The sequence below is a fragment of the Cervus elaphus genome, chromosome 16 (genome assembly GCF_910594005.1).
Source record: "Cervus elaphus chromosome 16, mCerEla1.1, whole genome shotgun sequence".
NCBI lineage: Eukaryota > Metazoa > Chordata > Mammalia > Artiodactyla > Cervidae > Cervus > Cervus elaphus.
In genome coordinates this window covers 17068299-17140387 of record NC_057830.1, presented here as the reverse complement: position 1 = coordinate 17140387, position 72089 = coordinate 17068299, and the positions used below count along the sequence as shown (strand labels likewise).

Below are 72089 nucleotides of genomic sequence, written 5' to 3'. Positions count from 1 at the left end.
CACTAATCTATTCTCCATAATTTTGGGGTTTTTTAAAATTTTTAATTGGAGGATAATTGCTTTACAATGTTGTGCTGGTTTTTGTCATACTACAATGCAAATCAGCCATAAATATATATATTACAGTCCCTCCCTTGTGAGTCTCCTTCCCTCACACCCCTATCTCGCCTCTCTAGGTCATCACAGAGGGCTGGGCTGGGATCCCTGTACAGACCATTGTTGCCTGGCACATGAGAAGCCCATGACTGGGACCAAGCTTCTGCTTCTGATTGCTGCCAGCACCGCTAGTGGAAATTCCTTCCCAGAAGACACTGTTCCTCAAAAGGCAAGGGAGGATGACTCCTCTCTGCATTATCCTTGAACAAGATTGCCCCATGACAAGATTATTCAGACAGTTTCTCCAACCTCTTCTCCAGGACATAAGCCTGCCACCAGGATGACTACAACAGGATGACTCAGTTGTAATAGGTACTAGCATCCACTGCCAAACCGACTGTATCAAGCAGGGTCCCAACTGAAAAATATAGTGTTTTCAAATTAGAAAAAATAAAGGACTATTTACAAAGAGTGGATATAGAGCACCCACAGGGAATAGTGGGGTAATCCCAATCTAGCAACCACAGTGGAATGTTGCTACCTCTGCGTCCATAAGAGTGAGAGAACGGAGCAGTTAGCAGAACTTGAACACAGTCATAAGGAGAAGGCCATCTTAAGATGAACTGTGTACTTCAGTCTAGGGGTGTAGACAGACCTAGGTAACATTTTAGAAAATGAGCCAGAGGAATAAACATGAAGACCTCCTTCCCATGACCTCCCTCTGATTTCCTACTTTCATTGACCAGAATCAAGCAGAAGGTGGAAGTCAAGGAAGTCTATTGGTTTTATTCTATTCTTTTCTATTCTATTTTTGGCCACACTTAACAGGTATGTGGGATCTTAGTTCCCTGACCAGGGATTGAACCTGTGCACTCTGGAATGAAAGCATGGAGTCTTAACTACTAGACAACCAGGGAAGTCCCCATCAGTGTATCTTGTTAGTCTATACAAGTCAGGCTTCTAGAGTTTAGCTCAGGATGGGAAAGGACAAAGAAAGATATCTAGCATGTAGACCTGGATCCATCATTACTTAACACCTTCAGGCCAATAGTCCATCTCTTTCTCTCCTGATGGAGATTTTATCCTAGGAGTCTCAATGCACTCCCTGTCAATCATTAGTTTCAATAATTTTGGTTCTTAGATAAGAAAAGTTCTGAGTCCTTTCCCTCCCTAAAGGCCTCTGGATTCCTTATACAAGTTTGCCCACACAACTCCAGCAATTTTAATGCTTCAATCACTTCTCTTTCCCTAATACACTCTCTAAAAACATTTAAGAACATAATATTTCTGGAAGGCAACCCAAGAAAATAATGGTTGTGGTTATAGTAGGTTTGGGGTAGATAGGAACTTTAACTGTCACTTTTTCTGTTTTTTTTTTTTAAAAAAAAAAAAGCTGCCATGACCTTGAGTTACTTTTTATAATTAAAGTAAAATGAAAATAATATCTGTCTCATAGAAGAGAATTAAATGAGATAATGGACAATTCACTTCTGGCCATATAACAGGCACACAATTAATGACATTTTTCTTCTCCTCCTCTTCATCCTTTTCTTCTCCTTCTCTTCATCTTTAAGTAATTTGCCTAAATGACAACCAAGGCTCAGATTTGACTTCAAGGTTGTGAACAAAATTATTTCTCCCAAAAATACAGGAATAAATAAGAGCCGAGGCCCAGAACTAACCTTGTGTACCTGCAGAGAGCAGGTCCTCTAAGCCAGACAAGAAAGAAATTAATTCAAATCATATTGTTTCTAAAATGAAAACATTCACATAAATCTCTCTTGTAGTACTTCAAAGTCAAAGACTCATCACTTTATTCCTCTGCATCTTATGTCCCTTCTTATCTACAGGGCTATGATGGGGTCCAAAGACAGGATGTTCAGGAAAGCATGTTGAGTTGTTACTATCAGAGAACCTGCTACCTCTTAGTTAAGATCTCTTCAAGTGAGACTCCATCCTGTGTTAAGGGAGTAATGCTGGAAGTTGTGGAAATTACATTTTTAGCTTTAAATAAGCCATACATTTAAAAACTGAAATTATAAGACAAACGGGCCTCCCTTGTGGCTCAGCTGGTAAAGAATCCGCCTCCAATGCAGGAGACCTGGCTTTGACCCCTGGGTTGGGAAGATCCCCTGGAGAAGAGAAAGGCTACCCACTCCAGTATTCTGGCCTGGAGAATTCCATGGACAAGAGTCAAACACGACTGAGCGACTTTCACTCCACTTCATAAGACAAATACATCAGGGCATAATTGTTACAAATAATTTTCAGTTTGCAAACAGCAAGTTTTCCTGATTATTTTTCAAAATTATCTTAATTTATCCACAATTTTTCAGGAATATGCATTTTGCTTAAAATGAGGTTTCATAGCTCTAAGACAATTCAAGAAGAGGTGCACTGAGCTCTGAGAACTTTAAGAACAGAGACAAGGAAAAGCAGACCACTACTATAATTTCTGTGGCTCTGAAGAAGGGCAGAGCAAGAAGGTGAGATCAGAATAGCCAAAGAGAAATGCCACAGTCGGGGAAGTGCCACCTCCTCTAAAAGGGGTATAAGAATGACAGCTGGCTCAGCAAATCTATTCTTCCAAGCCACAGTTACCTTCTTAACTCCTTTTCTTAAAAATTCCTCTCTCAGTCTTTGAGAAGCTCTTTCCAATGGAATGTCTTTCAATTCAAAAAGAAAAGCAATGAACATAAATAATTTAGCTTCAAGAAATTTCTTTTGTCTGTTCCTTTACTGGAAGCTATCTATTCTCCAGAGACGCATTTCACTGGCTACTGATGTTTCCTTGATCAATGCCATTACAAAACTGTGGGAGTCTTTTCAGTGCTCCACCACCCTCAAAAGGCTGTTCCACTCTCAGACCCTCAAAGGTTGCGCAAGGTAAAGAGACAAGAGTCCATCTCCTTCAGCCAAATCCTGGACTGCTAGACATTGAAGGGTTACTGTATTAGGGTCCTCAAAGGCAGGTAGCCTATCACAGTGTGACAGCCCCTCTCTTTGCATTCCCAGAAGGGGTTAAGTCATTGTAGAGGAGCTACCTGATATGACACATTTAAATATCCCTCTCTAGTGGGGGGCTCCAGATCAGGGCTCAGCTCCACCTTGCTTTCTATTCAACTGGGACATCCTGTCTACAGGAGTGGGACAGCCTTTGTTCTCTGTTTCCATTCTCTGTTTAGAAGCTTTCATTATTTATTAACTAAAAAAAAAGTTTTTTAAGTATATGTTTGTGTATTTTTAGTCTGACAGGGAAAACAAACAATAACTAGAACATAAAAGGCTGTTATAAATGAGAAATACAGGAAATGAGAACCACCAACTCTAAAAGGATGGAAAAGTTTCCCAGAGGAAATGTCTTTTAAGGCGAGTCCTGAAGAACAAATGAAGGTTATTTAGGCGTGTGTGTGTGTGTTGGTGGTGGGGGAAGAGAAGATGGCATATGTGAGGATAACAGCAAGTACAGAGATTTTAAGAAATCAGAAGAATATTGCTAGAATATAGCATGTGAAGTAGAGGTAAACATGGTTAAGAGATGAACTGTAAGCATCTCTTACAGGTAAGCAAAGACCAGTCTCTATTTCTCCTTGCTATTTGGATGCTTTCATATATATATTTATTCAATAAATATTTATTAAACTCTCCACATTTGGCTATTAATGAAAGAACATGAAAGGCCTTATAAACCAGGTTAAGAAATTTTGTCTTTATTCTAAAGGCAGTGGGGTAACACTGAAGTATTTTGGTCAAGATCAGGCTAGAGTCCTGGAAAAGCTAGTATCAAAGAGAAATAGAGTATCCCATTTTCATAGTTGGAGGTTTTAACAGCCCCCTACCAGAAATTCACAGGTTCAGCAGGCAGATAATCAATCCAGACAGAGTTGACCTCAACAGCATTATCAATGGATTGAATATAATTGACATCCATAGACTACTTCATCTGATAACAGTAGAATAAACATTCTTCCTCAAGCTCACATGGAACATTCACCAAAATAAAACACATGCTAGGCCAGAAAACAGCATTTAAAAGAATAGAAATCATACAATGTCTGCTCTTAGATGACAATGGAATTAAACTAGAAATTAACAAAAGAAAGATAACTGGAATTTTTCAAATACGTGGAGATTTTGGGGAAAAAAAAACATGCTTCTGGGACTTTCCTGGTGGTCCAGTGGTTAAGACTCCCCACGTTGAATGCAGGGGTCACTGGTTTGATCCCTGGAAGGGGAACAAATATCCCACATGCCACATGGTGTAGCCAAAAACAAAAAACACATTTCTAAACAACACATGAATCAAATAAGAAATCTCAAGAGAGAAATTTTTAAATATTTTGAACTAAATGAAAATGAAAACACAGCTTATCAAAATGTTTAGGATACAGTGAAAAGCAGCACTTGCAGAGAAATGTATAGTATTGAATGCACACATTAAAAAAGAAGAGTGATCTAAAATCAATAATCTAAGTTTCTACCTCAGGAAACTAGAAAAAGAAAAGCAAATTAAATCTAAAATAAGCACAAGGAAAGAAATAATGACAACTAAAGCAGAAATCAATGAAACTTAAAACAGGAAATCAATGGAGAAAACCAATGCAACCAAAAGTTGGTTCTTTGAAAGAATCAAGAAAATCAATGAGTCTCTAGCTAGGCTAACTAAGGAAAAAAAAAGAGAGTACACAAATTATTAGTATCAGAAATAAAAGAGATGTCATCACTACCAAACTTCTGAACATTAAAAGGATAATAAATACTATATGTAAAAAACTCTATGCACACAAACTTGATAGACTAGATTAAATGGACTAAATTCTTGAAAGACGCAACTTGCAAAACTCACACAAGAAGAAACAGATAAACTAAACAGGCCCATGTTGTTTTTAAAAATTAAATCAGTAATTAATAACCTCCCATAACAAAGCACCAAGCCTGTATGGATTCACTGGCAAATTCTACCAAACATTTAAGGAAAAAAATTACCCCAGTAATTGTGGACCACGGGCTTCTCTTGTTGCAGAGCATGGGCTCTAGATCCCACATGCCACAACTAAGAGTCTGCATGCTGTAACTGAAGATGCTGCATGCCACAACTAAGATTCAGTGCAGCCAAATAAATTAATTAATTTTTTAAATACATATTTCTGGACTTTCCTGGTGGTCCAGTGAGTTTGGAATCCTCCTGCATTGGACATGGTTTTGATCACTGGTCTGGGAAGATCCCACATGCCACAAGGCAACTAAGCCTGTGTGCTACAATTGAGCCCACACTCAGCAACAAGAATAAAATTACAAAGAGAAATAGATTATTTTACTCATCACAACTACAGAGCCCACTCACAGCAGTGAAGACCCAGCACAGCAAAAAGTAAATATTTTTTTTATAAAAAAAGATATCTCCACTCTTAGAAAGTTTATACAGTTCATAAAGTACATCCAATACACTGGCAATTCTGAATTTCCTTCTCCTGTCAAGATCTCAGGCAGATGAGATCAGGTCCTTGAGGCATCTTGAGAAGAGGACAGGACTGGAAAGTAGGCTAGAGCTCAGAGCTGCCTTAGTAATTAACTGTATAGGGTCAACCAAGTGGACAATGGATGGTATCCAATGCTGAGGACAGGAAATGTCACCCACAGAACAGAAAGGCCACAGATATTAGACTGGGGTTCAATTCAGTTCAGTTCAGTCACTCAGTTGTGTCCGACTCTTTGCTACCCCATGAACCACAGCACGCCAGGCCTCCCCGTCCATCACCAACTCCCGTAGTCCACCCAAACCCATGTCCATTGAGTCGGTGATGCCATCCAACCATCTCATCTTCTGTCATCCCCTTCTCCTCCTGCCCTCAATCTTTCCCAGCATCAGGGTCTTTTCCAGTGAGTCAGCTCTTCGCATCAGGTGGCCAAAGTATTGGAGTTTCAGCTTCAACATCAGTCCTTCCAATGAACACCGAGGACTGATCTCCTTTAGGATGGACTGGTTGGATCTCCTTGCGGTCCAAGGGACTCTCAAGAGTATTCTCCAACACCACAGTTCAAAAGCATCAATTCTTCGGCACTCAGCTTTCTTTATAGTCCAACTCTCACATTCATACATGATCATTGGAAAAACTATAGCCTTGATTAGACGGACCTTTGTTGGCAAAGTAATGTCTTTGCTTTTTAATATGCTATCTAGGTTGGTCATAACTTTCCTTCCAAGGAGTGAGCGTCTTTTAATTTCATGGCTTCAATCACCATCTGCAGTGATTTTGGAGCCCAGAAAAATAAAGTCAGCCACTGTTTCCACTGTTTCCCCATCTATATGCCATGAAGTGATGGGACCGGATGCCATGATCTTAGTTTTCTGAATGTTAGACTGGGGTGCCAGTGGTCTAATGGGATGGTCAGATAACCATGACAGCAGAAAATAAAGCTACAAGCCATGGCTTCAGGAGTATCATGGGAATCCAGAGAACATCATAGAAGCTGATTTCAGTTCTAAGGAAAGCAGCCAAGCTACCTGCCTCTTTTTCAGATGGGCCTGGACAATCTGAGACTTCAAATTCAGTGATGAATGAAGCAGCCGTCTGGAGTGAAGGATGAAAAAAAATTCACACACTAAGTCTCCATTCATGCTCACCCTGGAATGTCTGTCCATATCTTTCTTATATATATAACCCAGTTCATATGCCTCTCTAACAGAAAGCCAATAGGACATAATTTAATTCTCCTCTGAACATTTAGACACCTTGCCCGGAACCTCTTAGAAAACATTCTGCTTTCCATTTGCGGACACAAATTTGCCACAGTCTATATGATAAGCATTTTAGGGACAGTGATTACTCTTCTGTGGGTTCTAATCCCATCTCTGCATAGAGCTGCATAAAGCTGAACAACTCCTTTAGCCTCTCTGAGTCTGGTTCCTAATCTGTAAAATAAGCATTACAAAATCTTCCCCTGTACCTCTTGGGGTTGTTGCGAAGTACCATCAAAGTCAAACTTATTCATTTACCTTATAAATTATGACATGTTAGGCAAATATGACTACAAATGGGGACACTGAGGCACTAAACATATTTAAGAAACTTCTTTAGCAGGTCTTAGAGCAGAATTAAAATGAGGCTACTCATTCCATTCCCATCTCTATTCCTCCATAAGAGCAAAGCTCTGAAGCCAGACTGCCTGGGTTCTATGCTGCTGCTGCTGCTGCTAAGTCGCTTAAGTCGTGTCCGACTCTGTGCGACCCCATAGACGGCAGTCCACCAGGCTTCCCCGTCCCTGGGATTCTCCATGCAAGAATACTGGAGTGGGTTGCCATTTCCTTCTCCAATGCATGAAAGTGAAAAGTGAAAGTGAAGTCGCTCAGTTGTGTCCAACTCTCAGCGACCCCATGGACCGCAGCCTACCAGGCTCCTCCTTTCATGGGATTTTCCAGGCAAGAGTACTGGAGTGGGGTGCCATTGCCTTCTCTGTGGGTTCTATGAGCTTTGGACAAGTTATTGAACTTTTCTGCAAGCACTATTTCTTATTCATTTTTGTATCTACCAGGTGCACACCTGGCACCCAGTGTCAAAGGACCAGAGCAGTGTCTAAGGAAGCCGAGGATCAGTTGCTACCCCAACTTGCCATGTAATGGACATGTCATCTAACCTCTCTGGGTGATTCGTTCTCAAAGCCTTGGACATGATGAACTCTTTTTAAATTCTCTTATGTAATACCTTAAAGTCCATATAATAAATCATTCTTAAAGGTCTTTTATAAATGTTTTACACTTCATAGTAGAGACTATCATTTTGGTTAAATATTAAAATTTTATTGAGAGCAAGTGAAGAGTAAAACTCTTAGTAGGCTTCTTACCAGCCTTCTGACCTTGGAAAAGCATGCTCCCTGTGGCTCAATTTCCTCCTAAGTAGCTACATCATAGAATGGTGTGAAGATTAAATATTTTTTAAAGCACATAACACAGTGAAGCACAAGGATAGCCAGAAACACCAACAATAATTACAGCTTACCTTTAAAAATTAATTTTTAAGTGGATTTTAAAAACTTGAAATCAGTCTTCATAGACTTCAATATTTTGAAATACCAGTCATTCATATTTACATTATCAACCACCAAAAGTGTATTACTCAATGGAAATCCACTACTGTCTATCTTTGTGTTATTCTTTCTTCTGAAATAAGCTTCCCTTCTATACCACTTGATGAAATCCTAGCCATCTTTTAATGCCCAGATCAAATATCACTTCCTCCAATGTCTTCCCCACCTCCTCTGGGCAAAGAGATGCTTCCCAGTGCCACACACTTCTGTGACAACAATCATCATGCATCACTGCAAATACCATATTTCTTTATGTTTATATCTCCTCTACTAGACCATGAATGTTTTCTCAAGGATGACAGTGAGCACAGGACCTGGCTCCTGGTAAGTGCTCAATATATTTTGTAATTGTTTGAATGAATGAATGAGAATGAAAAATTCTTCTGCTTTTAGCTGCTATTTAGTAAATTCAGTCACTATTTATAGCAAGAAGAAAGGGCAAGTTAAAGGCTTTGTGTAACTCCACAGGCTCAGGTGCAAGCTAAAAAAAAAACTAATCAGAGTTTTTTAGAAATTCAATCTCAGATGGAAATAGAAAAGAGTTTAGTGATGGTTACTAACTGCCTCATGACCAGGAAAAAAAATTCTAAAATAGAAGAGTTCCAACTCTACACACTGCTTTATTGAAAACATCAGAAAAGCTTCCCCACTCTTGGGAATCACATGGCTCATCTTTTTAAGTCGAAGGAAACAAGAATAAGAACAAATCCAAGGTTGGTAGTCTGTAAGGGCCACCCCAAGTAGATTTCACAAACAAGTTTGATGGAAAACCATGATTTGGCCTATTTTTTTAAAGAAAATTATAACTCTGTTGCTCAATTATAGATGTTTGAAAACTTTAGCTGAATCACACATATTTATATTCTGGCATCTGTTTTCCCAAAATGTGAGGAGTTCAAAAGTTTGAACAGAGCAGGTTTATAGCCGTCACTAATTACGATGGGGACATGGGTAAGTTATTTTATCTTTCTGGGTATTAATTTTGTTCATTACAAAATGAGAGCATTGGAATGGATAATTTTCAACGTCCCTTATGATTCTCAGCAAAGTCACAGGAAAGAAGCAAAGGGTATCATTTGGAATAAGCAGAACTGGCATCTGCCAACATAACATGTTTTGAGAGTCAAAAAGAAAGAATCTTGGTCCAAAATGTCTGTCCCAGTAGGACTAAACCCCTACTGGGTTTAGTAAAGAAGCACTGAAAGACATAGAGGCTTTGAAATCAGCCACACCTGGGCTCCAATCCCAATTCTGACATCATATTCTGTCAGTGAGAAAGTAGCCCATTTTCTCACCTGTGAAATGGCAATGCCCAGTACACACTGTATTATCTGGGTAGAACAATCATGGTCAAAGTGCAGCAGAGCTCTGAGAGTGGCAGGCCTTCCCAGACTGCAGGGTTAGTAACTAGTCAGCAAACAATGAGTTTGTATTACCTGCTTCTACTCCAACAAGAAGCAAGATGAGAGGGGACCAGTTGCCTTCTGAGATTTCCTAGAACGGACTTACTCTGGCCCATCTGAAAGCCCAGCCCCACTAAGAAAATGAAACTGTCCGAGGTCCAGCCAACATTACATTTAATCATCTCTAGATAACAGTTGACTACAGTATTGTTTAAACTGTGGCGGAAGATTTTTCTGAAGCTGCCATTCCATCCTTACCTGCTAAAACCCTCACTGAATTGAGAGTTGACTATAATCATATGTTAAAGGGTGACTTATATGCAGAGTACACCATAAGAAACTCTGGGCTGGAAGAAGCACAAGCTGGAATCAAGACTGCCGGGAGAAATATCAATAACCTCAGATATACAGATATGCAGATGTGCCACCCTTATGGCAGAAAGCAAAGAAGAACTAATGAGCTTCTTGATGAAAGTGAAAGAGGAGAGTGAAAAAGTTAGATTGAAACTCAACATTCAGAAAACTAAGATCATGACATCTGGTCCCATCACTTCATGGCAAATAGATGGGGAAACAATGGAAACAGTGAGAGACTTTATTTTGGGGGGCTACAAAGTCACTGCAGATGGTGACTGCAGCCATGAAATTAAGAGACACTTGCTCCTTGGAAGAAAAGTTATGACCAACATAGACAGCATATTAAAAAGTAGAGACATTACTTTGCCAATAAAGGTCTATCTAGTCAAAGCTATGGTTTTTCCGGTAGTCCTGTATGGATGTGAGATTTGGACCATAAAGAAAGCTGAGCACTGAAGAATTGATGCTGTTGAACTGTGGTGTTGGAGAAGACTCTTGAGAGTCCCTTGGATTGCAAGGGATCCAACCAGTCCATCCTAAAGGAGATCAGTCCTGAATATTCACTGGAAGGACTGATGCTGAAGCTGAAACTTCAATACTTTGGCCACCTGATGTGAACTGACACATTTGAAAAGACCCTGATGCTGGGAAAGATTGAAGGCGGGAGAAGGGGACGACAGAGGATGAGACGGTTGGATGGCATCACCGCCTCAATGGACATGAGTTTGAGTAAACTCCGGCAGTTGGTGACAGACAAGGAGGCCTGGAGTGCTGCAGTCCATGGGGTCACAGAGTCGGACATGATTGAGTGACTGAACTGAACTGAAAGGGTGATTTTACAGATTGTTTTACTTTTGTTCAGTGGATGCCACAGAAATGCCTTTTAATGATTTTTATCACCTGGGAGACCAGAACTCAACTAGCAATTTTAGAGTTGAAAAGAACCTGAGGCCCAAGGCCCTCACTCATAAGCAAAAGACCCAGCCTGCCAAGTATCTTGGGAAATGTGCTTGGTAGAAACAAAAGGAGGTGCAGCCGTGTCACGCTTCCCACATATGATTTTGGACAGGATATAATGCGATGATTTCTACAGTGCACCTGACATGATGCCTAGCTCTAGGAGTGATTTATTAAATGGTAATTACCATTATTAATCACAGCTGATCTATGTGGCACCGTCTATGACTGTTTTTCTATGCTGCACTGCCTCCCTACCAACACAACGGCCTCTGGACTTTTTAGATCATATATCACACTATAAATTTTTTTAATGTTAGCATATATACTTGAATACATGTGTATTTATTTATGTAATAGATATGTGCTACTTTATATATTAAAACTTAAATAAGATAAACATTAAAGAATCCAGTACAGTATGAAAAATACCTTTAAATAACCTTTTAATTTCTAGAACAAAAAACTGTAAGCAATGCATTTGAATATGCTTTGCTATTGTTTTTAGAATCTTGGTTTAATGTTTTGTGTCAGGGCAGTTTGAGGGCTTGCATCTACGTTCAGTTTATATCAACACTTAATTGTAATGTTTGTCATAGGTGGGAAAAGAACTTTGAGTGGAACAGAATTAAATAGAAGTCTCTCACTGACTACACTTATTAAGTCATAACACTCATTTTTCAGTTCTAGTCACTATTTATAGAGAGATTATTGTTTAAGTTTAGCTAATCAATTTCCACCATTCCTTTTTTCCCCATCATTCTTGATGCCAAAAATTTATTCCTGCAAACAAATTAGAAGGAACTGAATACTGATATCTTCAATAAACATATTTAAAACCCACTAAGGCTCTTTAGGAGATTATTAAACATATTGGAAAATTCTGTTTCCAAGTTTATTAGGTATGTATGTGACAAACATATATAATTTCTATAATTGAACAATATAATAATAACAGAAACACTCCCCAAGAACCATTTTTAAAAATGCCCTCTGGGTTTCTCTTTTGAAGTAGTTTGTTTCTCATTATTAAATGTCACTTTTACCAAGAAGAGGCAAGCTATTTAATCTGTGCCTATTTTTCTTTTAATTTATCTGCTGGGTTGCACAATACCAACAACTACCTGTCATCACAGAAAAAGGTAAATAAATCAGAGTTTTTGTCTTTATAACTTCAACAACCTTTTAAAGTGCTTTGATACAAGATAAACAATGAATCTCTATGTTCATGGCTATTCCTTGCTCATAACAAAGCAGGAGTCAGCAAACTACAGCCCTTGTATCAGATCCAGCCTGCTCCTATTTTTATAAATACAATTTTATTTTGGAACACAGTCACAAGCATTCATTTCTATATTGTCTATGGCTGCTTATTTATTTATTTATTTATTTTAATTGGAGGCTAATTACGTTACAATATTGTATGGGTTTCGCCATACATTGACTTGAATCCGCCCTGGGTGTACATGTGTTCCCCATCCTGAACCCCCCTCCTACCTCCCTCCCCATCTCATCCCTCCAGGTCATCCCAGTGCACCAGCCCCGAGCACCTTGTCTCGTGCATCGAATCTGGACTGGCGATTCGTTTCACATATGGTAATATACATGTTTCAATGCCATTCTCCTAAGTCATCCCACCCTCGCCCTCTCCCACAGAGTCCAAAGACTGTTCTATACATCTGTGTCTCTTTTGCTGTCTTGCATACAGGGTTATCGTTACCATCTTTCTAAATTCCACATATATGCATTAGTATACTACATTGGTGTTTTTCTTTCTGGCTTACTTCACTCTGTATAATAGGCTGTATAATATGGCTGCTTTTTGAATTGTGGTGCTGGAGAAGATTCTTGACAGTCCCTTGGACAGCAAGCAGATCAATCCAGTCAATCCTAAAGGAAATCAACCCTGAATATTCATTGGAAGGACTGATGCAGAAGTTGAAGCTCTGGTACTTTGGCCACCTGATGCGAAGAGCTGACTCTTTAGAAAAGACCCTGAAGCTGGGAAAGACTGAGAGCAAGAGAAGAGGGGGCGGTACAGGATGAGATGATTAAATAACATCACTGACTCAGTGGACATGAGTTTGAGCAAACTCTGGAGAGAGTGAGGGACAGGGAAGCCTGGTGTGCTGCAGGCCACGGCGTTGTAAAGAGTAGAACATGGCTTAGCAACTGAACAACAATGCAGTCACCCTACAAAGGCAGACTTGAATAGTTGTGGCAGAGACCTGCAAACACTGGCCTGCAAACATTGACTATCTTCCTCTTTATAGAAAACACTCGCCAACCCCTGCTATAGATCATTATAAAAGTTTTACTATTAAAGGCTCTGTTTCACAAGATTCACCACACCTACATTCCTGGAATTTTAAGCACTATGGTTCTGAGTTCTTTGCTGCAGTAGCTGCCGATGGATGATGCCGTGACTAAATTTCTCCTGTGGTTCTGTCCCTCTAGCTTTACCCCTTCTTTTTTATTAAAGAAGTCATTAATATATGTATAATTAATATATGCCTTCTAGGATATCTTTTTCTCAGTGGAGACAGAGAAAAAAATAGTTTTTAATGTATTTCATTATTGAAACAGAATCTAGCAAATATCATAAACTAGGACAAGTTAGAAACATCTGTACTTTCATCCAGCCATATCACAAACTTTTTACACTGTCAAATTTCTCCTTATAATGATAGTTTCTTCAGATCTTCAGCAGTGTTTTCTAGGCGTCTTCTAGTGATATTTGCCAACAAAGGAACACATTTTTGTTTATTATTTCAGGCAACTTTTACCATGTATGCTTTTTAACTTCTGTTCTTAAGTAAAAACTGTAAAGGCAGTAAAATTATGCTAAGTGAATTTGAGTATTGCCTGACTACTGTAAAAAAAGGTGTAGAAATCTGACCTTCGTGTTCTGGATGCTGTTTCTAAATGTCATGATAATACTGACAGCTTCATGGATAAAAGTCAAGCACAATGCTCATTTTGGGTCAATGCCTACTGGTAACAGTATTTGATTTAAACCCACAGTACAAAGAGGCTCCAGGAAAATTTCTAATTTTCTTTACTACTTCTTGTCAGATCTGACTAGATAATTATTTGTTTTATCTCTTAACATTACTAACAAAGAACTCAACAGGAGCAGAAGAGTTTACTTGACTATTTTCTCACTGTTTCCTTGTTTTGTCATCATAGGTATTATCTTCAAATCACAGTTTCTTTCCAGATACCTTTTTAAGCCTTTTATCCACTCTGTGAGAGTTACTTTAATTAAAAATATAATTGTACTACTTTCACAATCTACATAGGCACACATAAGCTGCACACATAAACAGCTGACTCCCGAACAACACAAAGGTTGGGATATTGACTCCCATGCAGTCAAAAATCCACGTATAACTTTATAATAGGCCCTCTGTATATCCATAGTTTTGCATTGAAAATTCAACCAACTATGGATCACGAGTACATGGATATTGGAGTACATATTTAGTGAAGAAAATTCATGTACACGTGGACCCGCCACAGTTAAAACCCATGGTGTTCATAGATCCACTGTAATGAAAGTATGCTGAAAGCCAACACCCATGAGAAAATAACTTGATTAAGCCTCCCATGTCACTCCTCAGAGCACTTCGTGAACTGCAGTCTACATTTGACATATGTGAATGCACCAGTGTCAGTTCCTATGTTATATATTTAATATTTCTTATTTTTCAGGTAAACACACAAAGAAGTCATGATTTGTTCATACCCCAGTGCAATCTACTTTGGAGACCACTGGACTACACGATGACTCTGTTTTTAAAAGAGTGAAATACTCAGAAGAAAGGAAGTGAAATTTACTCTGTTAATATTATACTTACTGAGCAACTACCATGTACAAAAACTCCTAGCATATGAGGTGCTATTTGAATATTACAAAGATGAATCACAATAAATCAGACATGGATCTAGCTTCACCTCTAATCATTCAATCACTTGGTCAACTAGTCAGCAAACAATTGCTAGATATATTCCAGTTTCAGGAATAGAGCCGTGTACCTGGGCTTGGTGGCATGGTAACTTTCACTTTAGACACGGAAAACTATTCAATCAACTTGAATTGGTTTGATTATATTGGTTATTATCATGGAAAGTTTTCATTTTTTAGCACATAATTCATTCTCCCTTCTTAGTAGCATTCCAGTTTCCTTTTGGATAACTACTTTTCCTCCATTATAAGACACTGAACCAAGTTGAAACTATAGGTTCAAAGATACCATGAATAAGGAAAAATGCATGCTCTTGCAGAGAGATCAGAGTGGACAGAAACAGATTACAGAGACCAAAGAGTCTCTTAAAAAGGACAGACTTATGTCCTTACTCTCTATTTCCCTTTTTCAGATGCTCTAAGGCCAAACTATATTTCATTTCTTCTCCATAAACATCCATAGCATTGCCTCACTGTCTAGAACATGAGATGTTGTAACCACACAATAAACATTCTACTTGAGCTAATTTGAGTGCTTCTCTTCCTTGAAACCAAATAGTCCCTAACTGAGAACAATTTGGTTCCAGGAAGAGGAGATAATGAAAAATAAACACTCAGAAGAAATTAAGAAAGATTGTTGTATAAGAACGATGACACTTTCCTCTTTTTCCATCACCACACTCCACACTAGCAGAGGAGATAAAACTCTGAGATATACAGTGGGGAATCAGCTAGTTAAACTTTTCCCTTAAGCTTCCATGCAACCTTAAGCAAAGTATCATTAGAAAGAGGAAAGAAAAAAATTCAACTCCAAGTTGCCTGACTTAAAATAGACTGAGGAAAATATCAACTTATTACCACCCCATCTTGGGGGTCTGGTGTGGAAACTCCTTCCCATCATTTCTCTGAGGGTCTAGGGGTTTCCCTTTAGTCTCATAATTTTAGTAGGAACACCATAAGGAGTAGCTACCTAGTGGCAGAAGTAGACAGTATAAGCTGGTAAGTTGGGCTTTGCTTCTGCTAGAAGGAACATTTTTGAGGTCTCTGATGTAAAATATAAAAAGGGTTCATAAAGAGTGAACACTTGATCTTCAGAACAGGTAATGAAGATTTTCAACCCTATGAAAACCTCATAGTCAGCTGGCAATGTTTCTGATCCAATATGACTCCAAGGCAATAAAGACAAGGCCAATCACAGAAGTCTTCCCAACTACTCATGAATTACCTTTTTGACTTTGAGTCAATGGCCCTTCTAACTTTCTCACCACATACCTTTCATCTTTCACACCTGAAGTTTTATTTCTTTCCCCATCCTCCTCACTAAAGTTCTTAATGACTAGACTCGGGAACATCAGAAAGAACTTTTACAGCCAGTGAAAAATCAAAGCAGGATAGGAAAGGTAAGAAATCAGTAACAAATATCATCCTCCCCACCTTTCTCAAGAGCATGAAAGCACTTTTGAAACAATATCTACAAAATAATATTGCCTAAAGAATATACAATGGAAAAAAGACAACCTCTTTAACAAGTGGTGCTGGGAAAACTGGTCAACCACTTGTAAAAGAATGAAACTAGAACACTTTCTAACACCATACACAAAAATAAACTCAAAATGGATTAAAGGTCTAAATGTAAGACCAGAAACTATAAAACTCCTAGAGGAGAACATAGGCAAAACACTCTCCGACATAAATCACAGCAGGGTCTTCTATGACCCACCTCCCAGAATATTGGAAATAAAAGCAAAAATAAACAAATGGGACCTAATGAAACTTAAAAGCTTTTGCACAACAAAGGAAACTATAAGCAAGGTGAAAAGACAGCCCTCAGAATGGGAGAAAATAATAGCAAATGAAGAAACAGACAAAGGGTTAATCTCAAAAATATACAAGCAACTCCTGCAGCTCAATTCCAGAAAAATAAATGACCCAATCAAAAAATGGGCCAAAGATCTCAACAGACATTTCTCCAAAGAAGACATACAGATGGCTAAAAAACACATGAAAAGATGCTCAACATCACTCATTATCAGAGAAATGCAAATCAAAACCACAATGAAGTACCATTACACACCAGTCAGGATGGCAGCTATCCAAAAGTCTACAAGCAATAAATGCTGGAGAGGGTGTGGAGAAGAGGGAACCCTCTTACACCATTGGTGGGAATGCAAACTAGTATAGCCGCTATGGAGAACAGTGTGGAGATTTCTTAAAAAACTGGAAGTAGAACTGCCATATGACCCAGCAATCCCACTCCTGGGCACACACACCGAGGAAATCAGATCTGAAAGAGACACGTGCACCCCAATGTTCATCGCAGCACTGTTTATAATAGCCAGGACATGGAAGCAACCTAGATGCCCATCAGCAGACGAATGGATAAGAAAGCTGTGGTACATATACACCATGGAATATTACTCAGCCGTTAAAAAGAATACATTTGAATCAGTCCTAATGAGATGGATGAAACTGGAGCCCATTATACAGAGTGAAGTAATCCAGAAAGATAAACACCAATACAGTATACTAACGCATATATATGGAATTTAGAAAGATGGTAATAATAACCCTATATGCAAGAAAGAAAAAGAGACACAGATGTTAGAACAGACTTTTGGACTCTATGGGAGAAGGCAAGGGTGGGATGATCTGGGAGAACAGCATCGAAACATGTATATTATCAAGTGTGAAACAGACCGCCAGTCCAAGTTGGATGCATAAGACAAGTGCTGGGGGCTGGTGCACTGGGATGACCCAGAGGGATGGGATGGGGAGGGAGGTGGAAGGGGGGTTCAGGATGGGGAACACATGTAAATCCATGGCTGATTCATGCCAATGTATGGCAAAAACCACTACAATATTGTAAAGTAATTAGCCTCCAACTAATAAAAATAAATGAAAAAAAATAAAATAATAATAATAATAATATTGCCTAATATTATTGTTTAACATTGCCTAATATTACCTATTTCCTAGAGAGGAATGAATATATATATATATATATATATATATATATATATATATATACACACATACATACACAACTTGGAGGAAGGTGTCCACCACTCAGAAATGAGTTGTGATTCTTTCTAATTCAAAACTGTAACAAAAAGAAAGTCTGGGTTTCTATTTTAACAGAAATTAAAGATTAAGTAAATAAATATATATAACATATAATCTTATTACAAAGTCTTTTTCTGCCTGCAGATAATTATTTAAGTTCCACTAACAAAAATATTCTTATTGAAAAAGACTGGGTACTTGTAGGTATTGGAATGGGGCTATCTGAAGGACCGGTGGACCTTGAAAACTTGGCCTCTAGGCCCTGTATAAATAGAGCTGACTCTTGAACAATACAGGTTTGAACTAAATGGTCCACTTATACACAGATTTTTTTCAGTATCAATTACTATAGCACTACACAATCCTTGGTTGAACCCACAAATCCAAAAACACAAATGTAGAGAAATGAGGAGAGAAATGAGGATATGGAAGACCAACTATAAATAATATGCAGATTTTCCACTGAAGGGTCACCTCCACCAAACTCTGTATTCTTCAAGGGTCTTCTATACTTCACTTTGGAAAGATTCCTTCTAGTTGGGAGAACCTGAAGTTGCCGTATTTTGTGTCAAAGAAACTCATTCCTTTTCCACAGAGGTGAATCTTTGCTATCCTTGATCAGTAGGAGGTAATATTTATCATAGAAAAATTACTGTTGCATATTGTGTCTCCTTTTTTCTCTTTCCTAAATAGTTGCTTTTCATTGTGGGTGTTAACACCTCGACTAGACATGGGTTCTGAACCAAGAGAAGTAGCATTCAAAGTCACCTGAGAAGAAGGAAGATCTCCCAGAGACTTGGACTTGGCATTAAAACAGCCAGTAAAGACTACAAATTGTTTTTGATTTGGGGAGGGGGTGAGTACATTTTAGGGATCTGAATGATGGCTGTGTTATTTTGGCCTAGAACATTTTTAAAATACTAGCTTATGAAAGGAAAGTTTGTGTTAGACTGAGCAGTCAAGGGGTAGACTGTAGGAGGCTGTGGTAACTTATTTTCCCCCTCAGGAAGCTTTCATATGGTCCTTCTGTTAAGAAATTCTACTACCCTGACCATGTGCTGAGTAGATGATCCAGGTAAGGCAACTCCCTTGACAATCGCAGTGGTTCAAGGTACAGTAAAGCCAGTCAAAGTCTTTCATCTAGAGTGAACTAGAAACTCTGGAAGAAAGGTTTTTTTTTCTTTTCTCTCAGATTCCTAAACTACAACTATCAGCAGCCATGTTTATATGGAAAAGTAGGAAAGAATGATACCAACATGCAAAAAATGCAAGTAGAGATGATAAGGAGAGCAGGAGAAAAAATTCTGGGGTTTATAGAGGCCTTAGTTCTAATCCCTGAGGCCCTGATTATTGCAGTTTTTCCTTAAATTCTGTGAACTACTCCGTCTCTGCCTGTGATCCAATAAACCACCCCCCTTATCTGTGGAGGCCTATTTAAATGGGCTTCCATCATCCTAAAGAGTCCTGATTAATAAATGCCCAGAACTATGTGGTACTTGGGGAAATATTAGTTTTTGCTGGTGTTATTTTTTTATTTTACTGAAACTGTAATACATGCCTAGGGTAAAAATTCAAACAGTACACCAAGGTATATTATGCAATTATAAAATAAGTCTTCCTCCTACCACCTTCAGATCCCCTCTGCAGAGGCAAAACTGTTAGCAATTTCTTGTGTATCCTTCTAAGAATTTTCTTGAATTCACTTTATAGCACTCTAAAGGGACAAGGAGAGGATGAAGGGAATGAGATGTGTGGTTCCCAGATCTAGCTCAATAAAGCAGAGGTGTATCAATATTATCTCTATTTTCCCCTTTTCTGATGTAATGTGTTTAAACTGTCTAACTATGAACTTTTTCTAAGATTTATTTATTGATTTCTTTGGGGTTGTGCTGGGTCTTCATTGCTGCACTCAGGCTTTCTCTAGTTGTGGCGAGTGGGGGCCACTCTTCTTGAGGTATGTGGGCTTCTCATTGCATTGGCTTCTCTTGTGGCAGAACACAGACTGTAGGTGCATGGACTTCAGTAGCTGCAGCCAGGGGCTCAGTAATCGTGACTCACGGGCTCTATAGCACTGACTCAGTAGTTGTGGTGCACGGGGCTTAGTCACTCCACAGTATGTGGGAACCTCCCAGACCAGAGATCAAACTGGTGATCCCTGCACCAACAGGCAGATTCTCAACCACCAGACCATCAGAGAAGCCTGCCTTGTCATGAACTTTTACATTTTTAAGTAAAATTCCAACAGGGAAGTCCTAGCTAATGAGTTCTGTTTTGTCATCGTATCAGGCTTTTACAACATACTTTAAAACACCCAACATCTTGAAGCAATTAACAAAACCACTGAACTTCACAGAAACTTAGTTTGTTTTTCTAAGGCCTATAACCACAGAGGGATTTATTTTTAACTCTATATCTATGCTGTCTGGTTTGAGATTTCCCTCTTGAAAACTAGTTAAGAGATCAGAAAATCTCCGTTGTCACTGTGGTTTCATTTTTTCTTTTTTTTTTTTTTGGTCTTTAAATTTGAGGGGCAAAAGAAATTGCTAGAAGACCATATCTAAAGATACCGCTGATTCAAATATATTTTGGAAGTAGCAAAGAATTGGACATGACTGAGCGCACACACACAATATATCTATATAAGTATGACCAAAAATAGATGCTGCACAATACTGTGGATGTACTAACTGCCATTGAATTGCTCATTGTAAAATGATTAACTTTTTTTATTATGTGACTCTCACTTCAATTTTAAAAAAGACAATGTTTGAGAAAGTTCTATATTTTGTAAAGCAAACCTAAATTAAAAGATTTTTTAAACATCTCTGACAATGCAAGAACTAACCTTTGTTGAGAATCTGCTCTGGGAAAGACTCTGTGCTAAAAGCACTTCCATAAACAGTAGACATACTAAGCAAATTACTACAGTATGTTAGAAGGTGACGGGTACTATGAAGAAAGAAGGAGAATAAACTAAAAAAAATTAGAATAGACAGCATTGCAGAGAGCAGTACTTAATAGTCCCAGTAGGCCTCATCGAGAAGGTAACATTTAAGAAAAGAATCAAAGAATGAAAGGAAGTTGGTCAAGAAGATATCAGATTGGGACCTTCCTGGCAGTCCAGTGGTTAAGACTCCATGCTTCCACTGCAGGGGGGAATGGGTTCAATCTCTAGTTGGGGAACTAAGATCCCACAGGCTGCACAGTGCAGCAAAAAAAAAAAAAGAAGAAGAAGGTATCATATTTCTGGGGGAAGACTATTCAAGAAGAAGGAACATCTAACAAAAAGGCTGAGGCAAAAACATGTCCAACAGCAAGGTCAGTATGGCCAGAAGGCAGTAAAAAAAGGATAAAGTAACGGGAGATGAGGTCAGAAGTAACTGAGGGCCTGAAGCCCTTGGAGGCCATGATGAGGACTTTGAGTTTTTCTCTGGGTAAACTGAGGAGCCATAGCAGATATCAGGAGTCATGGCTGAAACCAAAGCCTGTGTAGAGAATGAAGTAGGGGAGAAGAAAAGGGAGCCTTGGTAGACTCAAAGAGACCAATAGAAGGCTATTTCTATACCTCAAGCAGAAAACAATGATCACTATGATCAGGGAAATAAGAGATGGTGTAAAATGGTCATATTATCAATTTATTTTGAAACTGGAACTCAGAATTTCTGAGAGGCTGGGTATAAGGTGTTAAAGAAAGAGAGTCAAGAATGAGTTCAAGGTTTGGGATATGAACAACTGAAAGGATAGAGCTGCCATGCACTAAAGTGAAGTTACTTTGAGTGAAGCAGGTTGTAAAAGAGGCATGAGAAGTGGGAGGGGAGGGAGCAGCAGTGATAATCAGAAGTTCAGTTAGGGACAAGGTAAATTTGAAACATCTTAGAAAACCAAATGGAGATATGTCATAGAATGAAGGTGACTTTTGGAAGTCTAGAGCTATTCAGTCCCCAAGCCTCCTTACAAGGCTGTAATATTTAATTGTGTCTGTCAAACCTGATGTTTTCTTTTTCCCGAAAGAGTGAGGTCCTGATCTGATCTATGATCGAATTGTAACATGGTTCTTGCATACTTCTCTTCACTGTGCATCCTCTCACCTATTTCTCTAGGTGGGAACATTAATTTATTTGAGCCAGTGCATATCACTCTTCTTTAAAAGGTACTAATGAAACTTACTGCTATTTTAAGAAATCTTTTACAGTTATGTTAAAAGAGTCTGCAAATGGTGATTGCCAATTATTTTTCCAGACTGTGTAGGACATCCAACCCAGTGAAGTATGACACCCAAAAGGAGCCTGGGCCCTTATGGCTGGGATGTATCTGACATATATCTGATATATCTGAGTTTCTTGTTGTTTAGTCACTAAGTTGTGACCGACTCTGCAATCCCATGAACTACAGGGATTCAGAGTTTGCTCAAATTCAAGTCCATTGAGTTGGTGATACTATCCAACAATCTCATCCTCTGCTCCCCCTTCTCCTTCCTGCCCTCCAGTCTTTTCCAGCATCAGAGTCTTTTCCAATGAGTCAGTTTTTTGTATCAGGTGGCCAAAGTATTGGAGCTTCAGCTCCTGCATCAGTTCTTCCAATGAGTATTCAGGGTTGATTTCCTTTCCGGTTGACTAGTTTGATCTCCTTGCAGTCCAAGGGACTCTCAAGAGTCTTCTCCAGCACCACAATTCAAAAGCATCAATTCTTCAGCACTCAGCCTTCCTTATGGTCCAACTCTTACATCTGTATATGATTACTGGAAAAACCACAGCTTTGACCATATGGACCTTTGTCAACAAAGTGATGCCTCTGCTTTTTAACACACTGTCCTGGAGAAAGGAATGGCAACTCACTCCAGTATTCTTGCCTGGAGAATTCCATGGACAGAGGAGCCTGGCAGGCTACAGTCCATGGGGTCACAAAGAGTCGGACATGGCTGAGCAACTGACACATACACAGATTTGTCATAGCTTTTCTTCCAAGGAGCAAGAATGTTTAAATTTTGTGGCTACAGTCACCATCCAGAGTGATTCTGGAGCCCAAGAATATAAAATCTGACACTGTTTCCACTTTTCCCCCATCTATTTGCCATGAAATGATGGGACCAGATGCCATGATCTTAGTTTTTGAATACTAAGTTTTAAGCCAGTTTTTTCACTGTCCTTTTTCTATCGTAGTTTCCTAGTGAAACTGAGCAGAAACATGCAGCTCCCCCACCCCCCAAGTACAAAAGCCCTTCCACGTCCCCTGCCTCTTGTTCATAGAAAAAAACTGAAGTCTCCCAAGCCTTCAAGAGTCATAAAAGAGCAACTCAGTTAATGATCATCGTCATTAACCAAATATTTAGTATCTGATGCACATTTTTATGTGGGCTCCCTTGTGGCTCAGCTGGTAAAGAATCTGCCTACAGTGCGGGAGACATGGGTTGGAAAGATCTCCTGGAGAAGAGAAAGGCTACCCATTCCAGTATTCTGGCCTAGAGAATTCCACAGACTGTATAGTCCATGGGGTCGCAAAAAGTCAGCCATGACTGAGCGACTTTCACACAATAGCCATGGCATAAGCTACTCCATCTTGAGCAATACTGAACCTATGGATAGCGTAATTCCAAGAACTGGCCTCAAGAGAATGGGATTAACACTAATGCTCATAATCATCTGTATCTCTGTGGGTATCAAAATAACTGTAGCTTGTTCTGCCTGTATATGTAAGCAGGCAACTAAAATTGTTACCAAGGAGATGCCACAGACCCAGGTCAACATATTCCACTCTGAGAATATGGTGTCCTATATCAACATGAAGAAATTACAGAAGATAGACCTCCACTCATAACCCCATGGTGGAGCCTCTTAAAGAGCACATTAGGGATTTGTGAGCAGCTTAGTGAAGACAGCTCTATGACAAGAAGCAGCTCTCCGCAGGAGACCCTTTTGTCTTATCACTTTGGCAAAGCTATATTTTAACTAACCTCTGACCTAAGCACACTTTTCAAATCTTTTGATCACACAATGCCTTGCATAACCTGTTGTTTCTTTCATTAGATCAAAGAAATAGGAATGAAGAATAAGTAATTAATGGATGCCTAGAACTTTTCCTCAGCTTCTCCTTCTCAAGAGCAAACTGAACCAGACAGCATCTAAAGATAGATTATAAGGAGTCAACGAGCCCATACCCAGTGGGAGATGGCAACAAATCTGACCACCTACCTCAATGATTAATTGAGATTACACCCCCTTTTTCCCTTTAAAAACTTTCATGGCTGAGAAGAATCTTCAGAGTTGTTTGAAGAATCTTTCATGGCTGAGAAGAATCTTCAGGTGACATGAGTCCACCTTCTCTTTAGATAGCTGGTCTTCTGATTAAAGCAACCTTTCCATCCCTACCAGCACTTGTTTCATGAGTATTGATTCAAGCAGCAAGCAGCCGAACCCAAGTTCAGTAACACTAGGAAGGAATATTTAGTATCTGACTGAAGGTGGGTCAAAAAAAAAATGGCAATAATGAGACAGAATTAATCAATAAAAACCGTCCCAAACATTAACCCTTAATTTATCCAGTTAGTTTCAAACTTTCCTTCACACCAAACCTCTTAAAGAGCACAATAAAATGAAACCAAATGGGGCTTCTGTTTTTGTACAGGACACTATGGGCATCTCACAGCCATGCAGAGCAGGCAGAGAAGACAAAGTGAAATTCTGACCCTGGAAGTATACAGTCAGATCTTTAGCAGGAGGAATAGGCCCAGCTGCAAAGATAAATACAAGACTAGCAGCCAGATGGGTGAGGCACAATAGCCAAAGGTCATAGCAAGCCCAAGCATGGTTGAAGCAACTCTTCCAATCAAATGGGTAGAGCAAAATGGTGAGGAATCCTAGCATCCTGTCTGCCCTCCCCAGTCAGGCAGATAGACAGGTGGGAAGTGATTTCCAGGTAAATTGTCCATGGGCAACAACAGACTGGTATAAAGATCCAGGTTCTTGTCCCAGGAAGAAGTACCACATAGGACATCAGGACCCAGTCCCATGCTGAGTCCAGGGCCACTGTCAAGTCCTAAAAGGGAAGAGTGCCTTTGAGCAGGAAAACTAATGATTGGTATAAGCCAGATCTATGGCTTAGATCAACAATGAACAGGAAAGAGAACAAATGTCACTTGGGAAAAGGTGTCACTAGACCAAACCTAAGATCAGTCAGATGACTGACCAGCAAGTCCTTCCAATGGCACTGAGGTTGTTGATCTAATTCCTACCGGAATTGGTTTGCACTCAGAAATGAAGAGTGGGGGACAGAAAGAGAGGGCAACTGACAGTAAAGTGTATCAATGGGCCCAAAAGGGAACAGCTGGGCAACTTAAGTACTTCGAAAAATTGAGGCAAGAGACCAATAGGTTTGAGTTATTTTGCTTGATCATGCACCATGCTCACCCTCTATGCTAGTGGGGAAGAAACGGCTACAGTTGAATTATCCACTTGGAAATCCAAGAGGGTAACAATAAGAAATAATCAGTCATTCTAGAACACCCCAACAACAGATATTATAGCACCTACTACATTCACAGCTCTTGATTTGGAGCATGCAAAGATGCCAAAAACATTGTGTTTGCCCTCAAGTATCCTCAAGTAGAGCAAGCATAGTAAGAGATCCACAAAAACAACTATATGATAAATCTTAGCCAAATACTTGGAGCACAGATAAAATAAGAAGACCATACAACACAACAGAAAAGTCTCATAAACTTATTGAGAAAAGACCACAGCTATTACGACCTGGACAATACAATTCTAGTCATTACTCTACCGGATATTTCAATCACCTCTGGTTGGTACCAGCTGCATCTAACTCCAGGTCTGAAGTTACAGGCATTTTGACTTTCTCCACATCCCCCTCCACTATCTAAATGTTGGCCATTGTGGTCCTCTAACAGAGGGAACCTAGAATTCTGAATAGCAAGAACTGACAATTCTTAGTTCTGTCATTTACCAAATAAGTACCCATGTCAGAAAACAAACTTATGGCAAGCAGAGGATTAAAGGGGTGAGGGAGGGATAGTTAGGAGTTTGGGATTAGCAGATACAAACTACTATATATAAAATAAACAATAAGGTCCTACTGTACAGCACAGGGAACTATATTCAGTATTCTGTAAAAAACTGAAATGGAAAGTAATATGAAAAACAATATATATGTTTGTGTATGTACATCTATGTATGCATGTATGTACGTGTATGTATATCTATATAACTATATGTACATATACAGACACGACAGGGCTGCCTGCTGTCACCCTGTTTGTTTAATCTCTATGCTGAGCACATCATGAGAAATGCTGGATGAGTTACAAGCTGGAATCAAGATAAGAGGGAGAAACATCAACAACCTCAGATATGCGGATGATATCACTCTGATAACAGAAATCAAAGAGGAACTAAAGATCCTCTTGGTAAGGGTGAAGGAGGATAGTGAAAAAGCCGGCTTAAAACTAAATATTAAAAAAACTAAGATCATGGGATCCAGCCTCATTATTTCCTGGCAAATAGAGGGGGAGAAGGGGGAAGTAGTGACAGATTTCCTCTTCTTGGGCTCTAAAATCACTGTGGATGGTGACTGCAGCCATGAAATCAGAAGACGTTTGCTTACTGGCAGGAAAGTGATGACAAACGTAGACAGTGTGCTGAAAAGCAGAGACATTAGTCTGCCAATAAAGGTCCATATAGTCAAGGCTATGGTCTTCCCAGTGGTCACATACAGTTGTGAGAGATGGACCATAAAGAAGGCAGAGCACCGAAGAATTGATGCCTTTGAACTATGGTGCTAGAGAAGACTCCTGAGAGTACCTTGGACAGCAAGAGATCAAATCAGTCAATCTTAAGGGACATCACCCCTGAATACTCGTTGGAAGGACTGATGCTGACACTGAAACTCCAGTATTTTGGTCATATGATGTGAACAGCTAACTCACTGGAAAAGTCCCTGATGCTGGGAAAGATTGAAGGCAGAAGGAGAAGACGGTGTCAGAGGATGAGATGGCTGGATGACATCACCGATGCAATGGACATGAACTTGGGCAAACTTCAGGAGATGGTGAGGGACAGAGAAGCCTGCTGTGCTGCAGTCCATGGGGTTACAAAGAGTCAGACACGACTGGGTGACTAAACAACAACATGTATATGTATAACTGAATCACTTTGCTGTATACCAGAAATTAATAAACATTGTAAATCAACTACACTTCAATTAAAAAAACCAGTAGCCATATCCACATCCCCTAACCTATGTGAACTTCAATTTTACTCCCCATAAAGTGATAATAAAGACAACACACACTTCAAAATGCTGTTTTAAGGATTAAGTGAAAAAATGTATGTGAAAGAGTTTTGTAAACTGCAAAGAACCGGAAAAACATTAATTTTAATGAGGTCCCAACATGAGCCTAAACTGGTTTCAGCCCTGGTGGTGTGTTTGAAGAACTAGCACATAGGGTGTCTGGGAGTCACTTCACGTGAAGAGGAGGAAGTGGTTTGATTCACAGGCCAAAAAAAGAACAAAGATGAGTGAGACGCTTCAGACATCTGTGTCTGTCTGACCCCATGGTGACAATCAGAACTCAGCAGGCAGAGGGCCTTCTTGCAGGACCTGAGGGGGTTGTTTCCAGAAAGGGACATCACCACGTTAGGGCCTAGTGACAAACTAAGATGTAAAACGTGGCAGAGTGTGAGTTTGGGGGTATAGGTAGAGAGAAGTGAAAGGGGGAGTGCTCTTCCCAGCACAGGAAAACTCCAATCAATACTATTTAGTCACCTGAAGAGTTTCCACATGAGGAGAAAGTGTTCTTAATACAGACAAGAGCACATAAGGCACCCACTGCACCCTATCCCCTCAGCTGCCAAGTGATCTAGAAACACTGCCAATACTGGTATGAGAGGAAGAATGAGAGGGGTACTTGTGAGCAACTGTGAAGTTTTTCTAGGGAACAAAGTCGCAAGAGAAAGCAAAATATAGGTCATTGCCCCTAATAAGATCCCAACATTGACACCCACAAGTTGATAAGGCCTGGAGAAACTCAAGAAATTTATTATTAAGTCAGGCTGACTGTTTGACACCATGTGAGTTCAGGTAGCATTAGACACTGTTTCCAGTCACTTCTATTGCTTCATTTGTTTTCTCTCAGGGAATTTGGAAATGGAAGTGTGAAACCCAGGAAGACTAGAAACCCCTTCTCTTGAGGATGACCACCCAAAAGTGATCCAAGGCATTGGAAAGCACCTAATTCATGCTTTCAACAAAGGCTGCTCAAATCAGCTACAGCATCCAGTAAACCATTTTCCCTGGTTCCTATCAGTGTTTTGAGTCTGGAAGAAGAGGGAAAACCAGGTAGAAAGTGTGTAAGATTATGACATAGGAGCTGCATGGTGTGTGGCAAAGAAGGAGAGAGGAGCAAGGACTACACCAGAAAGAAAATGTAAAATTTCCTTTGTAAGTAAAGATGGGGGTGGGAGGGCAATGCAGGGAGCGGGGGGCAAAGGTGAGCCAGAGAGAACAAAATGTGCCCCATCTAAAGACAGAGCAAGCAATTTGGCCATGGGTAGGAATGCTGGGTTTTTCTCTCTCCCTGCAGCCCACTATCATTAAGTCCAAAATTCTGGCCCAACCACCTTGAGAGGCACCTTAGACATACCCAGAACTGGACACATCACATAGACAACTGCATTCACTCAGCAAGAAGAGAGTAAATAATTCATCGAAGGTCAGCCAAGACAGTTCGCTTACAGTGCTCTCTGAGGTTGAAGGTTGGCTCTTGCCAGACAGGGAGGAATAAAGAAAAGGGGTCTACTTAGCAATCTGGGATCTCTGCCCAAGCAGCAACTCACAGGCCACCCTGACCAGCCCAACTTCACCTCAGCTCAGCTTCACAGCAGATTGCTGCCTCTGACAGAGATGATGCCCATTTTCCCAGCTCATATTGGGTGCCAGTCATGGTTCAGAGTAAAGGAGACATGGCCCCTGACTGCCTTGGAAGAACTTAATGTTAGAATAGTTCGGGGTGGGAGGCAGCAGGTCCCAAAATGGACAGTGAGTGACTAACTAGTGAGTGGACAGGTATGCACTTGGGAGAGAGTGTAGTTTTATAAAGGGGCAGGGGAGGGGGTCATTTCAGCAGAATTTTAAATAGTAAGTAGGAGCTTACCAGGCAAGAAAGAAAGTGCAGTAACCAGCTTTGTTAGAGCTTACTATATGCCAGGCAAAAGAGTATAAAGAGTATTTGGGCAGACAGATTGTCAGAAACAAAGTCTTAGAAACATGAAAGTGCATGACATATTTACAGAAGGTGAATTCAGTCTAGATAATGTTAGTGTATTGTGGGAGTTGTCAAAAGATGGATATGAGAGTTGGACTATAAGGAAAGCTGAGCGCTGAAGAATTGATGCTTTTGAACTGTAGTGTTGGAGAGGACTCTTGAGAGTCCCTTGGAATGCAAGGAGATCCAACCAGTCCATCCTAAAGGAGAGCAGTCATGGGTGTTCATTGGAAGGACTGATGCTGAAGCTGAAACTCCAATACTTTGGCCACCTGATGCAAAGAGCTGACTCATTTGAAAAGACCCTGATGCTGGGAAAGATTGAGGGCAGGAGGAGAAGGGGACGACAGAGGATGAGATGGTTGGATGGCATCACCGACTCAATGGACATGGGTTTGGGTAGACTCCAGCAGTTGGTGATGGACAGGGAGGCCTGGCCTGCTGCGGTTCACGGGGTTGCAAAGAGTCGGACATGACTGAGTGACTGAACTGAACTGAACTGAATGTTTGAAAGGTAAATTGAATCTGAAAAGGCCTCAAAATCTTAAATATATAGATATGTGTGTGTGTGTGTGTGTGTGTGTGTGTGTGTATAAACACAAATGACAATGAAATTCATGATGACAAACCTAGACAGTGTGTTAAAAAGCAGAGACATTACTCTGTCAACAAAGGTTTGTATAGTCAAGGCTATGGTTTTCCCAGTGGTCACACATGGTTGTGAGAACTGAATCCTAAAGAAGGCAGAACACCAAAGAATTGATGCCTTCGAACTGCGGAGCTGAAGAAGACTCCTAAAAATCCCCTGGACAGCAAGGAGATCAAACCTATTAATCTTAACAGAGATCAACTCTGAATATTTACTGGAAGGACTGATGCTGAAGCTGAAGCTCCAGTATTTTGATCATCTGATGCAAACAGATGACTCACTGGAAAATTCCCTGTTGCTGGGAAAGATGGAGGGCAGAAGAAGACAGTGTCAGAGGATGAGATGGCTGGACAGTATCACTGACGCAATGAACATGAACTTGGGCAAACTCCAGGAGATGGTGAGGGACAGGAAGGCCTGGCATGCTGTAGGCCATGGGGTTGCAAAGAGTCGGACACAACTGGGAGACTGAACAACAACAATATATATTCACACGAGTCTGGAAGGATACTTGCCAATATTTTAACATTGGTTATAGTGGAGAAGATTCTGGTGAATTTCAGTTTTACTTTCTTAGGTATCCGTATTGTATTTTATTTTTTACCAAAAAGAAAGAAAGAAAAGAGGCTGAGAATGTAAGTCTGAATATCATATTAGAAAGTATGCAGTTCATTCTGCAGGCACTGGAGAGTCACTGAAAATTCTTAAGGGAAAGACTGAACTAACCAAGTGTGAGCCATCAAGAACTACTTAGGTGGGAGGCCCGTGGTGACTCACTTTGTTCCTCTTTCTTCAGAACCATCTCCCCTGCGCCACCTGCAGACCCAGAAGTCAAGCCTGCAGACTCAGAAGTCAACCCTCTCAATCCAGGAGGTGCGAGGCCCTAGGTAATGAGCAGAAGCAGTCAATGTGAGTGCATTTCTCTGCCCACGCAGAGCTCCCCCAAACTTGACAGTGGGCACAAAACAACCTGGCTCTGCTCCAGGCGTGAAAACAAGAGGGGGAATGGACAGGTGGTGAAGCATTCACAAAAGCTAAAAAAGAGGCAGATCAGTTTTTGTTGGTTTTTTTTCTACAATGTAGGCGCTTTTATTACTAGAAAATAAAATCCTGTCTGAGCAAACGCCAGGAAAACGATTAAGGGCTCAATTTAGACCAGGAGGTTTGGCTGGGCACTGCTGAGCAGAGAGCTAAACAATGTCAGCCCCACTCTCTGTGCACATCACGTTCAGGGTGAGCAGCCCAAGCCCCCACCAGGCCTCTCGCCGCCAGTTCTGCAGAATTACAGTTAAGCTTTGGCCACTTGGTTTCAGTTAAAAGGATTGTGTGGAAGGAAGGATGAAAGGCTCTTGCGTGCAGACCAGCGACTGCATCTGAGGACTGAGAAGAAACACAGCCAGGGCAGTGCCAGGCGCTGCAGTAACTCTTCCCCTCCCCAGCCTGACCCAGAAAGGGCATGAGATGGTGGAGGAGTGTGGGCTGGTTTTGGAGTCAGACAGGCATGAGTTGCAACCCCTAGTCTGTCACCCATGGGATTTTTAGGCAGGAATTTAATTTTTCTAAGCATTGGTGTCTTCATGTCTAAAGCAGAGATAATAACTTAAAAGTTATTATGGGGATAAAATGGCACGATATATATAAAAGCAAAAACAGAGTAGACACTTAGTAGTTGATAGTTTCTTCCTTTTCCCCTTTTTCTCTCCAGGGCCTCCTAAGCCAAAAAAAACCATGGCACAGTGGGAAAGGTATGAGATTAAAGGCTGGAAAACTAGTATTCCAGTCTTAATTCAACATTGAGATGTGGTAACCCTGGGCAAGTCACTCAGTCTCTCTGAATCTTTTGCTGCTGAAAAATGTGGCACTTGGACTAAATAATCTCTAAGGGCTCCTTCTATCACTCACTTTCAATACAAATTATGATAACTACCACTGTTAACCAGTTGCTGTGTGCCAGGCACGTTGCTCAGCAATGCACATATAGTATCTTATCATGTATTATTATCCCTAGTTTATGAGTGAAGAAAATGTGGTTTACACGAGCTTGGGAATTCATCCCAGATTGAACAGCTAGTAAGAACAGGCCAGGAAGTGTTTGCCCTGACTTACTTTTTTAAACTAATTAACATCTCCAGGGTTCCAAGTCTTTTTACTGAACAGGTAATAAAATCCAACCACTCGGAAGTTCTAGGTCAGGTTTAAACAGTTGCCAATTCTTGGAACTAGAGTTGGGGTTTCAGGCCTGAGGAATACTGATCCACTTGTAGCAGCATGAAACTGGCCCCACAGAGAAAGAATCTCATATCAGGAGGTGGAAAGGAGGTACTGCAAATAGAATTCCTGGGGCTTTCAATCAGGCCAGAGAGAGGACATCGTGGGGAGCCAGGGAGAGCCAGGCAGACAGGTGTGTCATCAGCCAAGTGAGCAAGCAGTCAGCAGTAAGGGTCAACACAGCAAGGCTGGCAGAGGCCTCACAGTGACCAACTTGAGTTCAAGCAAAAATACAGACTATTTGGACTGCACCACTGTGGAGTGTGTAGGCTAGAGGGAGAACTGTGACTTGTCAGCCAGCTGCTATTTCTAGAGACACAGGCTTCAGTCTGACTGGCAACAAGGAGATTCAGGAAGACTCATGGCCAGGCCATGGAACCAAGAGCTGGGTAAGTGAACTGCTGTTAAGCTCCACATCTAGGACACTATTAAAAAATGCCCCAAAACTTAGTGATCTGAAACCACAGAGATGTATTATTTCTCACAATTCTATGGGCTGGCTAGTCTCAGATGGGCAGTTCTTCAGCTCCATGCAGTGTTGGCTAGAAGGCTATATCAGTTAGGAGCAGGGTTAGCAACAGGAACAGGAACAACAACAACTGTTGTTGTTCACTTATTAAGTCATGTCTGACTTTTTGCAACCCCATAAGCTGCAGCATGCCACACTCCCCTGCCCTTCACCATCTCCTAGAGTTTGCTCAAACTCATGTCCATAGAATCAGTGATGCCATCCAGCCATCTCATCCCCTTTCATCCCCTTATCCTTCTGCCCTCAATCTTTCCAAGCATCAAGGTCTTTTCCAGTGAGTCAGCTCTTCTCATCGGGTGACCAAAGTCATAGAGCTTCAGCTTCAGCATCAGCCCTTCCAATGAATTTACAGGGTTGATTTCCATTAGGATTGACTGGTTTGATCTCCTTGTTGTCCAAGGGACTCTCAAGAGTCTTCTCCAGCACCACTATTCAAAAGCACCAATTCTTCAACATTTAGCCTTCTTTATGGTCCAACTCTCATATCCATACATGACTACTGGAAAACCCTTAGTTTTGACTATATGGACCTTTGTCGGCAAAGTGATATCTCTGCTTTTCAATATGCTGCCTAGGTTTGTCATAGCTTTCCTTCCAAGGAGCAAGGGTCTTTTAATATCATGACTGCAGACAGTCTGCAGCAATTTTAGAGCCCAAGAAAATAAAGCCGTCACTGTTCCCACTTTTTCCCCATTTTCCATGAAGTGATGGGGCCGGATGCCATGATCTTAGTTTTTCGAATGTTGAATTTTAAACCAGCTTTTTCACTCTCTTCTTTTAACCTCATCAAGAGGTTCTTTAGTTCCTCTTCAACTTCTGCCATTAAAGTGGTGTCATCTGCATATCTGAGGTTTTTTATATTTCTCCTGACAATCTTGATTCCAGCCTGTGATTCATCCAGCCTGGCATTTTGCATGATGTAATCTGTATATAAGTTAAATAAGGAGCCTTGACATACTCCTCTCGCAGTAGTGAACCAGTCCATTGTTCCATGTCCAGTTCTAACTGTTGCTTCTTAACCTGCATACAGGTTTCTCAGGAGGCAGGTAAGGCGGTCTGGTATTCCCATCTCTTTAAGAATTTTCCAGTTTGTTGTGATTCACACAGTCAAAGGCTTTAACTTTTTCGTAGCCAGTGAAGCAGAAGTAGATGTTTTACTGGAATTCTCTTGCTTTTGCTATGATCCAACAGATGTTGGTAGTTTGATCTCTGGTTCCTCTGCCTTTTCTAAATCCAGCTTGTACATCTGGAAGTTCTCCATTCACATACTTTTGAAGCCAGGAATACTGAAAATGGCTTCACTCACACAACTGGCAGTGGTGGCTGGCTGTAGGATGGGAAACCTCAGTTCTTTGTCACATGATCTCTTGTGTTCTAGGATCTCTCTCCACCAGAATAGACTGGACTTCTTTACACAGCAGGTGGCTTACAAGAGGGCAACATTAGAAATAAATCAGTACACAAATAATCAATTGTATTTCTTTATACTAGAAACTTGAAACTGAATTTAAAATTTTAGAAACAGTACCCCTGGCAATTCCAAAACATGAAATACTTAGATGTCAGCTATAAACTATAAAACACTGATGAAATAACTTTTTAAAAGGTTAAATACATGAAGATATACCATATTCATAGATTGGAAGATTCAATATGTTAAGATATCAATTCTCCCCAAATTTGTTTCTAGACTTACGTTAGGAAATCCCAACATTATCCTAATCAAGCTTTATAGCTATTTACAAGTTGATTCTTAAAAAGGAAAAGGAACTTGAATAAACAAACAAACTCTAAAAATGAACAGCAATTGGATGAATAGTCTCTAGTACATCCATACAATGAAATACTGCTGAACAATAAAAACAAACGAAAGGCTGACATACACAACAACTTGGATGAATCTCACACATATTCTTTATTCTAAGTGACACAAGCCATACAAATTTTATAATACTATAAGATTCCATTTGTATGTCATTCTGGAAGAGACAAAAAATATAGGAACCTACCAAAATCAAGACCAGATGCTAATGAATATAAGATAGATCAATAAGACAGAACAGAGGGGCCAGGAGAAAAAAAAAGCACATATGGCCAATGGATTTTTGAAAGAGATACAAAGGCAATTAAAAAGGAAAAGGTTAGATTTGTGAGCAATGGTGCCAGATCAAATGGCCATCAATATACTACAAAAACATGAATCTTGACCAACATCTCACACTTGGTACAAAATTTAACAAAATGGATTATAGACATAAATGTAAAACGTAAAGTTAGAAAACTTTTAGCAGAAAATGTTTGTGACCTTGGGTTAAGCAAAGAATTCTTAGGACAACAAAGAACAGTATACAAAGTAAAAATATTAAGTTGGACTTAAATTTTTAAAATCTTGCTCTATTAAATACACTGTAATATCATTCTGGGGAAAGTAAAATAAAAGGCATAGAATAGATCAGTAGGTGTCAGGAACTAAGAGTTGGTAGAGGGTTTTACTACAAAGAGGTAGCATAGATTCCCTATGGAGGGAGAAAACTGTCTAAATTCTGATTGTCTTAGTAGTTACATAACTCTATGTACTCGTTAAAATCACAAAACTACACAACAACAAAAGTAAATTTTACTGTATGGGTATTTAAAAATAAGTAACATAAATAAAATTCAGTAAAAAAAAAAAATCTAGTCACTATTCCTCCAGACCTACCATGGAGACGATACCAAATATTATCTCCATAGCAAAGAAACATTTCAAAATGCTCACACCCCTGTTAATAAAAGAATAAAGATTCAATCAAAGAAATGTCACTTTGCCTCTCTGTTACACATATTTTAAATTTTTTAATAATTCTCAGTTCTGGCAAAGACATGATAAAAGGGGCACAACCAAATGCAATAAAAGGGCATTGTGAATTTGTCTGTCCTTTTTGGAAAGCAATATAGCAATATGCATCAAGAGCCTTATAAGTGTTTTTACCCTTAAAGGCACTTCTCAGAATCAATCCTCAGGAAGTAATCAGAGATTCTGATGAGGTTCATTATCTTTTCTGCGTTGCAATACCGTTTCCCTCATCACAGGGACAGACGTGCAGCGGCTCCTAAACAAATGTTGCTGACTATCTGGATGGCAACTGACTTCCATAAAGCATCTGTTTCCAGCCAGGCACCTACTAGGAAGAGAAGCCTCTTCTGCTTAGGTCTGTTTGGTCAGGATGCTGCCTTCTGTGACACAGTATTAAGGAGTGAGTGTCTACACTCCCTGTGAACAACTGCAGTGGTGGTTACATTCCTAATGAGTTAGCAAGTGGCGCCCCTGGCTGTGCCCACAGAGACAGCAGGGGTCCTCATCCAGACTGCCGGCTTTATGAGAGACAAACCGAGACCAGATGGGAGCAATCAAAGAGACGAGAGAGTCGGTTCAGCAGATACTGCGGGCTGCTGGGAAAGCTAAGGAACTGGGTCTGAAAGAACACTTTCAGAGGAAGAAAGACCCAGGTATAGGACACACGGTCAAGGTCTTATTTCCAGACCCCACCACTGATGCCCATCCCCGCAGGAAAATTACTCTCTTTCATCTCAGCTAACAGTTTAATCTCAGCTCCATTAACCCCCTTGCTCTGTGTATTCATCTAGTCACTGCTGTTTCACTTCTCTGTTCTGACTGATTGACTGTCTGTTTATACAACGGCCTCGGGCCTGGCCACAGTGCACCAGGCACCACCTCCGTTCTGCCACCTGAGCTCTTTCCCCCTCCCAAGGCTCCTCGTACCCCCATCCACCATTTACCCCATACTTCCTCAGAGGTTACAACGAGCACTGTATCGGCTTGGCGATGGGACCAAGTTATTAGGGAAGCAAGGAATATTTCCATAATAACACCTCTTCAACTGGAGAACATTAACTTTGTAAGGTGACTCTAACAACAGAGACCACTTCTAATATTTATTTAGTAAGCACTCTCTGTGTACTAGGTTCTGCGCCAAGTGCTCTACGCATATTATAAATTGTTACAATTTAACTCATCAATCAGCCAGTTCAGGGGCTCAGTCATGTCCAACTCTTTGCAACCCCATGGACTGCAGCATGCCAGGCCTCCCTGTGCATCACAAACTCCCAGAGTTTACTCAAACTCATGTCCACTGAGTCAGCAATGCCATCCAGCCATATCATCCTCTGTCATCCCCTTCTGCTCCTGCCCTCAATCATTCCCAGCATCAAGGTCTTTCCTAATGAGTCAGCTCTTCCAATGAGGTGGCCAAAGTATTGGAGTTTCAGCTTCAACATCAGTCCTTCCAATGAACACTCAGGACTGATCTCCTTTAGGATGGACTGGCTGGATCTTCTTGCAGTCCAAGGAACTCTCAAGAGTCTTCAACACCACAGTTCAAAAGCATCATTTCTTCGGCGATCAGCTTTCTTTATAGTCCAACTCTCACATCCATACCTGACTACTGGAAAAACCATAGCTTTGACTAGATGGACCTTTGTTGGCAAAGAAATGTCTCTGTCTTTTAACATGCTGTCTCAGGTTAGTCATAACTTTTCTTCCAAGGTGCAAGTGTCTTTTAATTTCATGGCTGCAGTCACCACCTGCAGTGATTTTGGGGCCCAAAAAAATAAAGTCTGTCACTGTTTCCAATGTTTCCCCATCTATTTGCCATGAAGTGATGGGACCAGATGCCATGATCTTAGTTTTCTGAATGCTGAGTTTTAAACCAACTTTTTTACTCTCCTCTTTCACTTTCATCAAAAGGCTCTTTAGTTCTTCTCTGCTTTCTGCCATCACGGTGGTGTCACCAACATATCTGAGGTTATTGGTATTTCTCCTGGAAATCTTCCAACCTGTGCTTCATCCAGCCCAGCATTTCTCATGATGTACTCTGCATATAAGTTAAATAAGCAGGGTGACAATATACAGCCTTGACATACTCCTTCTCTATTTGGAACCAGTCTGTTGTTCCATGTCCAGTTCTAACTGTTGCTTCCTGACCTGCATACCGATTTCTCAGGTGGCAGGTCAGGTGGTCTGGTATGCCCATCTCTTGAAGAATTTTCCACAGCTTGTGGTGATCCACGTGGTCAAAGGCTTTGCCTTAGTCAATAAAGCAGAAATAGATGTTTTTCTGGAACTCTCTTGCTTTTTCAATGATCCAGTGGATGTTGGCAATTTGATCTCTGGTTCCTCTGCCTTCTCTAAATCCAGCTTGAACATCTGGAAGTTCATGGTTCACCTACTGTTGAAGCCTGCCTTGGAGAATTTTGAGCATTACTTTGCTAGCATGTGAGATGAGTGCAATTGTACGGGTAGTTTGAGCATTCTTTGTCATTGCCTTTCTGTGGGACTGGAATGAAAACTGACCTTTTCCAGTCCTGTGGCCACTGCTAAGTTTTCCAAATTTGCTGACATATTGAGTGCAGCACTTTCACAGCATCATCTTTCAGGATTTGAAATAGCTCAACTGGAATTCCATCACCTCCACTAGCTTTGTCCGTAGTCATGCTTCCTAAGGTCTATTTGACTTTGCATTCCAAGATGTCTGGCTCTAGGTGAGTGATCACACCATCATGATTATCTGGGTCGTGAAGATCTTTTTTGTATAGTTCTTCTATGTGTTCTTACCACTTCTTCTGAATATCTTCTGCTTCTGTTAGGTCCCTACATTTCTGGCCTTTATTGAGCCCATCTTTGCATGAAATGTTCCCTTGGTATCTCTAATTTTCTTGAGGAGATCTCTAGTCTTTCCCATTCTATTGTTTCCCTCTATTTCTTTGCATTGGTCACTGGGGAAGGCTTTCTTATCTCTCCTTGCTATTCTTTGGAACTCTGCATTCAAATGGGTATATCTTTCCTTTTCTCCTTTGCTTTTAGTTTCTCTTCTTTTCACAGCTATTCCTAAGGCCTCCTCAGAGAACCATGTGGGTTTTTGCATTTATTTTTCTTGGGGATGGTCTTGATCCCTGTCTCCTGTACAATGTCATGAACCTCCATCCATAGTTCTTCAGGCACTCTGTCTGTCAGATCTAATCCCTTTAATCTATTTCTCATTTCCACTGTATAATTGTAAGGGATTTGATTTAGGTCATACCTGAATGGTATAGTGGTTTTCCCTACTTTCTTAAATTTAACCCTGAATTTGGCAATAAGGAGTTCATGATCTGAGCTACAGTCAACTCCCGGTCTTGTTTTTGCTGACTGTATAAAGCTTCTCCGTCTTTGGCTGAAAAGAATATAATCAATCTGATTTTGGTATTGACCATCTGGTGATGTCCATGTATAGAGTCTTCTCTTGTGTTGTTGGAAGAGGGTGTTTGCTATGACCAGTACGTTCTCTTGGCAAAACTCTACTAGCCTTTGCCCTGCTTCATTCTGTACTCCAAGGCCAAATTTGCCTGTTACTCCAGGTGTTTCTTGACTTCCTATTTTTACATTCCAGTCCCCTATAATGAAAAGGATATCTTTTTTGGGTGTTGGTTCTAGAAGGTCTTGTAGGTCTTCATAGAACCATTCAACTTCAGCTTCTTCAGCATTACTGGTCAGGGCACAGACTTGGATACCATGATATTGAATGCTTTGCCTTGGAAATGAACAGAGATCATTCTGTCGTTTTGGGGATCGCATCCAAGTACTGCATTTCAGACTCTTTTGTTGACTATGATGGCTACTCCATTTCTTCTAAGGGATTCTTGCCCACAGTAGTAGATATAATGGTCATCTAAGTTAAATTCACCCATTCCAATCCATTTTAGTTTGCTGATTCCTAAAATGTTGATGTTCACTCTTGCCATCTCCTGTTTGACCACTTCCAGTTTGCCTTGATTCATGGACCTAACATTCCAGGTTCCTATGCAATATTGCTCTTTACAACACTGGACTTTGCTTCTATCACCAGTCTCATCCACCAATGTGTGTTGTTTTTGCTTTGGCTCCGTCTCTTCATTCTTTCTGGAGTTACTTCTCCACTGATCTCCAGTAGCATATTGGGCACCTGCTGACCTGGGGAGTTCATCCTTCAATGCCCTCCTATCTTTTTGCCTTTTCATACTGTTCATGGGGTTCTCAAGGCAAGAATACTGAAATGGTTTGCCATTCACTTCTCCAGTGCACCACATTTTGTCAGCTCTCCATCATGACCCATCTATCTTGGGAGGCCCTACACAGCATGGCTCATAGTTTCATTGAGTTAGACAAGGCTGTGGTCCATGTGATCAGTTTGGTTAGTTTTTTGTGATTGTGGTTTTCAGTCTGTCTGCCCTCTGATGGAGAAGGATAAGAGGCTTTTGGAAGCTTCCTGATGGGAGAGACTGTCTGAGGGGAAAACCTGGTCTTGTTCTGATGAGCAGGGCCATGCTCAGTAAATCTTTAACCCAATTTTCTGTTGATGGGTGGAGCTGTGTTCCCTCCCTGTTATTTACCTGGGGCCAAACTATGGGGGAGGTAATGAAGAATATGGCGACCTCCTTCAAAAGGTCCCATGCATGTACTGCTACACTCAGGGCCACCAACCCTGCAGCAGGCCACCATCGACCCACACCTTCACTAGAGACTCCTGGACACTCCTGGGCAAGTTTGGGTCAGTCTCTTGTGGGGTCACTGCTCCTTTCTCCTGGGTCCTGGTGCACACAAAGTTCTATTCGTGCCCTCCAAGAGTCTATTTCCAAGTCCTGTGTAAGTTCTGGCAGCTCTATGGTGGGGTTAATGGCGACCTCCTCCAAGAGGGCTTATGCCATACCCAAGTCTGCTGCACCCAGGGCCCCTGCCCCTGCAGCAGTCCACTGCTGACCCAAACCTCCACAGGAGACACTCAAACACAGTTCTGTCTCAGTCTCTGTGGAGTCTCTGGGTCCTGGTGCACACAAGGTTTGTTTGAGCCCTCTAAGCATCTCTGGGGGGAATGGGGATTGATTCTAAATGTGAATTTGCCCCTCCTACCATCTTGCTGTGGCCTCTCTGACCTTGGACGCAGGGTATCCCCTTAAAGTCGCTCCAGCGCTGCCCAGCTGCCATTCCAGCACCATGCAGCTGGATTTAACTCATACAGCAACCGTATGAGGTGGATACTTATATTATCATTATTAACATCCCAGTTTTACATATGAGGAATTGAAATCTCAGAAAGGAATTTTCCCAGGACAAAAGGACTAATAAGCAACACTGACAGAGGTCAGATTCTACTAGGTGTGGGGGCTATAGGGTGAGCAAGAGAGATCCAGTCCCTTCCCTCAAGAAACTCATTGTCCAATAGATTATGTAAACCTCAATAGCTGCCCTCATTGACCAGAGAGCAGGGATTCAAAATCATATACCAAAGCCCAAGCATATAATCACAATACTTTCTCCCTCTCTCTTACAGGAAATAGTCCCTCTGTGAGAAACAAATCCTGGAAATTTTCAGGCTAAAGTGAGCCATATACCTATATGACCAGGAGTTGATGATGAGTAGATGTTGTGTATGAGCGTACAGAACACATAGTATGTGTTCTAAGGCTTTACTTGAATGTTACCTTCTCAAAGAGGCCACTCTAACCATGTGCCTCTTATCAGCACTGTCAACCCATCTTTCCCTACTTACTTTTTCCATCCTACTTACCACCTTTTTTTGTAATATATGATTTATTACTCCTATTGTTTAGTATGAGCTTCCTCACACTTTAGTATAAGCCCCCCAAGGACAGAGAATCCTACCTGTTTTGTTCACTGAGGTATCCTGGGTGCCTAGACACAGCATGGTACACAAAAATTGCACCCAGTAATTATTTTTGTGTGAATCAATAAAGATGAAAATTATATACAGATTTAGAGGCAGATGGTACTAATTAAACAGAAGCCAAGACAGAGCAAGAAGAATTGAGCTGGGGACTGAGTTCCCAATCAGTAGGATGAGAGTTAACCTCCCAGCAGTCAAGAGAGGTGTGCTGTGAGAATTGGAAGTGAGTGGTCAAAGCACATCACAGCCTGGAAACCAGAAGACCCTGCAGGAGGTAGAGTGGCTGTGTGTCTCTGTGCTCAGAAACACGTCAGCAACCTGACAGCCAGGAAGCTAGGGTGGATCAGGAAGAGTCTGGCCATCTGTGTTCTGCAAGAAACAGGGAGTCAGGAGGTCAATGAGCACTCAGGGCCTGAGGATCAAAGCAGGCAAGGCCAAAATCCAGGAAGTCTGGGAAGGCAAGATAATGGTACCCATCCACCAAAACACAGAGAAGAGCCCAATCCTAAAGGCAGAGATTGTGAGAGCTAACGTTTCTTTCAATTACTCTCCAAGTAGGCATATGGTTCTTAGGACTGCAGAGGTGAGCAGGGCAGGGAGTACGGTTTAATGGCATCTCTCTTCCCAGCTTCAAGTTCAGTGGCCTCATTTTATAGCATGAAATTGGCCATGGTGGAAATATTGACACCATGGAAATTGGCAAATACTATAAATCAGGGATTGTTTGCTTGTTTTTGGGTAGCTGGTTGTTAAATATTTACCAGTACACTGCTAGTATGGAACTGAGGCTGCAGGGAGACTCGGTTCTCAGCTAGAAGACAGCAGTGGAATTGCAGGTAGGTACTTAGGCTAAGGCAGACTCCATGGAAAGCACCTGTACCCTTTGACAACTGCAGACAGAGCAAGGAGTCAACTTAATAGAACGCTTCCCTGGGGTTCTCCTATTCACTGTGCAGCTTACACAGAAATTCTGTCTCTTAAATTTGGAAGCCAGAGGCTTGTTTGAACTCATTTATTGTTTATTCATTTATTCAACAAGTACTAATCAAAGGCCTATCAAGTGCCCAGGTAGCATTAGACCATCAGGGTAATGAGACAGATTGTTCCTGCCTTCATGGGACTTACTGATGATCAAATGTAAACTCATTTAATACAGCCTTCAAGTTAGGGGTGGTTTTTGCAGTTTTAAAGGGTTGTAAAGAAGAAGGAAGATGAAGAGGAGGAGACAAGACAGAGACCCTGTGTGGCCTGCAAAGCCTAAAATGTTTACAAAGCTGGAGGCATAACGCTCCAGACAATACTACAAAGCTAATCAAAACATTGTGGTATTAGCACAAAAACAGGCATATGGATCAATGGAACAGAATAAAGAGCCCAGAAATAAGCCTACCCACCTATGGTCAATTAATCTTCAACAAAGGAGGCAAGAATATAAAATGCAGAAAAAACAGTCTTCAGCAAGTGGTGTTGGAAAAGCTGGACAGTTTCACGTAAATCATTGAAGTTAGAACACACACCCTCACACAATACACAAAAATAAACTCAAAATAGCTTATAACACTTAAATATAAGACATGATACCATAAAACTCCTAGAAAAGAAAATAGGCAAAACATTCTCTGGCATGAACAGTATTTATGCTTTCTTAGGTCAGTCTCCCAAAATAATAGAAATAAAAGCAAAAATAAACAAATGGGGTCTAACCAAACTTATAAACTTTTTCACACCAAAGGAAACCATAAATAAAATGAAAAGACAACCTAAAGACTGGAGAATTTATTTGCAAACAGGAGAAACTGGAGAAAACATTTGCAAAAATGCAAGCAACAAGGGCTTAATTTCTAAAACATACAAACTGCTCATACACCTCAATACCAAAAAAACAAACAACGCAATCAAAAACTGGGCAGAAGACCTACACAGACAATTCTCCGAAGAAGACAAAGAGACAGCCAACAGGAACATAAAAAGACACTCATCATTGCTAATTATTAGAGAAATGCACATCAAAACTGCAATGAGGCATCACCTCACACCAGTCAGAAGGATGACCATAATAAATGTTAGAGAGGGTACAGAGAAAAGGAAACCCTCCCACACTGTTGGTAGGAATGTAAATTCGTGCAGCTGCTATGGAAGACAGTATGGAGGTTGCTCTAAAAATTTAGAATTACCATATGACCTAGCAATTCCACTCCTGGGCACATATCCAGAGAAAACTCTAATTCCCTAATTCGAAAAGATCCATGCACCCCAACAATCACTGCAGCACTACAGCCAAGACATGGAAGAAACCTAAATGTCCATCAACAGATGAATGGATAAAGAAGATGTGATACACACACACACATAAACATATTAATAAATGGAATTAGAGATTATCATACTAAGTGAATTGTCAGACAAAGAAAGACAAATATCAAATGATACCACTTATATATGGAATCTTTAAAAAAGTGATACTTATTTACAAACCAGATACAGACTCACAGACAAATTTATGGTTACCAAAGGGGAAAGGGAGGAAGGGATAAATTAGGAGACTGAAATTAACAGATACACACCACTATACATAAAATAGATAAACAACAAGCATAGCACAGAAAATGATATTCAATATCTTATAACAAATTATAATGGAAAAGAATATGAAAAATACATATATACATACACATAAATGTTTCTGAATCACTTTGCCATATACCAGAAACTATTAATAACACAACACTGTAAATCAACTATACTTCCATCCAAAAAAGAAAAAATTTACTGTCCAGCCCATTACAAAAAAACGTTGTCAAATTTTGGTCTAGCAGCAGAGATAAACCTTACTTTTTCACAGCCCCCACAGTCAGCCATTAAAAGACCAAGGTCTGAATCAGGACTTGATCTGAGGAAAGAACCATGAGTAGAGGAGGTGAAGCTACTTAAAAGGAATGAGTCTAGATATCTCCTGGGCTACAGCTCAGTGTTAGCTTATTAGAAATCAGTAAATATTCATAAATATTCAGCTAAGTGGACCAGAGAATGAGACTGAGCACACAAGTTGAGTGCAAGAAGAAGGTAGGTAAGCCCAAGAAGTCAAGAGGGAACAAAGTCAGATGACCTTTACTCGGTTGAGCAGTGAAGGTAGAGAACAGTAACAATAGCTAACACATCTAGAATGCTTGCTGTGTATCAAATCCTATTCCAAGTACATTGTTCATAGTAACACATTTAATATTGCCAAGAGCCCTGTGAGATTGGTCCTATTCTTATTATTCCTATTATTCCCACTTGACAGTGGAAGAAACTGAGGTACAGACAGGCAAAGTAACTTGCCAATGGTTGCACAGCTTATAAATAATAAAACCAGGATTTAAAACCAGAAAATCCTATTTAGGATCTATGTTCTTAACCACTACACTGCACTCTCTCTCAGACAGACTGGTAGGAAAAGCAAAAAGAGTAGGTGGAAAAGGAGAAGAGGAAAGAGTGTGGTGTGAACCTAAGCACAGACAGACAGGGAAAAGCACTCAGAGTCATATTTTCAGAGAAAAGTCCAGGCCACACTCAGAGGTGGCAGTGAGCATTTTCCAATCACTTCACAGTCATGGTTAATGCCACTCTGTGCCAGGCTCTATGACAGAAGCCGAGGGTACAGAGATGTGTCTGACTTGGGCAAGAGGGGACGCAGCCATGAGTTAACAGGCAATGCTAATACAGTCTGGATTAAGTCCTTTGCACTGTGGAGGCCCAGCAAAGAAAGAAACTCCACCCGGTAAATTTGGAAGCTGTACTAGTAAGCTCAGAGCCAGGTGCCAGGATGTGGGATGTGGAGCCTTTTTTGGCTGCCTTGGGTTCCCTGGATAAACCACCTCCATAATATGCCACAAAAAGACAAGGTTCAAAGGAGCACTGTAGAATCCAACAAATATCCACATGCCAGACCAGTGAAGCAAAGGCATAAATTCTGAAAGAAGTAGTGGGTCAAAAACCTAGCAGCTATAAGAAATAGGGGAATGGTGGCAGGTAGGCAGCTGGAGAGCCCAGATCAACCAACAGAATCCAGAATAGAGCAAGCAGAGATGGATCAAGGGGACCTGGACATGTCAGGGTCTTCATGCCATGCCACCTTCCCTACCTCACAGATTTGTCCCTCACCTTATTTCCTAACAGCTGACATGCTACCAGCCTTAAGAGTCAGGAAGTTGCTGACTTTGGTGCCCCCTAGTGCTGGGGAAGACCGGTCCAGAGTTAAGCATTTAATGCTAATACTTCTATACTCTCTGCCACCATCCAGCTGACCTTCCCAGGATGAGCTAATCATCTTCCTCTAAAAGGAAGTGTCCAGCTCCTTTTCTCACTCACATTTCTTCCTGGAAACATTCCATCCAGAGCTTAAGGCTGCCAGTGGCCTGACACTGTTGATGATTTCACAATCTCCCTCTGGGAAATGAAGTGACTTAGCAGTCATTAAGACCAAGATAACAGTGCAAGTTGTCAGTGGTTCCTTGCAGAGCAGAGAAATGTCAAGGCTGTTGGGTGTCTAAATGGAGCTGCAGGTCCTAGGGTTAATGGAACAGAAAAGAAAAAAAATGACAGTGTACAGAGTTAAAGGCTAGTCCAACAATTATCAAGTCCCCAGGGAGTAAGTCTCAATAAAGACTTGTTGACTCTGTTCTAAGAATAGGAAGGGTGGTATGCTACACCATAGTTCTTCCTTCCTGATTTCCAGCATACTGACCCACACGCCTATACTGAACATTACCAGTGGACACTGTCACTGCTGTGATTTTAATATATTAGACATCCATAGGCCATCCATGTTTGGCCAAAACCCCTCCTCATAGGAACTATTCACCCCACCCCTATCCACATGGCAAATTCCTACTTGGCCTTGTCTTCCCCAACACATTTGGTTAGTTAGGGATGAAGCACTTGACCCCGGGAGAGATAACCAGAGCCCTTCTTTGGGATTCTCTCAACTGGAATAAGAGAGTCAGTCTATGCTCATCCACACTGCATGCCCCCCTACTTGCTCTAGTGTTTCTCAGCCACTCCAACTGAGGTCTACTTTGGTCTGTTTCTCTGGATTCCAACTCACTGCATCATTCTTGGCTGTTTCTTTACTATCGGTATGTCTTCAAAGTATTCAGACCCTCCAGCCAGCAAGATAAGTTAGCCACTGCCATCCAGCATCAAGGGCTGAGCCTAGAAAAGCATAATGAATCTGTGAATGTTGAATAGTACAGTATAGACTAGAACTGCCACCGGAAGTCAGAAAACGGAAAAGTCAGCGTGGGGTCTTATAGAACAAATGGCTAGAATTTAGAGAGATAGAAAGGACATTCTAATCTGGAAAAAATAATGACAATGAAGCAGAAAAGAGCTTAGGTACAGAGGCCTGTAGACAAGAAATGAACTTGACTGGGATGAGTCTTATAAGAATGGAACCACAGAGCTCTGTGGCAAGCTGCAGAGTCGGGGTTCTGTTTCACAGTATGGGGTTTGTTAAGTTGTCCAGAACATGGCCAACTTCAAGAGATACCAAGTAAAATTCAGAAGACAGCAGGAGGGCAAAACTGACTACTATGCTCAGAAACGATTCGTAATCCAAGACAAAAATAAGTACAACACATCCAAATACAGAATGATCGTTCATGTAACAAACAGAGATATCATTTGTCAGACTGCTTATGCCCATACAGAAGGACATATAACAGTTTGTGCAGTTTATGCTCATGAACTCCCAAAGTATGGTGTGAAGGTTGGCCTGACAAATTATGCTGTGCCACATTGTACTGGCCTGCTGCTGGCCCGCAGGCTTCTGAATAGGTTTGGTATGGACAAAATTTACAATGGCCAAGTCAAGGTGACTGGAGATGAATACAATGTGAAAAGTGTTGATGGTCAACCTGGTGCCTTCACCTGTTACTTTGATGCAGGACTTGGCAGGACTACTACTGAGAATAGTTTCTGGGGCCCTGAAGGGAGCTGTCAATGAAGGTTTGCCTATCCCTCACAGTACCAAACGGTTCCCTAGTTATGATTCAGAAAACAAAGAATTCAGTGCTGAGGTACACCCAAAGCACATCATGGGGCAGAATGCTGCAGGTTACATGTGTTACCTGATTGAAGAAGATGAGGATACTTACAAGAAACAATTCTCTCCATTCATAAAGAACAACATAACTCCATACATGATGGAGGATATGTATAAAAAAGCTCATGCTTTAATATGAGAGAATCCAGTGTATGAAAAGAAGCCTAAGAAAGAAGTTAAAAAGAAGAGGTGGAATCAGCCCAAAATGTCGCTTGCCCAGAAGAAAGATCAGGTAGCTCAGAAGAAGGCAAGCTTCCTTAGAACTCAGTGATGGGCTGTTGGGAGTTAATAAAGTGAAAGTGAAAGTCACTCAGTCATGTCCAACTCTTTGCGACCCCATGGACTGTATAGTCCATGGAATTTTCCAGGCCAGAATACTGGAGTGGGTAGCCTTTCCCTTCTCCAAGGGATCTTCCCATCCCAGGGATCAAACCCACGTCTCCTGCATTGCAGGCGGATTCTTTACCAGTTGAACCACAACAGAAGCCCATGAATTAATAAACCAAACCACAAGCTTCTATCAGGACTTTTCAGGTAAAGACAATAATAAACTTATCAAACAAGCAAAAAGAAAGAATGGGACCATAATGCCATCTGCAACAACATGGATGGACCTAGAGATTATCATACTAAGTAAATCAGACAAAGACAAATATCATATGGTATCACTTACAGTGGAATCTAAAAAAAGATACAAATGAATATATCTGCAAAATAGAGACAGACTTACAGACTTTGAAAGCAAATTTATGGTTAACAAAAGGGAAATGTTGAGGGGAGGGATAAAGTAGGAGTTTGGGAATAACACATATACATTCCTACATATAAAATAGATCATCAACAAGGACCTACTGTATGGCACAGGAAACTCTCCTCAATATTCTATTAACACCCACATGGGAAAAGAATCTGAAAAAAGAATGGATATCTGTATGTGTATAACTGAATCAGTTGTATACCTGAAACTAATGCAACATTGTAAGTCAACTATACTGCAATATAAAATAAAAATTTAAATTTAAAAAATGGGACCAAATGAGGTGAATCTGAGAGATTATACAAGGTCTTAACAATAAGGCAGAGGAGATTAGACTTGGTATGCAGGCAGGGATCATGGTAGGTGTTTGACAGAAAAAGAAGGAAAGGGCTTTCCTGGTGGTCCAGTGGTTAAGAATCTGCCTTGCAATGCAAGGGACACCAGTTTGATCCCTGGTCCTGGAAGATCCTACATGCCACAGTGCAACTAAGCCTATGCACCACAGCTACTGAACTGGAGCCCTAGAGCCCACAAGCTGTAACTACTGAAGCCCATGCACCCTAGAGCCTGTGCCCTGCCACAAGAGAAGCCCTCACACCACAACTAGAGAGTAGCTCCCACTCTCCACCCCTAGAGAAAGTTTGTGCAATAGCAAAGTCCCAGCACATCCACAAAAAAAAAAAATTAAAATTAAACAAATAAATAAATTTTTAAAAAAGAAGGAAAACAATAGTTTAGCTATGTATCTCCCACAGAAGATGAGACTCTCCCTGAACTACAAAGAAGATAAAAGAGGGGATAATGCTTATTCTCCCTACAAAAAGCATCCTTCGTTTTTCTAAAGGACTTATCTCACTGGATATTTTGAGACTTTTTGTTGTTAGGGTACTATTCAATACAGAAATTTAGAAAATATAGACAAGCAAAATAAAAAACAAAAGTCTCCCAAAACTTCATGTACAAAATAAGCATTAAGACATTTATATACATGCTTCCAAATTATTTATAGTATGTATTAATTAAAATTGATATATGCTATACAAATACGGTTCTTCTCACTTAGCAATATGTTTTCCATTGGTTGCTTTTCAGTGGTAAATTCCTCCATTATATTTAAAATATTATTTGATTCAAAAACCTGAGATTACATGTATCTTTTTTAGAATTTCATTCCACAGCTCAGATCAACATTTTCCTAAATTTGTTCTATAGAACACTTAGTTACAAGATATTCTGTCCCAAATAATAGTTATATTTAGGAGAGGCTTCATCCCTTGTGAAAATGAAAGGTTTTTAGGTGTCCTACAATGAGCTGATCAAAGTTAAATGAAGTTTGCTCCAAGAAATACCTTCTCAATGAAAATTCATCAATATTGATATAATTCTAACTGAAATTAATGTATTCAGAAAGAGAGTTCAACACATGGTCCTAGTCAAAATATCCTATAACCCAAAGAAGTTATCAAAAGAAAGCCCACTTTTGTAACAGTAGTGATCACCCCATTACTCAGTGAGGCCAGTACTGGCCATAGGGCTACTTTACAAGGACTCAGACACCAGAATTCAGGCATCTACTTGAGGTTGCTGATGAAATTAAGATCCCTTTCAACCCTGAGACTCCATGAATTCTGAGCATTTAAAAAAACCTTTCAGATCCACTTAGTTGCCAGCCTCAACGTAAGCTATTTCCCCTCTGCAAGTTTCACGATCTACAAAATGAAGGATCTTTGTGTGAAGTCAAGGCTGCCATTCAACTGTGGGCCATAATCTGGATCCCCTTGGGGTCACTTCCTACAATAAGATACTCATACCCCCTTAGTATCCTAACTTTTACATCCTCAATGAGGATGTCTTTTCTTTCTCTGTTGAGGAAAAAACGGTATAAGTAAACAATATCATCAAGAATTGCTCATATGTGCACACAGACCATACACCAAACAGCTGGAAAACAAAGAAAGTAGGTGAAAGGCGAAGTTGCTTTGCTGAATGGATATTAGAGGTTGGCGTACAAATCCACAGGGAGGATGAAAGCTTCACTAACACTAGTACTTGCTCTGAAAAATCTGTTCACAGAACTTCCATCTCAGCAGCCCAGCCTCCCGTCCCCCAGCTGGTTTCTTCTGAAAGGCCTAGAGGCAAAGATATAGTTTTTCTCCCTCTCTCTCCTTTTTTCCAGGAATACAAATAGAAGTGATTCTTCTAAATGTTTTTAAGAGACTAAGGCTCAATCAGAAAGAGATCTTCAGGAAAAAAAAGCTTGAAGCAGCTTCAAAGCAGCCCTTGGACCCCACACGATTTGGCTTCTCTGAACCCTGGGAGGGGTCTTGCTATTTTGTGTGCTCCTCAGAGCCCAGAGAAACCAATTTTGTGCCCCTCTTTCTTCCTGATGTTGAACAAGAATACAGGAATCTCAAGGGGGGTTTATCTGGGCTATACTGCAATGTGGAATAAAATAGCTTTGAATGGTAGTCCTTTCTTGAGATGAACTTTCACTCACCTTCCAGGCAAAATATCAAAAAAAGACCAACAAAACCTTAATCTAATTAAGTCTGAGAGAGTTGATTCCCTGGCTGAACCTAACACCCCTGAAGAAGCTCTAAAACCCTCAGGGCTCCTCACTGGGTGCAGAATTAAGCCCATTGCTCGTGCTTGAATAAAATATACAAATTCAACCAAGCAGTCTAACATTTTGGGTGTTGTGCCTGAGGTCTAGTGTTCCTTTTGTCCTGTGTCTCTTTCCATAGAGGACAGTCACTTGAACCTACTCCAAAGTTGGCTGGCTCCATCACTATAAAATCCTTAAGTTCACCTTAAAGAATAGGCTTGTGCTGTTTATAGGGTCAAAGGCAGAGAATGGCCCCCCAAAGCCGCAAGAGTAAGTTACAAGGACTGTTCTTTTACTGTCTGGCTAATAAACAATTGTAACTTTAGCAGAATTTTATCAAAGACCTCAGCTGGTATAGAGGTTGTAAGGAAGATGATTTATAGTCCCACCCACCTGAAACTATTAGAGGTATGAAAATCTATTTTGTCCAGGACATTGAAAGTCCCATGTCCCAGGAAACCCCAGAATGCTAGGCAAACCAGGACATCGGCCAGCCTACATATCTACCAGAACAATTTACCAATTTACCAATGCCAAATTAGCTTGAGTCATTGCAAAACATCTTGTTTCCCTTATAATAACTTTTACAGACTTAAGCCCCCCCACCAAAAAACAACAACAACAACAACAACAACAATGAGATCTAGAGCCTTGCTACTCAAAATGTGGTCCACAGACCAATATGTGGTCCATAGATTCCCCAGAACTTACTAGAAATGCAGTCTAGGTCCCACCTCAAACCTATTGAATTAAGATATGCAATTCAGCAAGGTCTCCAAGTGAGACCTTGTCTCAGGCGCACCTTCACTGGGACAAACTAGCCTAAAGGAAGGTATCTCAGAGGGGGACTTTTAGCTCAGTCTTGAAGTCAGGAGGAGTGAGTCAGTAGAGGGCACAGCAGAGGCACAGAAGACAGCAACATGTTCACTCATTCACCAGGAGTCACTTGTTGTTTCTGGGGGTCAGGGGTGGACATAATCTGGAAGGCAAACTGGAGAGAGACCATGGAGGTCCTTGAACATAAGACTGCTTAGCCCTGTATCTTCCCTGTTCTCTCTCTTCTCAAGGCTCAGCTACCAAATTCTGTTTTATTTTCTAAAAGTTAGAACCGCTCCCTCCCCCTGACCTCTTCTGGCAGCAGCTGGACTCCTACAGTGCTAACTGAGAAAGCAGGTCCAGGAAGACCCTCCCCAAGGGATGCATTCAGGTTTAAGCTTTTCTATCTGGGAACCTTTGAACACTCAGAGTGCTGTGTCTGGTTTAGGGAACTCAGCCTCTGATGGGGGAAAGCAGAGGAGAGAGCCAGCAGTTAAAGGAATGCAGATCAGGATCTCTATTTCCAAATGAAAAGCTGGAAAAATGAGATGTTGTAAGCAGTTTCTCTTTCATTCAGAAACCATATGGAGTACTGGTTACTTAATTACTTTGTGCCTCAGTTTCTTAAGCCATACAGTGGGATAACCCTTGTACCTACCTCAGATTGAGCTCGTGAATTAATGTAAGCAAAGCTCTTAAAGCAGTACCTAGATCCTCCGAGGAGATCTATAGATGGTACTGCTTTGAATTTAACATAATGCAGGAGCTGAAGACATGACTTGCTGAGTAGGGAGCTAGGATGTGGCAGTTAGCCTCTGATTTAACCCCAAGGGGAATCTTCATAGGTCTTCATCTTCATAGATGCAGACATCTGCAAACACATTATTCTTTGCTACTTAAATGAACACCTAATAAAGAACAGTAATCAATCAAATACATGGTGAACTGAGACTTACGGGGTACATTAGTCAGGGGATGATCAGAGAAGCAGTCTGAGGATGAGTGATACAGAATAGGATTTATTACAGTGGTTAGACCTTAAGTTAAATAGTACAAAGCCACCACACTGTGCATTCCTAGCAAGGCTGGTCAATTTTGAAATTTCACCAAAAAAACTTAGCCCCTATACCGAAGCCCAGGAGCCTATTCAGAGGATTTCCTTTACTCTTTCCCTTTGGGGTATAACACACACTGCCCTTTGTATACCTCTGTAATAGAACCTGTGTCACTTGTGCTCCAACTATTGTGTCCACCTCCTTTCTGGACTCTGTAAGCTCCTTCTGGCCAAAATTTGTGATTCACCTCTTTTTATCTCCAGCTTCCGGCATAGTTCCTGTCATGTGTTAGGTCAAATCATGCAAAATCATTAATATTATACCATCTTCGGTTCACCAAAAAAAAAAAAAAAATCAGAATTTCATAAATTTCAGGGTATTCAGAGGCACCCGGCAAATGTTAACCAAGTAAGTGAACACAAGGCAACCACATACTCACAATTTCTGGTTAAGCATCAATGAAAGAAAGTACTTGATGGAAAGAGACGCCAGCTCCTTATTACATACTCAATTATCTCTATACCCTTGAATTTGGAAGTGCCAGTGAGTAAACCCTAACACATCAAATACACAAGTTTTGTAGCACTTTTGTGTTTCTAGAGCTTGGCAGTGTCTCCACACAGAAGATGAGTGATTCCCCAAGGGGTCAAATACACAGTTTTCTGTACCACTGTAGTGTTTTCAGAGGCTGGCAGTGTCTCCATGCAGCTAAGTGACAGACTCTGAGATGGATGAGATTAACTTCTGAGATGGCAAGTGTCCAAGACAGCTCAGTAAGCAGCTGCTGAACTCTGCCTGATTTTCAGTCCCAGCATCACGGGATAGCAAGGAGCTTCAGAGGTCACAGATCCCAACCATATATCACTTGGAAGTGAAAATTAGCAGATGCAAAATAACTATTTTAAAAATCAAGACATGCATCAGTAAAAGAGAGTTTGAGAAAAGGAAAGCAAGAAAGGAAGGAGATAGCTGATAGAAACTCTTTAGCACCAGGCAGTTGCACCTGCCAAATGCAGCCTTTGACCTCACTTCACCCAGCTATAAGAGGTCTAAAATTGTGAGGTTGTGGCAAGATCCCCCATCCAAATGGACCCCAGAAGCCACCATTTGAAGCTGCAGAGAGGTCTGCGCTGGTGGGTCAGGGAGAGGTTGTTCTGAACCTTTAAAAAGGACAAAGCTCCAGAGAAATGTTATCCTTGCAGATGTGCCTCTGCCTGGATCCAGCCCCACAATCCCCGGGGTCTGGGTCTCCTCTCATTTCTACTTCCTACTCCTCAGTCCTCAGGTCCCTTAACCATCACTCTCTTCTGCCCCTGGTTACATGGTGACTGGACTCTTCACCTCCATCCTGGGTCCTGCCTCTCACACCTTGCCGGGTTACGAGGACAGGGCAAGTGAGATTAGAAGAGCTGGTTATCTTATATAGGCTACATCACTTCAAATTCACAACAAAATGCTCAGAGGTAGGGATTATTAGCCTCCTCTAAAAGATGAAGTTAGGTAACCTGTCAAAATCCACAGAGCTAATAAAGGATGAAAGAGGAATAAAAATCCAGGTGTATCAGACTTCAAGTCCATATTCTTTTCAATACGCCACACTGTCTCTCTTTCCACGCTTCTTTTCCACTTTTTCTGGAGTCTCACGTGCATCTTCCTCAGAATTCGACAGTCCTTCTAACTCCTTCTTCAACCTACAATTCATCTCTTAAACTCCAGCAACTTCCCCTGCTCAGATATTGGCCAACTCACAATGCCTTTTAAGACAGATGAGCTGCCTACCATTCATAATTCACAAATGAAGGGAGGGCATACCTGACCTCACCTCTCTTGCCTCCCATGAGTCTCCACTTCTATAGGCAGGGTCCAAATATCTGATCATGGCATAAATGCCACTCACAATGTGGCCCCTACTGGTCCTGCTGGCCCCACTTCTCACCTGACCCTTCTATCTTTTCCTTTTTTCACCAGATTGCAACTACATTTAACCTCTTCCCCAAACACACCTACTCTAAGGTTAAGTAGCCAACAACTTGGCCTATAATACTTATTATAATAAGATGGAGAACATTTAAACAGAACTTATTATAATAAGATGGAGAACTTTTAACTATCTTGGTATCTCGTGCTAAAATTTTTCTTTGGGAAGAACCACCTTTATTGGGATGGCTTTCCAGGTGGCGTTAGTAGTAAAGAACCCATTGGCCAATGCAGGAGACATAAGAGATGCAGGTTTGATCCCTGGGTTGGGAAGATCCCATGGAGGAGGGCATGGCAACCCACTTCAGTATTCTTGCCTGGAGATCCCAGGACAGAGGAGCCTGGCGGGCTATAGTAGATGGGATCACAAAGAGTCAGACATAACTGAAATGACTTGGCATGCATGCAACTTTACTGGAAGAATTTCTTGATGACCCTCACTGGTGCAGAAGTTGAGGTTCTAGGGGCCCCAACTGAGGGTAGTTTGCAGGTTATGCTCTTCAGAAGTAGACGCTGATACAGAGTTTGAGACCCAAGAAATTTATTAGGACAAACCAATGTAGATCAATTGATGAATAAATCATAGTAGATCTACAAACTACATTGTGGAATATTATTCACCCATAAAAAGGAATGAAGTACTGATATATGGTATAACACAGATAACCTTGAAACCATTATGCTAAGTGAAAAGAAGCCAGTCACAAAAGGCCATATATTATATGATTCCATTTATATGAAAAAAATCTGTAACAGATAAATCTATATAGGCAGAAAGTACAAAGAGTTGCCAGAGGCTGGGGAAGGAGGTAATATGGAGTGACTGCTAACATGTATGGAGTTTCTTTTGGGGATCATGAAAATGTTCTGTAATTAGATAGTAACAATAGTTGCACAACTTTGTGAATATATTAAAAACCACTGAGTAGGACACTTTTAAAGAGTGACTATTACAATACATAAATTATACATCAACAAAACTAAACAATTTTTAAGGTAACTGTTAGGGATCCATATCTGTGAAAGGAAGGAGGAAGAAGCAGAACTTGGCGGAGGAAGAACCTGAACTGTGATGCAGGCCCAGCAAAGCCCCAGCTAACCAGACTGGGCGCTCTGGAGTGAGTGCTGCCCATTAGTGTCTCACATGAGGCCGAAATAGCACAGCCTTCATACCCCACTCAGTCACTGGATGTGGGTCACCCTGGGAAGGATGTGGCCTCAGGTAAGGTATCGTCCTGCTGCTGAAGCAGACCCTGCCGACATTGGGCAGCTGTCTGCTGACCCACTCGCTGGAGTTGAGCAACAAGACCTTCTTAGGAGGGGGTCTGAGTGTAAACATCCTGCAGGTCACTAGTGAAAGAATGTGATACTTGTTCCAGAAAGGAAAGAGAAAATGATAGGGGGGAAAAAAAAGGAGTGAGTGACACACAGCCAGTGAGATGGCAAAAAGCCCTATAGTGTGCAATGGGGTGTGCGTGTGTGTGTGTGTGTGTGTGTGTGTGTGTGTCTGTGTCTGTGTCTATGTCTGTGTTAGTCACTCAGACATGTCCGATTCTTTACCACCCCATGGACTGTAGCCCGCCAGGCTCCTCTGTCCATGGAATTCTCCAGACAAGAATACTGGAGTGGGTTGCCATTTCCTTCTCCAAGTGTGCAATGGTATTCCTCCTCATAACTCTTCATATTTTCACCTATGTGAAGGCACAGAGTATAGACCCTTAACCTTTTGCCAAACAAATAATTCCATTCTAACACTCTACCTTTCTGTTCTTATATTCTCATTTCTTCCAGAGACTCAGCTTTTTGAAGCACTTATTCAATTAAAATTTTTTGAAAGTTTTGTAGGACAGAAGCACATCTCTTTATTCTTTCTCTCCACAGACTTGCTAAAAGTCATTAACGCTGTGGCATAATTTATGAATTAGGGTCAACACTATGCTTAAAATTTATAAATAATGATGAACAAAGGAAGTGGTGAAGAAAAAACAAGACGAACTCTACCACCAAAACTAAGTTGGACTTATATCAGGAGTTTCATCCATGAGTTTTTCATGTAAAGCACACCTGGAAACACCACAAGAAAGACTATATTTCACATAATGCATCTGGTTAACACACGAGCAGTGGGAAAACCAGCAGGGAAAATGTAAACCCAGACATCTAATAATAACAACTTATTTTTGCAAAATTACTTTCTATATATCATCCCATTTAGTCCTCTCAACAACTCCCTAAAGAAGGAAGATCAGAATTATTATTATAATCATCATTTATAATTAAGTCAACTGACATTCAGAGTTTAAGTGATTGGCTTACGTTTACATAGCAATGGAGCAATGTTACCAGAACTTTACATAGAGTGAGTGACTCCAAAAGCAATACTCTTTGCACGACTATACCATTCTATAGCACAACTACCACCATCTCCTTACCCTCCCAGGCCAGAGAGGTAACCACAACTGGACAGAAAGAAACCTGTTCAGCAATTCAAATGCATTTCTCATAAGGCAACATCCATTTGAGGGTTAACTTTAGAGGAAGTTTTCCATTAACTAGTGTGACTTTCAACCAACAAACATGGGTGTCCCTAGTGGCTCAGATGGTAAAGAATCTGCCTGTAACGTGGGAGACTGGGTTCAATCTCTGGGTCAGAAAGATCCCCTGGAGAAGGAAATTGCAACCCACTCTAGTAGTCTTGTGTGGAGAATTCCACGGACAGAGAAGCCTGGCCAGCTACAGTCCATGGGGTGGCAAAGAGTCGGACATGACTGAGTGACTAACACACTCAACCAACAACCAGAATGAACAGAGCTACCTCAGAAATGTGAGGACTCATTTGTGTGTGGTGTTGAAAAAGTTAAACAATAAAACTGCAGACAAACAACCAGTGACCATTTCCAGTATGGCAGCAAGAGGAATTTTAGATAGCAAGACAGACGAAGAAAATATTGAATAAATTTCCATAGAATGCAGTAACATTCAATCCAGGACTTTTCCTTCCCAACAGAAGTCACTACAATAACATCAGGAAATCAAAGGTACTCACCGGCAGTGAGAGTGGACAAGGACAAAGTGATACACCCAGCACTGGTATGGATTGTGCAATTAGCAATGAAGAAGATACAATATTCCTTTACAAAAAAATATGTTTGAGAAACTATGTCTCAATCAAGTTAAATGGATTTCTTTACTCCAGGACTTCCCAGGAGGAAAAGAGATTATGCAGCAGTTTGAGAAATGGTGAATTCAAGCAATAATATACAGTTGGTGTCATTTATAACAACTGCAGAGAAAAATGAATCATTCTGGACAACTAGTTCAGGTAAGAAAAATACATGGCTTGTTTGCCTTCATTCTCCCTCCTGCCTCCATCGCAAGCAGAACTAATTAGTCACTGCACTCTGCCACTGATTACAGATACAGCCCCATAATCTTTAAAACAACACTCCAAGAAGCTGATACTAGTTAATCATAAATGAATTATCAGCTTTGAAGCAAAAAAGTCAGGCATAAACCAGCATGGGATGAAGAGACAGATTAGATACTCCTCAGAGTGCAACAGATGTCAAGGGTCCAGACCAGGAAGACCTGTTAGCTAACTCCCACAGGAAGAGGTAAGGGCCAGAAACCAGATCCCACTTGCCACTGTACCCCCAGCACCTAGTACAGGGCATGACATGGTAGACTCTATATATGTTTGGTGAATTAATGGATTAACACCAAAACCACATGGTAGTGATCATTTTACATAGTCTGTAGTACTACATAGTCTGTAGTTATATATGTATATTAGCCATTAGGAAAATGTATAAAATTGTTCCTTATTATGGGTCCAGTTTCTTTCTCAGCTATTCTTTCTGCTATCCTTCTAAGGACCCTGATAAAGAACCCCATCCAGAATGGTTTAAGAAGCACCAAGAACCACAGACTGTAACACCAACAAATCCTGGTATGAATTCTGAATCTACATTTATTTGTTATATAAACGTGAGAAAATTACTTGACCTCTCCACTTGTCAGTGTCGTCAACTGTAAAAAGAGGATAATAATATCTACCTTGTAGGGTTGTTTTGAGAATTAGGGACTTATACAAAGCACCTAATACAGCTCCTGGATCTTTTTCTACTTATGCCTCTCCTTGTTTCCAAAAGGATTGAAAGTGGTTTTTAAAAAGTAACCTATGATCAACTAAATTAGTTTAAAATAAGTTAAAAAAAATTCAGAGCAAAGGGAAAACAAGTATAGTAAAAAACAGAGTAAAATTAGGAATGTGCCTACTTGCACACAGTAGGCATAAAGTAAAAACGGTGGTGGTAGTGGTAAGAGTTTGTATTGTTAGTCATCATTGCTGCTGTCATTATCTCTGCCTGGGGGATTCCAGTCATCCTTCAATTGTCAAGTAGAGACTAGCTCTACTAAATCACAAACATAATGTAAAACTTCAAAAGTTAAAACGCTGTGTCACTGGTACATGAATAGACCAATAGAACAAAACAAAATGGCCATATGAGATGTAGCATATGATAAAGTTGCATATGTATGTGCTTAAAGTTTATGATAAAGTTTAGTATATCATAAATTTGCCAGATTTTGAAAACCTCAGATATAGATGTATATAAACTGAAGCAACGAAACATTAAGAAATTTTCCAAGTTCACACAGCTAGTAAATTATATAATGGGGATTTGAATGTTGGCATTCTGATTCCAGAGATCACTTTATTAACCACTAAACAAGAATATTAATTTTAAAAGCCAAAGTTCAGACAAGTAAATATAATATTCTACCTTTGGTGTAAAAAAAAAGGGAGAAGAAAAAAATTATGTTTGCTTGTATATGCATTCAAAATTCTGAAAGGACACACAAGAAACTAATAGTCATATTTACTTTTGGATAGCATGGGGCTGGACAGAAGAGTAATGGGGGTTAGAGGAGATATATATACACACATATATATATACATACATACATATATATATATACCAGTTTATTTTAAAATATATGCATATATATTTGAACTATATGAATGTATAACCTGATCCAAAATTAAAATACAAAAACAGAAAGAAAATGCTCACCTGAGCAAACCTTTTCAGACCCTGTTCCAAACACAGTAAGCCCACCCCTCTTCCATGCTCCTGTATCACCTGTGCCTACATTTTTTCTGACACATACCATGTTGCACTGCCCTCATCTATGCTCCATTACCCTGGTCACCTAGACCCCGCCAAGCTCTGAGATCTTCTAAGGCAAGACTCTATTTCTTTCATTCTTATAGCCCCAGTACGTACTGCAGTCCCTGACGTGTGGCACATATCCAGCTCATGGGGAAGTGAAAGTAAGAAAAAGAGAAGAAAGAGGACAGACCGACCAGTCAACTTTGTGGTATTATCACTCTGGAAAGGAGAATCAACAGGGGGCCTCCATGTAAAAATGGAAAATCTGAAGAGGAAGTGAGGAGAGAGGAAAATACAGCAACCCTTGCAGAAAAGGTATAGCCAACCCAACTAAGGCAAAGGGGTAAAAGGGGTACTTTGGGCCAGTGCTAATCAAGGGTAAATGAAGAAGGTGACCCTCCAACTGAGAAAGAGATGAAGGGTGAAACCAACCCTGGAAGAGCAGAGAACGGAGCACAAGACTGAGGCCTAGAAGCAAGTACTTCCAACCACAAGAGACTCAGCTGAAGACTCTCTGGCCCTCTGATGACTGAAAAGAGGGCAGAGGACGTGTGAAAGATTCTCAATTTGTATATGCTGACCACACATTTGGTCTGTTGCTTTCTGTTCACTTAAACTTTTTGCATAGAGTACAGAGAACTCAGTGCTCTGTGGTGACCTAAATGGAAAGGAAATCCAAAAAAGAGAGGACATCTGTATATGTGTGGCTGATTCACTCTGCTCTACAGCAGAAACTGACAAAGCAGTGTAAAGCAATTATATACTCTGATAAAACAAAACAAACAAAAACAAAAAAACCTCTTTGTATGCATTCATCTGAGGGCTGAATGAAGATTCAGGAATTGAGTCAAGGATGTATTCTCCCCAGCAGAATAAATCTCAAATTTCACAGACAGCAGTCAGACCACTCCCACCCCTGCAAAACTGGGCTTCTGTGGATAACTGTGCATATCCTGAAACTATGATCCACAGAAATATTTAATTACTTGATTGTGTTAATCATCGAAACTGCACTTTTTTTTTTTTCCTCCAAGCCACTTGGCTTGCAGGATCTTAGTACCCCCACCAGAGACTGAACCTGGGTCCTGGCAAGGAAAATACAAACTCCTAACCACTGGACCACAAAAAGAATTCCCGCTATAAAATAGTCCTTATTTTAGATACAGGCACTTGGAATAGGTGGAAGTGACGTGAAACAATGTCTGCAGTTTCACAAAAATAACAAGGGCTTCCCTGGTGACTCAGTGGTGAAGAATCCACCTGCCAATGCAGGAGAGGCAGGTTCCATTCCTGGTCCAGGAAGATTCCACATGACGTGGAGCAACTAAGCCTCTGAACCACAACTATTGAGCCTGTGTTCTAGAGCCTGGGAGCCGCAACTACTGAATCCACCTGCCGCAACTATTAAAGCCCACATGCCTAGAGTTGGTGCTCTAGAAACCAAAGAAAAGCCCGTGCAGCAATGAAGACCCTAGCACAAAAGCAAATAAATAAATAAAATCATTCTTTAAATAAAATTAAATTTAAAAAAAAATAACAATTATTTGTAAAACAAGAAGCCTGGATTGTCCAAATGATAGACTTTAGGAAGGGAATGCACTTTATAAGGATTCTTCCCTTTAAGACACAAACCAATTAAATGAAAAACTAAATTCCTTCCTAAGTACAGGAAATGTTTGCAGAAGAAATTTTATTTCATTCCTTCAACCCTAACTGGCATTAGCAAATACTGCAAAGTAATGAAAGAGGTCATTAAGAAGGAACTAGAAACACCTTTCAACGCTATGAGAAAGGAAAAAAAAAAAAAAGACATCTTAATTATATTCTGCCACCTAGTGACAAAGGAAATTTAACATACTTGCTTAGCCAGTCTCTTGAGAACAGAGAGCAGCCCTCCACCACCTGGAGGCCAGAGCATGGTGTCCCACAAGCTTTTGGTGCACCGTCGTCTTCTCTGCTTCGCCCAGAACTTCAGGAGACATAGCAAATACCTCAACAGCCAAGGAAGCTGTTCAGTCTGGGGCTGACAGACATCACGCGGAGCCCAAAGGCCCAATCTCTGTCACTCAGCAGGGTCCACTTGTCCCTTTGCTACCTCCTGCCAGTTGCCAAGGGCTTCGAGGGGCAACAGCCGAAGGCTGAAAAAGACACGCTGAAATCGGCCATTTTCACCCTGGGGTTCCACCATCAGGAAGGAGAAGTGGAAATATTAGTCTATTATCTCCTCATGAAATGGCATAACTTTCACTCACAAATCTTCCTGCTCATACAAGACGCTGACACGAAAACTCCTATTCATTCCCAAATATGAACTGAAGGGACGTATGTTTTAAACGGGCATTCAGTACACGAGTGTACACGCTTTCTCTGAGAAGCTTTTCGGCTGCTGAGCTTCGTCCACTGAAGAGCGCCGGGTTTGGCACTGCGAGGCGGGCAGCCGGGGAGCTGTGGGCGGAGCCAGTAGCAATGTGGCCGCTCTGGCCCGCGCTCGGGACCATAGAGTTTCCGACCAGGTAACAGAATCTCAATGATTTTCTTCAGAGGGCCTCAGGTTCTCCTGCCATTTGGTTGTCTGTCTAGGTCCTTTTGCGGAAGACCATCGATGTTATAGCGGTAGCATTTAATAAGGAACTCGATCCTGTACAGAAACTTTTCGTGGGCAAAGCAATCAGCATTTAAGAACCGTCTTGGCCCAGAGGATCAGCAAAAGCTGGGGAGGGACTTTTCTGAGCTTTTACATGTTTAAAGTGAAGTAGACAGGAATATGTTGCCCAGCTGCAAAACTGAAGATCCCAAATTTGAAAACTTAAAAAAAAAATCCCTGTCCTGAAGAAGTAACATAAAGTTAATCTTGTTTGTTATGTATGGATTCATTGTACAACTGAGTAGTATCAGACTAAACTTGTAAAAACAAAAATGTGCATCCCAAGTTATTCGTATTAGATTTATTTCTATGCCCCATCTCACCACTTCCAAAAATAAAATTTCAAATTATAAATTAAAGCAGCCAAAACGCAAAAGGAGAAATGTAGTTGAGAGAAATTCCATGGTAAGAATCTTCTGGGAAGAACTTGTTACCAAAATACTATGATATTCCAGGACCTTACTGCTCACATTGTGGTCCCAAGACCAATAGTGTCAATATCTCCTGGAAACTTTTCAGAAATGCAGACTCTCAGGCCCTACCCCAGACCTGCTGGATCAGAATCTTCCAACAGGATTCCCAGATGACTTGCATGTACATGAAATTTTTGGAGCACTGATCTAGATTTCCCCCATGAAGACTGAGATACTTTTGAGCATCCTAGTATAGGCAATCTGAAAGAATGCTCAAACTACCGCACAATTGCACTCATCTCACACGCTAGTAAAGTAATGCTCAAAATTCTCCAAGCCAGGCTTCAGCAATACGTGAACCGTGAACTTCCAGATGTTCAAGCTGGTTTTAGAAAAGGCAGAGGAACCAGAGATCAAATTGCCAATATCCGCTGGATCATCGAAAAAGCAAGAGAGTTCCAGAAAAAAATCTATTTCTGCTTTATTGACTACGCCAAAGCCTTCGACTGTGTAGATCACAATAAACTGTGGAAAATTCTGAAGGAGATGGGAATACCAGACCACCTGACCTGCTTCTTGAGAAACCTGTATGCAGGTCAGGAAGCAACAGTTAGAACTGGACATGGAACAACAGGCTAGTTCCAAATAGGAAAAGGAGTACGTCAAGGCTGTATATTTTCACCCTGCTTATTTAACTTATATGCAGAGTACATCATGAGAAATGCTAGGCTGAAAGAAGCACAAGCTGGAATCAAGATTGCCGTGAGAAATATCAGTAACCTCAGATATGCAGATGACACCACCCTTATGGCAGAAAGTGAAGATGAACTAAAAAGTCTCTTGATGAAAGTGAAAGAGGAGAGTGAAAAAGTTGGCTTAAAGCTCAACATTCAGAAAACTAAGATCATGGCACCTGGTCCCATCACCTCTCAGGAAATAGATGCGGAGACAGTGGAAACAGTGTCAGACTTTATTTTGGGGGGCTCCAAAATCACTGCAGATGGTGATTGCAGCCAAGAAATTAAAAGACGCTCACTCCTTGGAAGGAAAGTTATGACCAACCTAGATAGCATATTAAAAAGCAGAGACATTACTTTGCCAACAAAGGTCCATCTGGTCAAGGCTATGGTTTTTCCAGTGGTCATGTATGGATGTGAGAGTTGGACTGTGAAGAAAGCTGAGCACCGAAAAATTGATGCTTTTGAACTGTGGTGTTGGAGAAGACTCTTGAGAGTCCCTTGGACTGCAAGGAGATCCAACCAGTCCATCCTAAAGGAGATCAGTCCTGGGTGTTCATTGGAAGGACTGATGCTGAAGCTGAAACTCCAGTACTTTGTCCACCTCGTGCAAAGAGTTGACTTATTGGAAAAGACCCTGATGCTGGGAGTGATTGGGGGCAGGAGGAGAAGGGGACGACAGAGGATGGGATGGCTGGATGGCATCACAGACTCATTGGGCATGAGTTTGAGTAAACTCCGGGAGCTGGTGATGGACAGGGAGGCCTGGAGTGCTGCGATCCATGGGGTCGCAAAGAGTCGGACACGACTGAGCGACTGAACTGAGTATACAAAGTAAATCAGGAAAAAAGGTAAGCATGATTAGTTGCTCAATGGGAAGCCAAGCATTTTAAGAAATTTATCCTATGGAACCTTAAGAATCAAGTATATAATGACCCAATGGAAAGTGTTCTCAATGTCTTTTTTTTTCCTTTGGTGCCAAATGTTGCAGCAAACAGAATGTGGTTGTATCTTATAAATTATTAATAGTAAAAGCTGAAGGTGTAGTACCAAAGCCTCAGTGAAGTCAGTTCTAAAGTGGGGCTAAACTAATAATCTAAGTCAGAGGTCAGCAAACTTTGTGACCAGACTTGTAAATAGTTTTATTAGAGCACAACCATCCTCATTCAATTTCCATTTGAAAAGACACTGATGTTGGGAAAGATTGAGGGCAGGAGGAGAAGGGGAGGACAGAGGACAAGATGGTTGGATGTCATCACCAACTCAATGGACATGAGTTTGGGTAAACTCCGGGAGTTGGTGATCGACAGGGAGGCCTGGCGTGCTGCGATTCATGGGTTCGCAAAGAGTCGGACAAACTGAACTGATAAATGCTTTTACACTATAATGGCTGAGGTAAGTATTTGCAATAGAGACCATATGGTCTACAAAGCCTAAAATATCTACTATCTGCCATTTACAGAAAAACAGATTGCCAACTTGTGCTCTATATGATTACCCTGGGGAGAATACAGCTTTCAGTCTTCCCAAGAATATCACTTCTCCTAGCCAACTTCTGATAGGAATTAGAAATTGTACAGTAATGAGGGCATAAGAATTAATTTGAGGGGTTGGTGGCTGATCAACTGACATTCAAAAAAAAAAAACCCACACTTGTAAAGTTTTCTAATTCCCATGGTATAAATTACAGTTCCTCAGCTTCAGCACTGTTGACATTTTGTGCTAGATAATTCCCAGGTGACACAATGGTAAAGAATCCGTCTGCCAATGCAGGAAACACAAGAGGCTCAGGTTCGATCCCTGGGTTGGGAAGATCCCCTGGAGGAGGGAATAGCAATCCACTCCAGTATTCTTGCCTGGAAAATCCCATTGACAGTGGAGCCTGGCAGGCTACAGATCATAGGGTCACAAAGAGTCAAACACGACTGAAGTGACTTAGCACAGGCACCAGTATTCTTGCCTGGAAAACTCCAGAAACAGAGGAGCCTGGTGGGCTACAGTCCATGGGGGCGCAAAGAGTCGGACGTGACCTACCGACTGAACACACAAATACTTTGTTGGCTGCAAGAGTGGGTGTGGGTGGGGCTGTCTTTAGCATTTTAGGATATTGAACAGCATCCCTGGCTTCTACCCACTAGATGTCAGTAGCAATCCCCAAGTTGTGACAACAATGTCTAGAGATTGCCAGGTGTCCCCAAGGGGCGAAATCACTCTCACAGAACCACTGGTGTTAATACTCTTGCTCTGACCAATTTCAAGCTACCGACTTGACACCACCGACCATGGATGTGGGAAGAGATGTGTACGGTCTCACAAACCAGAGAGAACCATCGCCAGCATAACACTGTGTGAGACAATAGTTGGCACAGGTAGTGATGTCCTTGCCTTATTTTAAAAAATCGAGGTATCTAGGCAGGATTTCCATCGGATTCAAAAGTTATCCCTTTCCCACAGAAATGAATCTACTAGCAAAATTATTTTTTCTTCAGGAAGTGGCCTGGATCCTGCCACACAAAATTATGTCCCACAAAGCATGGTTGAGATTGTTTTGAAATAGAAAATATCCAAAGCAGATGTTAACAGTCACCCCAAGGCTTATTAAAAACTCTCAATAATATATCCCTGAATCATGTGACTTCCCAGTGGATTTGACTGAATGAACTAGCCCCAAGAAAATTAAATGACTGAACTGTTTATATGAACATGGGTCCAGTTTTATTGTAATTATTGTTTTTGTTTTGTTATTTATTTAAATAAATTTGGGGAAATATCTACTAATGAGAGTAACATTAACTTGAAATACTTGACATCAAAAGTACTGACAATGGTTTATTATTCAGAACCAATTACTGAGGCATTTTTATGGCCGTGACATTAAAGCCACATCATCAGCATCCAGGAGAACACTTACCCTCCTCTTCTGGGAGGGCAGGCATCCATATTTATCTACAGTTTGAGATTCATTAGGATGCAGGGCTATTTCTATCAATTCTGAATTCTTTAGGGATATTAGCATGCAGGTTTTGTAGAATCAGCAATAATGTAGTGTCTGTATTAAACTCATGATACTTAGAGTGACAGACCAATGGAACGTCACTAATAGTATTCTTGCCAGATTTCTGCACAAGAGCATTCTTCACAATGATCAGTGGGCTACCCCCTCTGCAATTTCCTTTCCTCTTCCTAGCTGTGGCCTCCCTGGGTTCCCTGGATGATTAAAGAGACCAAAAGCAATTTGACTCACAGAGTCATAAGAATTTTGTCAACTTTGTCATAGCCCTTAGTATCATGTGGTTGACAGTGTGACTGATTAAACCCATCTCTAAATTAAAGATGTACATATACATGCACACTGCACACATTGAATCATCTACAAATTTGAACTTCATCTTCAGGCTGGAGACACTACTTTTCGAGGGTCTCATTTGATTATTTCACCTTCTTGTGGGATCTTGATATCTTGTGACAATTGTTAACATCTGCTCCCAAGTATCGAAAAGTATCCAGGTGGATCTAGGTGCTCCCAACATCTTGGCATCAAGATATAACTTAAGTATTCACATCTTCTCCTACAGCAAGCAATGATAAATGAGATAAATACCAAAATCTATATATGAAATTTGGGGGAAAAGGAGAATCTCAGTTTAAATTAGTACAACTGCAAAAAATAGAGAAATCTAATTATCATACATGACCTTATATAGTGATTTTACATACATAAGATGTAAGAGCTATAAATGCACTGTAGGTTATGACTGCAAATCTTCCCCTTAATCTCGGTAAGGATAAGTCACCTCAAATCCATTGGCAATATCCTTTGTATACATTACCTCCAACAAATAATGTTGTAGATATCCCTAAAGCCCATTTGCTCTGCATATAAAATTCTGTCCTGGCGACCCAAACAAGAATTTTCCTAAAAATGAGACTAGAACAAAAACTGAGCAAAAATATAGCAAACCACGTGATTAAAAATGGAATTTTGAGGGCTAGAAGGTTTCTGTTTATAAAAAGCAAATGGCTTCTGTTTTGAGTGTACCTAGATTGAATTGTACTTGAGGAGTTAATGAAAAATGTTTAATAAGGATCAGAGGTCACCAACAATAACAGATTTTGGAAAAACAGCAAAATAAAACCTTTATCTAGAGCTTTAAAATAGATTTGAGAGGAATCATTAGCAGACTCTATCAAAAATCTAACACAAGTTCTACAAAATCTCAGGTAGCTATGATGTCTTCTAGATATCAGTTGAGATCTTTACTTCCACTCTCCCCATAATTATGTTCATTATAGATTCTCAAGTCCAAAGTCAAAGTCTTCCAGAATTATATTACTCAACCTTTTGAATGACTGTATCAGTCAGGATAGGATAGGTTTTATGGCGAAAACAACCCCCAAATTTCGGTGACTTAACAAACATTTATTTCTTATCCACGTGATCACAAGTGGGCTGGCAGGAGGTCTCAGCCCACCATAATCACTCACTCAGATGATAGAAGTTTCATCTCAACATGTGCTTCCATCATCTCCAGAGTAGTGAGAAGGGAACATGTAAACATCATGTAACCTCTTGAAGATTCCGTCTAGAACTGTCCCATGTCACTCCCATTTGCATTGCATTTGTCAAAGCAAATCTTTTTTTTTTTTTTTTTTTTGTCAAAGCAAATCTTATTGCTACATCCAATGTCATGGGGGGTGATGACTCAAAGAGGAACTGGAATAATGGTAAGCTGCCCTAATGACTACCACAGTAACAAGATGTATTTTAGGATATAAATGTCATGACTCTTTGAGTCACCTCTGACCTACTTCCCCCTTCAACTAGGCAGAATTCTGTGTTTGTATAAGGCAGACATAAGGACTTTATATCCCATAAATTCTCATAAACCTCACCCGAAGAACAATTCAAATTGAGCTTCCCACCCCACCCCACCCCACCCCACTCCCAGCCAGAACAGTACTGGTCCTGCAACTCTGTGGCAAGCCGAAGTGTCTGAACTCTGTTCTGCAGGATGGGGTTTGCTAAAGTTCTTGAGAACAAGGCTTACTTCAAGACATACCAAGTGAAGTTCAGAAGACAGCAAGAAGGCAAAACTGACTACTATGCTTGGAAACAACTGGTAATCCAAGATAAAAATAAGTACAGCACACCAAATATAGAATGATCGTTCGTGTAATGAACAGAGGTATCAGTTGTCAGACTGCTTACGCCCGTATAGAAGGAGACGTGATCATTTGTGCAGCTTATGCTCACGAACTCCCAAAGTGTGGGTGACGGTTGGCCTCACAAATTATGCTGTGCCACATTGTACTGGCCTGCTGCTGGCCTGCAGGCTTCTGAATAGGTTTGGTATGGACAGAATTTACGAAGACCAAGTCAAGGTGACTGGAGATGAATACAATGTGGAAAGCATTGATGGTCAACCTGGTACCTTCACCTGTTACTTCGATGCAGGACTTGCCAGGACTACTACTGGGAATAAAGCTTCTGGGGCCCTGAAGGTAGCTGTCAATGAAGGTTTGTCTATCCCTCACAGTACCAAATGGTTCCCTAGTTATGATTCAGAAAGCAAAGAATTCAGTGCTGAGGTACACCCAAAGCACATCATGGGGGACAATGCTGCAGATTACATGTATTATCTGATTGAAGAAGATGAGGATACTTATAAGAAACAATTCTCTCCATTCATGAAGAACAACATAACTCCATACATGATGGAGTTTTTTTTTTTTTTTGTAAAAAAGCTCATGCTGCAATACAAGAGAATCCAGTGTATCAGAAGCCTAAGAAAGAAGTTAAAAAGAAGAGGTGGAATCAGCCCAAAATGTCGCTTGCCCAGAAGAAAGATCAGGTAGCTCAGAAGAAGGCAAGCTTCCTTAGTGCTCAAATGGGCTGCCGAGAGTTAATAAACCAGACCACAATCTTCTATCAAGATTTTTCAGATAAAAACAATAATAAACTTACTGAACAAGCCAAAAAAAAAAAAAAAAACATTGAGCCCGTTAGATGCTCTATGAAACTCAACACTGAAGGGGAGGTTATTACTCAGGATCTTTGGGGCTTCAAGAGACAGAAATCCAATTCAAACTAGCATGGGCAAAAACATAACCAAATTCAAAAAGAGCTATGGCATACCAGGCTTCGAAGTGAGACTGGATTTCAGGGCTTCAATACTGTTAGTCTTCCTTCTCTCTGTCTTTCATCCCTGGTACTCTCCTTTATCAGAATATCTCAAGCTGACTTCTCCAAGCAAGGAAATGGAAGGGAAATACCACCCTAGGGAGCTGTAGTAGGCTCACAACCAGAAAGGAACCTAGGACTCTTCCTCACCAGCTCTACTTTGAAAGATCCTAGGAAAACCACTGAAGCTGCACTACAGCAAAGTTTGTGAATTTTCAGAGATTGCTCTGGCTGCTGTTTGGAGAATTTGTTGGATAGAAGCAAAAGTGGAAGCACCACATGACCTTGCTGGCCAACTATTTAATGAAATTCTCTCTTCGCTCACTTTCTGTGACAAGAAGCCTTATAGGTCTCTGATAGAGGCTAAAAAGCTTTTTAGACCGTTTCTGTTGTTATCACAGATCACCTCTTGGGTTCTTCATGAACTACAAACATTGGGGGCAGTAATCCAGAGTATTATTATTCTGAGCCTGGTGTTGGAACCCAAGTGGAAAAGTTTCACAGACTGATCCTGGGTATTTCTCTTTTCCATACTTAGATCCTAACCTTATAGTTACTTCTCTACTGAGCTTGCTGTTACTAATCTGCTCAAAAACAGCCACTGCTTTTACATTCCTTTATTTAAATAAAGACTTCTCAAGTTGTCCACAATACTCCTTTAGTTTACTTTTCCACAGTTTTTTCTCTCATTTTTACTACTCAAATGTAGGTTAGTACCTTTTCACAAAAGGCCCCAAAAAATTCAGATGTGTGCAGAGGGGAATGTGGTAGCCCCCCCTCACCTCCTCCACTTTCCTCTCCAGAGGTGATAAGTTTGGCAGTGAAACTGACCAGGACACTATGGTCCTTCCCCTCCCCCCAACCCCCATATCCTCCACCTGCCTTTTGTCTGTAGAAAAACTTTAAAGAATAAATTTAATCCGAGAAATGATAAAATGCAGAAACGAAGGGAAAGATATCAAATGGGACAAAATAATAATAGTTTATTCATTAAGCAAAGTCACGGACCTTTTATTCCTTCTCAGTGGCTATAGATGATATTCTAACCCATGTCCTTTGAGCTCTTTTGTAGATACCAAAATTGCCACCAGGTGGAAATTAAGTAGGCCAAAAAGTTTGCTTGGGTTTCCTCATAAGGTGTTATGGGAAAATCCAAACAAACATTTTGGCCAACCCAATGCATGATGACCAGACTGTAACCATGACATAAGTTGCTCCATCTTCCACAACTCTGAGAACAGATCTCAAAGAAATGGGAACAAACTGACCTTGGAACTAAAGATCACCTATACTTAAAATAATCAAGATGATGCTGATCAGACCACCGCATGACTAATTTCAAGGTGACTGTCAGAACTGACTATGCTATTCTGCACGCAGCCTGCTCCCTCCACCTCTGCGCCCCTGAAACTCGCCTTTAAAAGCTCTGGCCCGCTGATTGTCAGTGGGGAGTCAGCCTTCAGACATGAGTTCACCCTCTCCCCCGGTTGCTGGCCTCCAAAATAAAGCAAACTTTTCTTTCAAATAATCTTGCCTCTCAGACGCTGGCTTTTCAGAGGCAAGCAGCTGACCTGACTTTGTCTCCTTTCAATGCACTTATCCTATATATGTAAAAAGAAAATGTGGAAGTCTCTTTCTATAAATGTAACAGGAATTATATAATATGTATTATTTGGCCAACTGCCAAATACTCTAACATATATGGTATTGTTACTTAACATATACCTTACCTCATCATTTCAATATGTCCAGCTGCCTCATTCTTTTTAAGAACAAACTGGTACTCATAAGGTAGATGAAGTACAGTAAAGGTCCATGATCCTTTTAAATGCAGGTCTAGATTCCAAAACACTCTGGAAGCTGAAAGTTTTTGGAAAGTTGGCAGCAAAATCCTTTGGTGGTAAAACCTGACCTGAACCAACATGAAGCTTTTCAGTGTTTATGTATCTGACTTAATGAATATTCATAATTTTTATTGCAGAAATAATATTGTGTTTGATGAGGACATGTTGTCCCAGACCCTACTAGTGCTGTGACATAATAAATAACAAAAAGTTCTGAAATATGAAATGTCTTCCCCAAGAGTTTCAAATAAATGACCGTGATTCTGTAGCTTAGGAATTTGGGTCTGTGTATGTGTGTGTGTGTGTGTGTGTGTGTGTGTGTGTGTTTGCAGTTTTTTAAGAGAAGTTTATGAAACTTGTAAAATTTCCTACTGCTGCTAATTAACATTTATTGCCTGCTCATTATATGCCAAACACTGTTTCAATGTTTTCGGTAAACTAGTTAATGTC

The 72089-nt window shown here is 40.7% G+C and overlaps 1 protein-coding gene and 1 pseudogene across 1 annotated transcript; both read left to right on the top strand.

Annotated features, from left to right (window-relative positions):
* The first annotated feature begins 46857 nt into the window (after positions 1-46857).
* LOC122673006 (60S ribosomal protein L5-like) lies at positions 46858-47334 on the top strand. The gene has a single exon (XM_043870529.1). It carries the CDS (start codon positions 46858-46860, stop codon positions 47332-47334), a length of 477 nt encoding a protein of 158 aa, XP_043726464.1.
* Positions 47335-68626: 21292 nt separating this feature from the next.
* LOC122672992 lies at positions 68627-69495 on the top strand (annotated as a pseudogene).
* The last annotated feature ends 2594 nt before the right edge of the window (positions 69496-72089 follow it).

Coding starts and splice junctions, on each gene's coding strand:
- LOC122673006 (XM_043870529.1), top strand. CDS start 46,858: ATGGCCAACTTCAAGAGATACCAAGTAAAATTCAGAAGACAGCAGGAG.